This window comes from Peromyscus eremicus, chromosome 1 (assembly GCF_949786415.1).
Source record: "Peromyscus eremicus chromosome 1, PerEre_H2_v1, whole genome shotgun sequence".
Lineage (NCBI taxonomy): Eukaryota > Metazoa > Chordata > Mammalia > Rodentia > Cricetidae > Peromyscus > Peromyscus eremicus.
Window position 1 is genome coordinate 147,389,524 of NC_081416.1, and position 72,089 is coordinate 147,461,612.

Genomic DNA, 72,089 nt, shown 5'->3' on the forward strand with positions numbered 1-72,089 from the left:
GGGGCTTATGCAGGGTTGCTTGGCTCGGCCTGGGAGGAGGGGACAGGACCTGCCTTGACTGAGTCTACCAGTTTGATCTCAGTCCTCGCGGGAGGCTTTGCCGTGGAGGAGGTGGGAATGGGGGGGTGGGCTGGGGGGAAGGTGAGGGGGGCCGGAGGGGGTAGAACAAGGGAATCTGTGGCTGATATGTAGAACTGAATTGTATTGTAAAATAAAATTAAAAAAAAAGAATGAGATGTCAAGACCTCCCTTTCTAAGAAAAGTTAGCACATGTAGAGCCACTATGGTGACATATGATCAAGCAACAACAGAAGGCCAAGATTAGACATATAGACAAACTACATGTCTACTAATAACTATACATGAATAATAACTGTAGCAGCTTTGGCCTGAAGATTTTTTTCTGGGCACTCTGACCATTAAGAGTTAATACACTGCTTGGGACATGCCAAAATACTGGGGGTGGCTTTAAGATTTTGTTTTGATCTAGCATCCTTGAAGCAACCAGACCTAATAGCTTGAGAAGAGGCTGTCATATACCTCTGGATTCTTAAAAATGGGTTATAGGGCTTCAGAATAAGAATGATAACTCTGTTTATTAATGATATCAAAATTTGAGGGAAAATGATTGGAAATGATAACTCTGTTCTGTCATAGTTTATTGTTGATGACTAAAAGATGAGCAAAAGGAAGTGAAAGACATGTCCAAAAACAAAAATGATATGATCTATGTTTTGGTACATCATGAATGTATCCCTGCTTACTAAATTCTGTATAAATAAAGAAGCACTCTGGCTGCTAGTCAGTCAGGCTGCACGATTCTCCTGACCACCAAAAAAAAAAAAAAAAGAGTGATTTGTTACAAGAACAGAAAAGAATCTTGAACATGTAGGAAGGAAAGAATTCTGAGGGTAGTACAAACAGTCGATCCCAGCTTATGAGATTTCTGAGGAGAGCAAGGACTCTGTCCAGAATTGGGCTAGGAACCCTATTTGTAGTATTTCCTTTGAGATTTTGTCATCACTCTGTCTTGTTCTTTAAGATTTATTGAAGTTGAATTTAGCTAATGGACTAATTTGTGTGATGAAGACAATTGTGTTAAACCTGCTTAAATTATTGGAAAGAAGCATGTGACAATGTAGAAGCTGTTCCTGTCAGAGCAGTTAGGATCATTAAGCCGAAACCTGGTGTTCATCATTGGAAAAAATATAAAAGTGTTTCTTGGGTGTCTACACACAGAAGCTGTTGACCTGGAAGTTGAGGCTTCACCTCAAACTGGCATCAGAACTTTCTTGTACTGGTTTTGAAGTTATGAATTACAAAATATGCAGGGGGATATAAAAGGCAGCTGAGGTCAGACACTGTGAGGACTACCAGGGTGGCCACTGTGTGACATTGTGAAGGAGACATTTAAGTTGCCATGGAAGTTACAGATTAGTAGAGTTGCCAGGAGCATTGGACATCAGTCAAGAAGGACTTTGGGTACATAATGGAGCTTTTTGAGGAAACTATGTGTGTTCCAAGCAGCAGGTTAGGAGAAGTGAGGCCCCCCAAGCCTTTTGGGCCCAGGGTGATTATGAACTTCTGAACTGAAGGGCACGGTGTTTACCCTGCTGGATTTTGGTTGTGTTTTGATCTTATCAGTTTTGGAGCTCATAATTAGGAAATATTAGATGGTTAATTGTGTTGTGCCTGTTAATTCCTGGTTTGAGAAAGGAACACTGAATGCTTCTTGTATTGCCAGATAATCATATGCCTGTGGATTTGAGAGGTGGAAGGGTTTGGATTAGAAGTGATTTGTTGGATGTTAAGCTGACAAGAGGTGGAGTCATAGATTTTTAAAGGAGACCTGGGCTTCTTGGCAATGAACAACAAGGTTAGATTCCTGCAAGAATTCCTGAACAGATAATATTTAAAGCTGTTTGTTAGTAAAAAAATAAGCTGAAGAGGAGACCCCAGGCTATTGAAGAGGGCAAGAATGTGGAATGTCTGAAGAGGAAAGATGTGAGGAATTAATGGAACCAGCCACAGAGCGAAGCCATATGGCTATAAGAGCCAGGTAATAGAGGCAGCAAAGTCAAGCTTATTGGCTTTAATCATGATGGCCAGACAGATGTTTACAGAATTTAATGTTTTTATTCTTTGAATTAGTTTTGCTTTGGTCAGACATTTTCTTATTCTCCCCTTGAATAATGGTAATGCTATCTCTACCATAGTACTGCAGAATTGAATCTGTTGTATTTTATTATTCATGGAGATTCACAGACATTGATCTCAGAGGAGACTTTGAACTTGGGCTTTTGAACAGTGTTTGAACCATTAAGACTTTGGTCACTCCTGAATATGGGCTATATAGATTTTGCATCGTGAAATGTGCATGACCCTTTGAGGTTAAAGGCAGTGCTTTAGTTAGTATTCCTATTGCTTTAAAACGATACCATTGTTGTTTTAAAAATGATAAGCTGCGTTGGTTACCAGGTAGAAAGATCATGAAGCATGAGCTGTGACAAAACCCAGTTTCAGAGCTTTATTACGAGGAAGGGTGCACAAAACAACCAGGCCTGGAGAAGAAGTATGTGCAGAGAGCAGAGAAAGATAGAGATAGTGGGGGGAGTAGAGAACAGAGAAGAGAAGGAGGAGTCTATGTCAGGCTTTTTAAGGCGCAGGTGGACTTATGGAGCTATGCCATGCATGCACAGATTACATAACCACTCTGCACACACAAAACCACCATGTAATAGCCCATTCTCTTCTATAACTACTTCTTAATGATACTGGAATGTAATTGTCAGGGCCAAGGAAGGCTGAATGGCTAGTCATAGGCTGGGCAATGGGACATTTATCAGAAGTATGTGATTATGTGAGCCAGTTTTAGTGACAGGCAGCAATCACATTGGCTGGACTGATCCTCATCAGCTTTCAGGATGTCCAGAGCTTGTAGTCATTTGGAGCAGGTTGTAGTCAGCAATGGAGGCTGGTAATTGTCTGCCAGCCAAGTGTAAACCTGTTGAGATAAGTTTAAACTAGAAACAGAAGTTAAAATTTATGAATTTATTTGCAACTTTTAGGCCCATAGACCTAGTAATTAAGAGGAGGAGTCCCAAAACCAGGAGAGAGAAAAATAACATCCTGAGAAATAGACAGGGGAGAAAAACATAGGCTGAACGTTTCTGGAGTCTTTTTGACGTGTGTGAAGTGGAATCAAGTGTAGATGTAATTCTGAACAGTTTTATTAAATAAAAAACACAGAGCCAAATGCAGAGTTAAAAGCCCAAGAGGTCAGAGCAGCAGCAAAGAGCTAAGACCAAGACCACCTTCTTACCCTTCACTGTGGCTGTTGTCCTTTCCCTCAGAAAGAGACTTACTTTCTGTGTATCTGTCTTTTTATTGACTTTCTGTCCTGCCTTCTCATTGGTTATAAACCCAAGCACATGACTTCCTCATCACTGCCTGTCTATACAGACCTCCAGGTCTCTATGGTTGATATTGAGATTAAAGGCATGTGTCTTCATGCTGGCTGTATCCTTGAACACACAGAGATCTGCCTGTCATGTGATTGGGATTAAGGGCATGTGCTACCCTTGCCAGACTTCTGCTAAATGGCTTGCTATTAGCTCTGAGCCCCAGGCAACTTTATTTATTAACATACAAATAAAATCACATTTCAGCACAAATAAAATATCACCATACTCAAGTTTTATGACTTTTTGACCCTCTGAAGCTTATATAAATTCTTATTTTACAAAATGACATAAAAGTTTTAGATACATGAATATTACCAATCTGTACTGAAATCCGTATCATATAAAAAGCAGGTAACGTATCTGTAAATCAGCAGAAGTAGACTCATATCTTTGAGTCACAGCAAAATCTATAGATTTGGGTTAAAAAGTATGTACATTTGCTTTCTCTCCAGAGAGTCAGATATAGATTGGACAGAGATGTCTTTAGCCTGATGAGAAGCATTTTTAAGTTTATATTTTAGACAACTAAAGAAAAAATTAAAATCTTGAGCTTGTGATGTAAACAGTAAGTAGTTACTGCTCTATTAGCTTATAAGAACTCAATGTTAAACTCTGAACTGTTGAAATCATAATATAACAATGTCATAGAAGGGGAAAGAAATCTGAAGAATTTTCCATATCTTAAATCATCTATTTGTATCTTGGTAACTTATATTTACATCTTAAATCATTTTCTGAGTTTTTTCAATGTCCTTAGACCTTTATATATCTTAGTTACATAGACTTATAAGTTACATAAACTCTCACATCCTCAAACCTTTTTTAAATTACTTTCTCAGACCCATATTAAAACCTTCATGACTACTTAAAATTTCTTATTTTAGAACATTTTCTTAGATCCTCAAAATTTTCATAGACTTTAACTTTTTTTTCCATCTAATCATTTACCAAAACATAAGCAGTTATTTCTGAGAACAGTCACTTCAAATCATATTTAAAACCTGTTTATCTTTTAATATGAAGCCTGTGAGTAAGGCAAACCTGTTTGTCTTTTCTTATCAAGAGACCTAGTAGCTTTAAAAAAAGGCAAGGCTTGAATTTTACATATAAAATAAGCTAACAAGCTGGCTATAGCCTTGTGTAAGTATCTGGTTGTCTGATGCTGCTAAGCTGACAAAGTTATAGTTAGCCTAGCCATGAACACTATCAGAGATATGAGAAGGATAAATCATACCTGGGTAAGCAGAAGTACAGACCAAGCAGCTTCTGAATGTATTAAAAAGGACAGAGACTAGTCCACTACCCAGATAGCCATCCCTGTCTGCCACGGTCTCCATAACATTAGAGGCAGAGGTATGAAGACAGCATCAGTCTTTGGCTGCCAGGCCAATAAGATGAGAGTTCTTCCTGTAGAAGAGGAACATGAGGAAGAGCAACATTACTGGGTTTATGTAAATGGGGGCAATTACTTTTCCCTGTTCTGCTTGTCCACAGTCTGGGCCAGGTCCTGTCAGCAGGTGCTGCCTTGGGGAATCTTGACCAGTGGTCTGTGTTATCAACAATCTGGGTAGAGTTGCTGTGCTGTTCCATATCTTCTTTGGAGACTTTGGGGGTCATTTCTAGGAGCTGGGAGTCTCTGTCTGTTTTAGTAAGCTTTATATTAATGATTTAAATGCCATATCATCAGATCTCTAGTGATTTGAAGACTATTAACTATTAAATATATCTGAGCTAAACTAACCTAGGCTTAATCTTGAAAATATATCTAAGTTTGGTAATAACAACCAGGGCATTTTGCTACTGTGTAGTTAACAAAATGTATTAGTTAAGAGGACCTCTCAGGTCCTTTTTTTTAATCTTATAAACATTTCCCCCTGTACATAGTCTGACATGTGACCTCAGTCCTCCTGTCTCCTTTAAAGAACATGAGTCCATTTCTAACATAAACATTTTGCAGTGAAGAATCACCAGCTATTTTTTAAATGAAGAAAACCAACCAGAATTTGGTCTGTGTTATCAACAATCTGGGTAGAGTTGCTGTGCTGTTCCATATCTTCTTTGGAGACTTTGGGGGTCATTTCTAGGAGCTGGGAGTCTCTGTCTGTTTTAGTAAGCTTTATATTAATGATTTAAATGCCATATCATCAGATCTCTAGTGATTTGAAGACTATTAACTATTAAATATATCTGAGCTAAACTAACCTAGGCTTAATCTTGAAAATATATCTAAGTTTGGTAATAACAACCAGGGCATTTTGCTACTGTGTAGTTAACAAAATGTATTAGTTAAGAGGACCTCTCAGGTCCTTTTTTTTATCTTATAAACATTTCCCCCTGTACATAGTCTGACATGTGACCTCAGTCCTCCTCTCTCCTTTAAAGAACATGAGTCCATTTCTAACATAAACATTTTGCAGTGAAGAATCACCAGCTATTTTTTAAATGAAGAAAACCAACCAGAATTTATCTAATATGGTAAATTTTCCAACATATTTAACAATTTATTTTCAAATTCAGTATTTGCAGGTATGAGAAACCAAAGCAAATATATGCCACATCCCTCTGGCTTTCTACAACTTTCTATATACCTTTAGGTTCATCTTTTCTATCTCTGTTCCTCTGATTCAGCCAGACATTTTATACTTCAGACAAATTCCTATTTCCCTTCCCTTTTTCATTATTCCAGTCTTCTGCCTTCTCTCTTGCATTTCAAATAACATGAAAAGTTTTATCAAAGTCCTTATGGTTCCCTTCTGCAGTCTAGAAAATGCTATGATACTTTAAACAAGAACAGAATCATACATATACCATAACAAAAATAACTCTAAATTTGCATCAACACATTAAAAACCTGTATCAGCATGAAGGATCTGATAATATCAGTAGTTTTCTTACCCTAAAAAATATTAATTTGCAACTGACCCATCTAACTAATGACAAATATTTATAACCTATTAGACTGGAATGACCAAAAACCATGTATTTTCTTTGGTGGAAACAAAGGCTGGTTCAATGCAGCAGTTCAATTCTTTGGGCAGTGTCAGGACAGGAAGGAGTTAATGCAGCTGGTGGTGGCAAGGACCCTGGTCGGCAGAGGTGTCATCACCCATACAGGTGTACCACCCCATTGCCCTACCTCACCCCCGCTTTTGCCATTCCTGCATTGAATGCACATCTAGCCCTGAAAGAGCTGTTGACAGGAAGTGACTCCCTACCCTCTACCCCCATCTGACATGAGCATGAGCATGATACCCTGAAGTCGGTCTTTGCCCATGACTGAATTGAGAACACTCCCACCCCTTGGAATGCCTCTGCTACTGTGGACTTCTCTAGTAAATCAGGGAAAGGCCAGCCCCATGCACTGTGTTGCCCATGCTGTGGACCATAAAGCAAGGGAGCACAAGCCACCTCCCTGTCCATCCAGGTAGTGCAGTGACTCCTTTCTGGAGAGTTTTGTCTCCAGGGCAATGAGCCCCAAGTCATGGGCTTGAGCCTGGAAGTCCTTGAAATGGTCCAATAAAATATTCAAGGGAATGGAAACAAGTGTAATGAGCAGATAAAAGCACAAGAGGGTGACAGAGACCATAATGTACCAATATGGAGTTAAAGAGATATCAGACAACCAGTGTTCCCATCAACCAAAGGGACCCCCTGTCTCAGTTCAACCAAAAAGACCCATTCTCTTCCAGGTGAGTTCAAAACATCTCCTGGCCCATGCATCAGGGGCACCTCTAGTGCATCCGTTAAGCAAACCCCGTCCTCCAGATTCAGTCAGCTCAAGCTTCCCAGGAAAAGAAACACAGAACATGAAACAGAACAGTAACAGACAGAACAAAATGACAAACCAAGACAAACAGCATTCACTCACTAGCCTAGTTTTTTGATTTTCAATGTGATCACATATTGGGCGTTTTAGTGAGACTTCCTGACCAATGCGCCATATGTTAGGTTCTGTGAGAATTCCCAAAAAAAGGCCACCATCCATGTATGCAATCAGCAAAAGCAATTATTATCTCTAGAGTAAAGGTTCCAGTATCTTGGGGATGTGCTTCTGATAAAAAGGAGAAATGGGGACCCTGAAAGAAGCTCCCAGGCTCCTTTCATACAAAGCTGAAGGAATTCTTAAGGCAGTGAGATCATTCTATATAAGATTGGCTTATACAAGTGGCAATCATATTAGTACATTTCTAATTGGTTTGGGCTAGCAGCAATGGGCTAAAGCTATAGCTTTTCATTCTTGGGCCAATCTGGACAATCCCAAGGCTTTGTCCTTAATAGGTTATTTGTGGAGAGGAGGACTGTATCCCGGGCCTAATACATTCAGGAGCAGAGGCCTAATTCTTAACTGACTTACTAGGAGCCTGTCATGGCATTTGCCTGGCCATCTCAAAAATAATATCTGCGTGTGTGTGTGTGTGTGTGTGTGTGTGTGTGTGTGTGTGTGCATATGCCAGTTAATTCAACTACACAATGGTGGCTTAACATAAAACTTTTTGCTTCTTTCTTTGTTTCGTTTTGTTTTATTGAAACATGGTCTCATTGTGTGGCCCTTGTTGGCTTCAAATGCAGTATGTAGTCCATGCTAGCCTTCAGCTCATGAAGATCTACTCATCTTTGCTTTTAGACTGCTGGCATTACAGTAAAGTACCATTACACCTGATTCCTAGTCTTATTAATGCATCATTCAGAACATAAATTGATAAGAAAGCTTCAGGGATAAACCACTTAAGCTAAAAGAGACTTAATATACAAGTGCCTACAACTTCATCCAACAATTCTGGAGCACATATCCTTCTCAGCAACAAACAAAGCTTCCTCTAAAATATTTAAGCTCATAAAACAGTCTTCATAAAGGCCAAAAAATTAAAATCCTTCTTGTCTTATAAAATAAAATACAATTGGAAATGAAAAACAAAAGAGGGAGCCGGGCGGTGGTGGCGCACGCCTTTAATCCCAGCACTCGGGAGGCAGAGGCAGGCGGATCTCCGTGAGTTCGAGGCCAGCCTGGGCTACCAAGTGAGTTCCAGGAAAGGCGCAAAGCTACACAGAGAAACCCTGTCTCGAAAAAACCAAAAAAAAAAAAAAAAGAAAAACAAAAGAAACAACAGAAAACATGCAAAGACGTAAAGATTGTATGATCAATGAATTATAAAAATAAGATACCATAGTAGGAAAGATATACTGGTAGAACAAAGAGATCAGCAGGAACAGGGGAATGACAGAGAGTAAAGAGAGTGAATATGATCACAGTGAGTTGTTTACACATATGAAACTGAAAATAAAGTGACAACAGCAATGATAAGGATTTAAAAACAGATAAAAGTATACAATGAATAAATTGATTTTCAAGAATGTAGTGATACTTCAACAAACAAAAAAGTTAATAGGTCTAACATAACATGTAAATAAAATGAAGAAAGAAACCCATTTGATAATTTAAAAAGATGCAAAAAAATGACATTGGCAAAATTGAATGTCTCCTCAGGATGGAAACTCTGAAGAAATTTGGAACAAGAACATGATACTGGAAGATGGTAAAGGTGATATATTTCATCCAGTTATTTACTTAATGACAAAACCTTTTAAATCTGTGAATAAGACAAGCATATCTTCCATACCTCTTTTCTTCATCATTGTGCTTGAAACCTTAGTAAAAGTAATAAATCAACAGAAAGAAAAAGAACCATCCACAGTTTCTCTTTTAATATAATGGAATTACATACTTCAAAAAAAACCACAAAGACATCTCACAGAGTACCAGAAATTCAAGATGGGAACAATTTTACAACTTCATGTTTAGTTTGTGTTATGCTTTGGTATTCTCTTTTTAGGAATGAATGTATACGTGCAGATTTGTAGTGTGGGATGATTTGGGTGATGTAGAAAATAAAAATGCAAATGCAACAGAAGGCATTAAAACAGGCACAGACCAAATGATGAAGAAATTCTTGATATTCCTACATCTCTTTGGTGGATATCCCTGAGCATATTCAGAATTATTTTTGCATGTTCAATAATTGATGTTTGTTGGCAGGACATCGAAATAAAGACCAAAGACAGCATTGTTGAGCATCAGAAAGCACTTAGGTGCACAGCATTACAGTAGGAGGTTCATCTGAGATGATTGCTCAGCAGAGGAAGGACGTTATCATCCCTCGAAGTAAGTGCTTTTCTCTGGTTGTACTCCCAACATAGGTAGGAACACCAAGCATTATGAACTGGCATTCTAAGGTTTTATTATTAAACAATAAATTGATCATTGGTTTAGTCAAAACCCTTTATAGCCACACTGAAATTAAACTTTTGTTTTCTTGGTTTCATAGGGTTTTGTTGTTGTTTTTTGTTTTTGTTTGTTTTTGGAGAAAGAACTTGAGAGTAGATAGGGAGCAGGAGAGTATCTGGAAGGACTTGAGGGAAGATATAAAATATATTTAATTTAATAAATAATCAAATATATTTAAATTAAAAATTGTTTTAAATAAAAATATTAAGGAAGTAACATGTTTATATTGCATTATCTGTAATGTCCTATAATATTCTTTCATGTTCAACAATATATTTATATTTTTATTCCTAATGATATATGTAAGTATAGCTCATTATTTTATTTTATTTTTTATTTTTTTATTTTTTTGGTTTTTCGAGACAGGATTTCTCTGTGTAGCTTTGCGCCTTTCCTGGAACTCACTTGGTAGTCCAGGCTGGCCTCGAACTCACAGAGATCCGCCTGGCTCTGCCTCCCGAGTGCTGGGATTAAAGGCGTGCGCCACCACCGCCCGGCTAGCTCATTATTTTAATTGCTCTATGTGTTTTATTGAATGAATATTAAATTTATGTATCCATTTTCTTATTACTGGATAATTAGGCTCATTCAACTGTTATAATTATTTACAATATAGTAACAAACACTAAACTTTTTGTGGGTTTAGTGAACTTTATTGATGGTATTCAAGAGAGTAGGGATCGCTAAGCCTCTCCCCTTTCTCTCTGGGATTCTGGGATAGAAACTGTGAGGGAGATGCTCAGTGTTGGAGGCTGAGTTGGTACAGGGACTGCTTCATAGTCCAAGACATCTCTTGCTCTTGTGTTCTTGCTGGGGTAGGTGGTCCAGGCCTTCTTACTCTTTGGAGGCCATGTAGGCCATGAGATCCACTGTCCTATTACATTAGCTGTATTCATTATCATACCAAGAAATGACCTTTACAAAGTTGACCTTAAGAGCACTGCCAGCCACAGCATCATAGATGGCAGAGTGGTTATCACTCTTAAAGCTGCAGGAAACATCCTGGTTCTAAGTGTCGCCCTCGATGTCCTTAATGGGCCCTTAGATGCTTGCATCATCATCTTCTGGATGTCATCATATTCTTGGAAGCTTTCTTCACGTGACATGTCAGAGCCATGTCATACACATTGTGGATAGGAACACATAATGGCATGCAAGTGAGCTTCTGATTGAGCTCTGGGATCACCTTTCCCATACCCTTGTAGCACTAGTAAATGCAGAAATGTTGTTCTGGGATATCACACCACGGCTTCCCAGAAGGACCATCCACAGTTTTCTGAGTGGCATTGATGTCATGGACTGTCATCATAAGTCCTTCTCTAATGTCAAAATTGTCATGGATGACATTCGTCAGAGGGACTAAGCAGTTGGTGCTGCAGGAATCATTGCTGACAATCTTGAGTGAATTGTCATAATTCTTATAATCCACATCCATCACAAACATGAAGGCATCAGCAGAAGGGGCAGAGATGATGACCCTTTGGGCCCACCTTTCAAGTGGGCTCCACGCCACTCTACTGGTGAAGAAACCAGTACACATCACAACATACTGTCCATCAGCATCATCACATTCAATGTAGGTAGGCTCTTGCTCCTGGAAGATGGTGACAAGCTTCCCATTGATGACAAGCTTCCAGTTCTCAGCCTTGACTGTGTATATATGATAGTTTCTAAAGCAATATATGAATATTTTCAGTTCTCCTAAGCATCATCAAACTGAAAAGCTACAAAAGTAATTACTACAACTATCAGAGTAACACTAGGTCCTTATAGTAACACCTGTATATCTGGTGATATTTTATTTGTGCTCTAACAAATAAAGCTTGCCCTAGGGATCAGAGGAAAAAGTCAGCCACTATATTTAACATAAAGGTTAGGCAGTGGAAGCACATGCCTTTAATCCTGGCATTCAGGAGGCAGAGATTCATCAGGATCTTCACGAATTCAAGGCCACACTGGGAACAGAGCTAAACATGGTGGCACACAACTTTAATTCCAGCACTAATTAACCACAGAGATCTGCAGGGTCTGTATAGACAGGAAGTGACAGAGCTGATCAGAAAGAGCAAGTGATGTAACTGGGTGAAGAGAGAAAGTAAGATGGCAGGGCACAGAAAGGTATATAGGCATGAGTATACAGGAAGTAGCTCTCTCTTGGGCTGAAGAATTCCTGGCAGTAAGAACTTGTGGCTGTGGCTTATTCAATTCTTTCGAACTCTGAGCTTTCATCCCAATATCTGGCTCCAGGTTTTTTTATTATAAGACCTTTTACAATTCATGTCACATGTATATTTTGAAATTGCATTATTTTCTTATGTCTGTATTGATAAATACTTTCCACTGAATTTTTGTTAAGCTGATGAGAGTGAAATAGTATTTCACATACATACTTTTCATTTAAACGTTAACAATAACAGAAATAGGATCTCTGAATTACATTCTCCAGATACCACCACCATCGTAAGCCTCACCATCTAATTACTTTTATCATTAATATCTCTGAATACAAACTTATTTTTTTTGTTAACCTTTCAACATGAAATGGATCTTAAGATTTTCCTGAGGAAAGGCAGAATTCCACACATGGAACACATACTTGTTCCTCACTCTCTTTCATGAACTCTGCTCTTTATGTTTTTATATTATAAATTCTCACATCATGTATTCAGTCTCATTTTCTATGATTTCCCTCTTTGTTCTTAAAGCTACAATTATTTTGTTCTTCTTATAATTTTTAAAATGTGATTTCAGTTAAAAAAAGAACAAGGGCATCATATTTAGGGGGTTGTAGGTAGAATACCATGATTTAGATGTCAATGACCTCTCTCCTTCTTCAGGCCTCATGTGATTGATGTTTTCTCTTTAGGGTGGTGGGCTCTGCAAAATTTTGTTTGAGTTTTAACAGGTAAAGCTTAGAGGATGGCCCTCAGTATACTGAGTTTATGGTCTCAAATATTAGACTGGAGAGATGGCTCAGTGTTGAAAGTGTGTACTGCTCTTGCAACAGACATTGGTTCATTTCCAAGTGTGTAAAGCAATGCACAACAACCTGTAACTCCTTCTTGAGGGTAACCTAATTCCCTCTTCTCTGCTTTGCAGGTACATTCACTCACTTACACAATTTTAATTAATTTTTCTTAAAAAGAAAATATATAGATGTAAAATATGTATGGGAAAGTATTTTTGGTATCCATTAAATGTTAAAATTAAAAAGGAACACAATGAGATGATAGAATGTGTGATGTATATTAGACTATAATATAGAATACAAAAACACCCACCCACTAGAACATAAAAACACCAATGACACCAACTTCTGCTAAGAAAGAGAAGTAATAATGCTCATATACTGTGGATGATATAAAAAATAAACTGCTCAGCAACTTATAAAGCCAGGTAAAATTTCCTAAAAGTATAAAAAAGAGGCTTATCATAAAACACAATAGCTAAGTTATTTAGAATTCATAAAATTAACAAAAAATTCACAACCCATATATATTTTTACAAAAGCATCTGAGCTGAAGCTCATACAGAGCACTTATATAACATGTATGGCCACAGAATCAATTTCTAGCACCTCAGAAGCAATAAAAATGAAAGCTTGCAATACTGACTCTCTCTGCAATATCTAGAAGTGTACAAAGTGTACAAAATGTTCTGTGGAGGTAAGTGAATGAGGAAAGAGTAGAATATCCATACAAGTGAATCATTAATCATCATTAACAATCAACAGTCCATTATGAGAAGACATGGAAGAAGCCCAAATGAAATCGTAATGAAGTTAGTCTAATAGAGCCACATGCTAGATCAAATCAATAAAACAAGGCATTGGAAGACATAAATCTACAGTGAAAGAAAATAGTAATTACCAGGAGCAATTGCAGGAAATGAGATAATAATAATTTAAAATGATTTTAGAGCAACAAAACTACCCTGCAGGAGATTTTAAAGATAAGTGAATATTGTTCTTCTTTATGTATATGATTACACAATGGGTGGTTTAAAAACTCAACGATCAAAGGAAGGGCTTATCAACTGACCTGGGATTGGTATAATATCAACTATCATTTTAATAATTACTGTTTTAGCCCTAAAATGTCGGTTGACATAAGTGCCAAGATACAGCCCATAGAAAAAGTTACTAGAGAAAAATTGGCATTTTGACTGATAAATTACAAGTCTTAGGAAAAGTTACTAACACAGATAATAGAGATATTCAGATGAAGACAGAGGAATTTAAAGGCGAACAAACCTCACCATTACATTATATGTTTAAAGAGAAACAGTCTAAGGATATGAAACAATCCCATCGCCTTACAGGAATAAGTACCAAAGGACAGGTATTCCAAAAGCTATGTACCAGATGACTGGATTCCTGTGAAAATGTTAGATTTGAGGAGATTTAAAGAAGCAATAGTCTCATATGGTATGCATTCACCTTTTGTAAAGCAGCTGTTAAATTCATGGTCAACTAATAATGGAATTGTTCCACAACACAGGAGACACTTGATTACAACTTTATTGGAATATTGGAATATGGTCCTTTATTACAGTGGAGGACCTGGTAGAAAGACGAGGCTAGGGCCATTGAACAATGAATTAGGGCTAGAGGTATGGAAATCTTCCAAGGTCAACTTCTTGCAGAAGAAGATTATGCTAATGTACAAACACAGTCTCTACATGATGACCACACCCTGACTCTTGGCACTGCAGCAGCTTTGAATGCTTGGAACAGAATGAAGAAGTCAGAAACAGAACTGTGTCATTTACTAAAGTTACACAAGGCCCAAAATAAAGTTTGACTGATACTTTAAAAAGATTAATGTCAGTTGTAAATAGAATGGTACAAAATTTAGAAGCTAGACAAATAATAATTGTATGTTTGGCTTTTGACAATGCTATTTCACAGTGCACAAGGGTAAATAGGCTTTGAAAGGCAAGATCAGCACCCATAGAGGAATGGATCCAAATTATAGTCAATATTGAATCTTTTAACCATGATGATGCTTGAACAGGACAGGTGATTTCCAAAGGCTTGAAGAAAAATAAAGATGACTGATATTTTAATTGTGCTAAGCAAGGTCATATAAAGGGAGTATAGACAGGGCTTTCCTAGAAAAATAATTCTTCTAATCTGAAAAAAAGGCTCTTGTCTTCTGGACTATGCAGAAGATGCTGCAAAGGCTGACATTGCAATGAAGATCAACAAGGGACAGATAAGGTAACCCTTTACCATCAGGAAATACCTTGGGAGAGCCTCTTGCAAGCCCCCATGTCAAGTTTGGTTCATTATTCCCTGTCACCATGGTGGAAACTCTTCCCCACAGCAATTAAAGGACCTAATCCCCATTGTAAAAATCATACTGCTCTGGATGATAGAAGAGCCCTAGTAGATAAAACAAAAAATTCAAGAGAAACCATAACACAAATATTTTGGCAAACTTCTATAAATGATCAATAACCAAAGTCAAAAATATGACATTGTACAGGAGAAGTAAATCTATAGATACCATCAAAATTGATAAAGACTATATTTGAACAAGAGAGACCTCTTGATTAGAAAGGATGATAGTTCCTCAAATAGAGTGAACATTCAATCTAAACTAACTTTAAGACACAACAAATGCCTTTCATTTGATTAGATATAACTTGCCAAAAGGGAAACTCCCCATTTGTTAGAGTTGGGGCAGTGTGGTGATATTTTATTTGTGCTGAAATGTGATTTTATTTGTATGTTAATAAATAAAGTTTGCCTGGAGATCAGAGGTCAAGTAGTCAGCAATAACCAGAAGTCAGGCAGTGGTAGCACATGCCCTTAGTCCAAATACACAGCAGGCAGAGTCTCTGGGTGGTCAAGGACACAGTCAATGGTGGTGACACACACCTTATTTCCAGTACCAACCTTAGAGACCTCGTGTATATAGACAGGCATTTATGACGAAGTGATGTGACTGGGCTTAGAGCCAATGAGAAGGCAGAACAGGAAGGCAATAAAAGTATAGGTTAGATGGGAAGAGTCTCTCTCTGTGGAAGCTACTGCATGGTGGTAAGCTAAGACTAGTCATGGCTATTCACTATTTCTCTGATCTCTTCAGCTATTCACCCTGTATTTGGCTCTGTGTTTCTCGTTTAATAAGACTATTTAGAAATTCATTTACATTTGGTGCCTACATGGCAAGCATTCATTAAAAAACTGTTGGTGACCTTTCAAGCCAGGGGTTACAGGTCTCAGCTTGGCCAAAGTTTACAGGCCTCTGGAGTTATAAGTGATCTGGCTACACACAGCCAGAGCTGCACTCTTGACTGTAGGGGAGTTTTCTCAAGTCCTGCCCAGGCCCACAGCCACTCAGACACAAATAAACACACAGATGCTTATGTTAATTAAAACTGTTTGGCCTAATGCCTCAGGCTTCTTGCTAGCTAGATCTTACATTTAAATTAACCCATAATTCTTATTTATGTTTAGCCACGTGGCTTGGTAGCTGTTCTCAGTTCTGCTTTCACATCTTGCTTCCTTTGTGTCTGGTTGGTGACTCCTGACTCAGCCTTCCTGTTCCCAGAATTCTTCTCTCTCTTTGTCCTGCCTCTACTTCTTGCCTGGCTACTGGCCAAATCAGTACCTTATTTATTAACCAATCAGTGCAACACATTCATAGCACACAGTGTGATATCCACAGATGCACACAGCTGGAGCTACTTGCAGCCAGATCTCCAACTTCCATGGTTCGAGCTTAAAGGGGCTGGAACTTAAAGGGCCTGAAAAAGCTCAAGGTGGAGCATGTGAATGGACTCTGGCTTTTAGCTTTTTTCTGTTTTCCTGGTAGGTAGTAGGTGCCTCTCTCTCTCTCTCTCTCTCTCTCTCTCTCTCTCTCTCTCTCTCTCTCTTACTGGATTCCCATCTCAGACTGCAACTATGCTATGTAGCTGTTTTTAATATCCCTCAAAATTCTACTGTTCTACACAGACTTGGTAAGTCTATTAAGATATTAGATATCTTAAAGGGAGAAACTACTAAAAAGAAAATTTTTCCACATTAAAAAAATGGGAAATATCTTTACAATGAAGGAATATGATCTTGGTATGAAAAAACATTAGGCAATCTGAAAATGGACCAATCACATGAGAGGATTAGTGTTGATGGGATGTATGTAACATCAATTATGTATATTATTTGTTTAATTATTCTTATTTTACTATTAAAAAAGATGGTCAATTTAAGTGCCAAGATAAAAGCTTTAGAAAAATGAATTATATAGAAATTCAGACTCAGACAGAAGAATTTAGGGGTGAAATTATTTGAGGATTGGCTTATGAGGTCACAGAGAGAGAACCTGTTTTGAAACAATCAAACAATGTATCTGATAACTTCCTGATCAAGGGCATGTACAAACTAATTGGACTTCAGTTAAAATGTTAGATTTGAGGAGACTTAAGGAAGCTATAGTATCCTATGGCACACATTTTCCAATTGTAAAGCAAATGTTAAACTTGTGTTCAACTTGTGATTGGATTATTCTTCAAGACTAGAAAGAATTAGTAATGGCTGTCCTGGAACCTGGAGCAAAATTGCAGTGGTGCACTGGGTATAGAGACAAGGCTAAGACAATACAAAATCAATGTAGAGCTACAAGTGTGGAAATTTCCCAGGATCAGCTTCTTGGAGAAGGTCAATATGCTGGAATACAAAGACAATGTTTATATGATAACCAAACCTTAATTCTATGTCGCATGGCAGTCATGAATGCATGGGACAGAATTGAAAAAGCAGGGAAGAAAACTGAATCATTCACAAAAGTTATATAGGGCCTGAAAGAATTCTTCACGGATTTCTTACAAAGGCTGTCTTCAGCAGTATATAGAATGGTACTGGATTCAGAAGCTAGACGGATAGGAATTGAATTTTGGTTTTTAAGAACGTGAATGCAACATGCCAAAGAATAATCAGGCCATTAAAGGCATGATTGGCACCCTTGGAGGACTAGATCAGGGACACAATTAATGTTGAGTCTCTTGGCCATGATAATATGTAGATAGGAGAAGCAATTTCCAAAGGTTTGAGGAATTTCAGATGTTTTAGTTATGGAAAGCAAGGTCATTTGAAAAGGGAATGTATACAGGGCATTCCTAGAAGGAATGTTTATTCCAGGAACAACAGTAACTGAATGCCCCTCCCTTTTGGAGTATGCAACAGGTGGAGTAAAGGTAAATATTGAACCAACAAATATAGATCAACAAGGGACAGACAAGGTAATCCTTTGCCTCTGTCATTGGGAAACTCCCACAGGGGGCTCATGCAGGCTCCCACAACAAATGTGGTTCAGACCTTTCCTGCCATCATAGAGAAACCCCTACTCAGAGCAATTAAATAACCAAATGCCTGTTGGAATAAACCAGGCTTCTCAGGGTGACAGAGCAGCTGAAGTAGAGAGAATAGAAAATTTCAGAGAAATCATAAAGAAAATTTTTTTTGGCAAACTGCTATAAATAATCAAGGACCAAAATTAAAAATATGAATAAATGACATTTTCTTGGATGGTTTAGTAGATACAGGTTCAAACTTGACAATAATTGCACCAGAATTTTGGCATCCAAATTGGCCTCTTCAGGAGGTAAATGTTCAGCTGTTAGGGATTGGAACATTATCTCAAGTGAAACAGAGTGCAAGATGGTTCGAATGTATAGTTCCAGAAGGACAGAGAGGAAAATTAAAGTCATATGTGTATAACATAGCTATGAACTTAAGGAGTCATGATCTATTACAACAATGGAATACTCATTTTAATATTCCTCCAATATCAGAAACAAATAATAACCTAGCACATTTTTCTGAGAGAAATATTAAAAGATATTATTCTAACAAGTGGTCACCAGCCATACAGGTTGTACAAGAACAATGTACAACAGCTGATGATCTTTCAAAGACACCAACAGCTCTACCTTTAAAATGATTAATAGACAAACCTGTATGGGTTCAGCAATGGCCTTTAATAAGAAAGAAACTGCAGGCTTTAGAAGACCTGATCTAAGAGCAGTTAAATGCTCAGCATATTGAAGACTCAACCAGCCCTTGGAATTCTCCTGTATTTGTTATTAAAAAGAAATCTGGTAAATAGAGAATGGTAACAGACCTAAGAGCAATTAACAAAATAATTCCACCAATGGGCTCTCTACTACCTGGAATTCTTTTGCCTACTCTGTTACCTAAAGGATGGCCTCTTACAGTTATCAATTTAAAAGACTGTTTGTTTTCAATACCTTTATAAGAAAAAGACAGAGAAAGATTTGCCTTCACTATGCCTACTTATAATAATTCTCAACCTGTTAAAAGTTATCAATGGAGGGTTCTCCCAAAGGAAATGTTGAGTATCCCAACAGCCATTGGAAGTGATATGTAAAAAATATCCTAAATCTATAATTTATCAGTATATGGATGATGTTTTACTAGCTGACTGAAATGCAGATACTTTAAAAAGAATGTTTAAAGAAGTAAAGAAAATTTTGCCTTGCTGGGGATTACAAATTGCTCCTGAAAAGATACAAAGAGGAGATTCTAATAATTATTTAGGATATAAAATAGGTCTACAAAAAAATTAAAACCCTAAAGGTACAAATTAGAAGACATTGATTATGGACTCTTAATGACTTTCAAAGATTATTTGGAGACATTTCCCATCTATATACTACTGCTAGGATAAAAATGATGAATTGAGTAATTTGTTAAAAACCTTAGAAGATGACAAGGGCTTGCCAGTGTGGTGCATGCCTTTAATCCCAGCACTCAGGAGGCAGAGCCAGGCAGATCTCTGTGAGTTCAACGCCAGCCTGGGCTACCAAGTGAGTTCCAGGAAAGGCACAAGGCTACACAGAGAAACCCTGTCTTGAAAAACCAAAAAGAAGAAGAAGAAGAAGAAGAAGAAGAAGAAGAAGAAGAAGAAGAAGAAGAAGAAGAAGAAGAAGAAGGTGACAGGGACTTAAATAGTCCAAGAGATTTATCACCTGAAGCTGAGAAAGAATTGGCCTTAGTAGAAAAGAAAGTTCAGGAAGGACATGTGGACTGTGTGTATCCAAACCTCAATTGCATTTTGGTTATTTGACCCTCTATGCATTCACCTACAGAAATTTTAATGCAGAGGGAAGATATTATATTGGAATGCATATTTCTACCAAATAAACAGAATAAAAATTAAAACTTATGTGGAAAAAATCTCTCATTTAATTTTAAAAGGAAAATTGAGACTTTGTCAATTAGCAGTAATAGACCCAGCAGAAAATATAGAATCTTTAAATTTGGATGACATTGACAAATTATGGGCAGCAAGTGAACCTTGGCAAAGAGCTTGCAGTAACTTTTTGGGAGAGATTAACAACAAATATTCCAAAAGCAATAGAATTCAACTTATAAAGAGAGCTGATTGGACTTTGCCTCTCATTGTATGGGAAACACCCATATACAGAGCCCATACATTTTATATAGATATGAACAAACAAGGAAAGGCAGGTTACAAATCAGAAAATTTATGTAAAGTGGTTCAAAGTCCTTATAATTCAGTTCAAAAATCAGAATTGTATGCTATTCTGTTGGTATTAACAGGTTTTTCAGAACTTCTCAACATAGTTACTGACTCTCAGTATGCTGAAAGAGTGGTATTACATATTGAGACTGCAGAGTTTATTCCTGATGAGTCAGAATTAACTTTATTATTTATTCAGTTACAAGATAAAGATCAGAAATATGAAGCATCCCTTATATATAACTCACATCCAATCCCATATTGGTCTGCCAGGCCCTCTAGCCCAAGATAATGATGAAATTGATAAGTTATTGATAGGAAATGTGCTGGAGGTCTCAGAATTTCATAAAAAAACATCATATCAATAGTAAAGATTTAAAAATGATTTTTCCATAACCTGGCAACAAGCCAAGGAAATTGTAAAAAAAAGTCCTACTTTTTTTTTTTTATAATCAGACTCCATTTCCAGCAGGATGCAACCCAAAGGGTACGCAGAGGAATGAAATCTGACAGATGGATGTGTTTCACTTTGCAGAATTTTGAAAATTGAAATATGTACACCATACCATTGATATTTATTCATGATTTCAATGGGCAACTGCTTTGAGTTCTGAAAAAGCTGATTCTGTAATCACACAACTGCTAGAAGTTATGGCCATCATGGGTATACCTGTACAAATTAAAACTGACAATGCTCCTGCATATGTCTCTGCTAAAATGAAACAGCTTTTTGCTTATTACAATATAAGACATATTACAGGTATACTACATAATCCTACAGGCCAAGAAGTTATAGAAAGATCAAAGAGAATTCTAAAGGATATGCTTAATGAACAGAAAGGGGAAACAAAACCCCAAGAAATAGATTGCATAATGCACTATTAACTTTGAATTTTCTCAGTGCTAATGAGAAATGAACAACAGCTGCAGAGAGACATTGGATAATAGAAAAAACTACAGAGTTAAACCAGCCTATATACATTAAAGATGTGCTGACCTCAGAATGGAAACCAGGATATGTGTTACCTTGGGGATGAGGTTTTTCTTTTGTTTCTACAGGAGAAGATAAGCTGTGGATACCATCAAATTTTTTTTAATTTTATAATTTAATATAACATGTCAGCCATAGATTCCCCTCTCCTCTCTCCTCCTATCCTCCACCACACTCCCCCAATCCACCCCCCATTCCCATCGCCTCCAGGGCAAAGACTCCTCTGGGAATTCAGTTCAGCCTGGTAGATTCAGTCGAGGCAGGTCCAGTCCCCTCCTCCCTTCACCCAGGCTGAGCAATGTGTCCCAGCATAGGCCCCAAGCTCCAAAAAGCCAGCTCATGCACTAACGACAGTTTCCTGTCCCACTGCCTGGGGGCCTCCCAAACAGTTCAAGCTAATCCACAGTCTCACTTATCCAGAGGGCCTGATCCAGTTGGGGGCTCCTCAGCTATTGATTCATAGTTCATGTGTTTCTACTAGTTTAACTATTTGTTCCTGTGCTTTTTCCAATCATGGTCTCAACATCAATCACTCATACAATCCTTCCACTTTTGCACTGATTGGAACTCCATGTGGGGCCTGGCCATGGATCTCTGCATCTACTTCCATCAGTCATTGGATAAGAGTTCTACCACCACAGTTAGGGTGTTTGGCCATCTGATCACCAGAGTAGGTCAGTTCAGGCTTTCTCTGGACCATTGCCAGTAGTCAATTTGGAGGTATCTTTGTGGATTTCTGTGGACCTCTCTAGCACTTTGCTTCTTCCTATGCCCATGTGGTCTTCATTTATCATGGAAAGTCTTTCCTTGTTCTCCCTCTCTGTTCTTGATCCAGCTGGGATCTCCCGCTCCCCTAAGCACTCTTTCCACTGACACTTGCCCGTCATTAACCCCCCCACACACACACATCTAGTTTGATCATGTAGATCTCATCCATTTCTCTGTCATTGGGTAATCCCTATGTCTTTCTTAGGGTCGTCTTTAATAGGTATCCTCCCTGGAGTTGTGAGTAGGAGTCTAGTCATCCTTTGTTTTAAATCTAGTATCCACCTATGAGTGAGTACATACCATGTTTGTCTTTCTGAGTCTGGGTTACCTCACTCAGGATGATTTTTTCTAGTTCCATCCATTTGCCTGCGAACCTCATGATGACATAGTTTTTCTCTGCTGAGTAGTACTCCATTGTATATTTGTACCACATTTTATTTATCCATTCTTCAGTTGAAGGGCATCTTGTAGCTAGAGTTTTCCTGCCTGGCCCACAGTCAGGGCAAATCTCTCTCACCTGCCAATCCCACAGCCATTCAAACCCGACCAAGTAAACACAGAGACTTATATTGGTTACAAACTGTATGGCCGTGGCAGGCTTCTTGCTAACTGTTCTTATAGTTTAAATTAATTCATTTCCATAAATCTATCCCTTGCCACATGGCTCGTGGCTTACCAGGATCTTCACATGCAGCTTGTCATGGTGGCGGCTGGTAGTGTCTCTCTGACTCAGCCTTCCACTTCCCAGCTTTATTCTCCTCCTTGCCCCGCCTATACTTCCTGCCTAGCCAACGGCCAATCAGTGTTTTATTGATTAATCAGCAACACATTTGCCATACATCCCACAGCAGCATCTAGGTTGTTTCCAGGTTCTGGCTTTTACAAACAATGCTGCTATGAACATAGCTGAACATGTGCCCTTGTGGTATGATTGAGCCTTCCTTGGGTATATGCCAAAGAGTGGTACATCTGGGTCTTAAGGGAGATCGATTCCCAATTTTCTTTTTCTTTCTTTCTTTCTTTCTTTCTTTCTTTCTTTCTTTCTTTCTTTCTTTCTTTCTTTCTTTCTTTCTTTCTTCCTTCCTTCCTTCCTTCCTTCCTTCCTTCCTTCCTTCCTTCCTTCCTTCCTTCCTTCCTTCCCTTCCTTCCTTCCTTCCTTCCTTCCTTCCTTCCTTCTTTCTTTCTTTCTTTCTTTTTGATTCCCAGTTTTCGAAGCAAGCACCATATTTATTCCCAAAGTGGCTGTACAATCTTGCATTCCCACCAGCAGTGGAGGAGAGTTCCTCTTGCTCCACATCCTCTCTAGCATAAGCTGTCTTCAGTGTTTTTGATCTTAGCCATTCTGACAGGTATAAGGTGGTATCTCAGAGTCATTTTGATTTGCATTTCTCTGATGATTAGGGATGTTGAGCAATTCCTTAAATGTCTTTCAGATATTTGAGCTTCCTCTGTTGAGAATTCTCGGATTAGCTCTATAGCCCATTTCTTAATTGGACTCTTGGGCATTTTGATGTCTAATTTCTTGAGTTCTTTATATAATCTGGATATCAGCCCTTTGTCAGATATGGGGTTGATGAAGATCTTTTCCCATTCTGTAGTCTGTCACTTTGTCTTGTTGACTGTGTCCTTTACTCTACAAAAGCTTCTCAGTTTCAAGAGGTCCCTTTGATTAATTATTTCTCTCAATGTCTGTGACAATGGTGTTATATTTCGGAAGTGATCTCCTATGCCAATGCATTCAAGACTACTTCCTACTTTCTCTTCTAGCAGGTTCAGAGTAACTGGATTTATGTTGAGGTCTTTGATCCACGTGGAGTTAAGTTTTGTGTACAGTGACAGATATGGATGTATTTGCTATCTTCTACATGTTGATATCCAATTATGCCAGCACCATTTGTTGAAGATGCTTTCTTTTTTCCATTGTACAGTTTTGGCTTCTTTGTCAAAAATTATATGTTCATAGGTGTGCGGGTTAATGTCAGGGTCTTCAATTTGATTCCATTGGTCCACATGTCGGTTTTTATGCCAGTACCATGTTGTTTTTATTACTGTAGCTCTATGGTAGAGCTTGAACTCAGGGATCGTGATGCCTCTAGAGGTTGTTTTATTTTACCAGATTTTTTGACTATCCTGGGTTTTTTGTTTTTCCATATGAAGTTGAGCATTAGTGTTCCCATGTCTGTGAAAAACTGTGTTGGTATTTTGATGGAGATTGCATTGAATCTGTAGATTGCTTTTGGTAAGTTTGCCTTTTTTACTATGTTAATTCTGCCTATCCATGAGCATGGGAGATCTTTCCATTTACTTTTTTTCTTTATTAAAAAATTTTCTACTCACTCCATATACTATCCAGAGATCTCCCCTTCTCTCTCTGCCTACCTCCAAGCCCTCTTTCCCAAGTCACCCCACATCCCCACATCCCCCAAGTCGAGGTCTCCCATAGGAAGTCTGCAGAGCCTGGCACACTGAGCCTAGGCAGGTCCAAGCCACTTCCCACTGCACCATGGCTGTGTAAGGTGTCAGATCACAGGCACTGGATTCAAGAATCCTGCCCATGACCAGGGACAGATCTCAATCCCCATGCCTGGGTGCCCCCAAACAGTTTGAGCCAAACAACTATCTTCCGTATCCTGAGGGCCAATCCAGTCCCATGGGGGCTTCACAGCCACCAGTCCACTGTTCATGGGCTTCCACTAGTATGGCCAGTCATCTCTTTACATCCTCCTATCATGATCTTGATGTCCCTTGCTGGCAGTATCTTTCCTCTGTCTCATCAATTGGATTCCTGGAACTCAGCCTGGTGCCTGGCCATGGATCTCTGTATCTGCCTCCATCAGTCACTGGAAAAAAGCTCTATGATGACAGCTGGTTATTTGCTAGACTGGTCACTAGAGTAGATGAGTCCAGGCACCCTCTAGACCACTGCCAGCAGACCAAGGTAGGGTCAACCTTGTGGATTCCTGAAGGCCTCCTCAGCACCCTGCCTCTTCCTTTTCCCATGATGTCCTCATCTATCATGGTATCTCCCTCCCTGCACTCCCACTCTGTCCCTGTTGCAGCTTGACCCTCCTATTTTGCTATGTTCCCCTTCCCCACTCCTCTCCCTCTGCCACCCCTCGACACCCAGTCAACTCATGTAGATCTCATTCACTTCTCTTTCACAGGGTCATCCATGTGTCCCTCCTAGGGTCTTTCCCTGTTATCTAGCCTGGCTGCAGGCTGACCATCCCTTCCCTCACATTTAGTATCCACTTATGAGTCAGTACATACTATATTTGTCCTGAGACTGGGTTACCTCACTCAAGATGATATTTTCAAGTTCCATCAATTTGCCTGCAAATTTCATGATATGTTTGGTCTTTTTTTTTACTGCTGAGTAGTGCTCCATTGTGTATATTTGCCATATTTTCTTTATCCATTCTTCAGTTGAGGGGCATTTGGTTGTTTCCAGGTTCTTGCTATTATGAATAATACTGATATGAACAAAGTTGATCACGTGTCCTTGTGGTAAGATTTAGCATTCCTTGGGTATATGCCCAAGATTTTTTAACTATGCTAGGTTTTTTGTTTTTCCATATAAAGTTAAGTATTGTTTTCTCCAAGTCCGTGAAGAAAAACACCACTTTATCATCTCATTGGATGCTGAGAAAGCCTTTGAAAAAATCATTTTTTCTGACATCTTTTTTAATTTCTTTTTTCAGGGACTAAAAGTTCTGGTTATACTGGTCCTTCACTTGCTTAGTTAGAGTTACCCCAAGATATTTTATAACATTTGTGGCTATTATAAAAGGTGATGCATGTCTGATTTCCTTCCTGTTTGTCAATTGTATATAGGAGGGCTACTGATTTTTTTAAGTTGATCTTGTATCCTGCTATGTTGCTGGAGGTTTTTATAAGCTGTATCAGTTCCTTGGTGGAATCTTTGGGGTCACTCAAGTATACTATCATGTCATCTGCAAATAGGGAAAGCTTAACTTCTTCTTTTCCAATTTGTATCCCCTTAATCTCCTTATATTGTCTTATTGCTCAGGTTAGAATTTCAAATACTATATTAAATAAGTATGGGGAAAACAGACAGCCTTGCCTCGTTCCTGATTTTAGTGGAATTGCTTTGAGTTTCTCTCCATTTAATTTGATGTTGGCTGTTGGCTTGCTGTAAATTGCCTTTATTATGTTTAGATATGTTCCCTGTATTCCTGATGGCTCCAAGACCTTTATCATGAAGGGGTGTTGGATTTTGTTAAATGCCTTTTCAGCATCTAGTGAGATGATCATGTGGGTTTTTTCTTTGAGTTTATTTATATAGTGTATTACATTGACAGACTTTTGTATGTTGAACTACCCTTGTGTCCCTGGAATAAAGCCTACTAGATCATGGTGGATAATTGTTTTGATGTGTTCTTGGAGTCTGTTTGCCAATATTTTATTGAGTATTTTTGCATCAATGTTCATGAGGGAGATTGGTCTGTAGTTCTCTTTCTTTGTTGCATCTTTGTTTGGCTTACAATCAGGGTAATTGTAGCCTCATAGAAGGAGTTTGGTAATGTTCCTTCTGTTTCTATTGTGTAGAACAATTTAGAGAGTACTGCTATTAACTCTTCTTTGATAATCTGGTAGATTTCTGTGCTGAAACCATCTGCTCCTGGGCTTTTTTTGGTTGGGAGACTCTTAATGACTGTTTCTATTTCCTTAGGTTTTTTGGGTCTATTTAAATAATTTGTCTGGTCTTGATTTAACTTAGGTATGTAGTACCTATCCAGAAAATTATCCATTTCTTTTAGATTTTCCAGTTTTGTGGAGTAGAGGTTTTTAAAGCATGACCTGATGATTTTCTGGATTTCCTCAGTGTTAGTTATTATGTCTCCCTTTTCATTTCTGATTTTGTTAATTTGGATGCTCTCTATCTGCTTTTTGGTTAGATTGGATAAGGACTGGTCTATCTTGGTGATTTTCTCAAAGGACCAACTCTTTGTTTCATTAATTGTTTGTATTGTTCTCTTTGTTTCTATTTTATCGATTTCAGCTCTCAATTTGATTATTTCCTGGTGTCTATTCTTCCTTGGAGACTTTGCTTCTTCTTATTCTAGAGCTTTCAGGTGTGCTGTTAAGTCACTAGTGTGAGATTTTCCAACTTCTTTATGTGGGCATTTAGTGCTATGAATTTCCCTCTTAGCACTGCTTTCATAGTGTCCCATAAGTTTGGGTATGTGGTGTCTTCATTTTCAATGATCTCTAGGAAGTCTTTAATTTCTTTATTTTTTCCTTAACCCCTTGGTGATTCAGTTGAGCACTGCTCAGTTTCCATGAGAGTGTACGTTATCTGTAGTTTTTGTTGTTTTTGAAATCTAACTTTAAACCATGGTGGTCTGATAGAACACAGGAGGTTAATGCAATTGTTTTGTATCTGTTGAGATTTTCTTTGTGGCCAAGTATGTGGTTGATTTTAGAGAAGGTTCCATGGTGTGCTGAGAAGAAGGTATATTCTTTTTTGTTAGGATGGAATGTTCTGTAGATATCGATTAATTCCATTTGAGTCATAACTTCAGTTAAGTCCTTTATTTGTCTGCTAAGTTTCCATTTGGCAGATCTGTCCAGTGGTGAGAGTGGGGTGTTGAAGTCTCCCACTATTAATGTGTGGGGGTTTATATGTGATTTAAACTTTAGTAATGTTTCTTTTACATATGTGGGTGTCCTTGTGTTTGCGGCATGAATGTTCAAAATTGAAACTTCATCTTGGTGGATCTTTCCTGTGATGAGTATGTAATGCCCTTCTTGATCTCTTTTAATTGATTTTAGTTGAAGTCTATTTTGCTGGATTTCAGGATGGCTACACCCACTTGCTTCTGAAGACCATTTGATTAGAAAGACTTTTCCTGATTTTTTATTCTTAGGTAGTGTCTATCTTTGATTTTGAAGTGTGTTTCTTGTATGCAGCAGAAGGATGGGTCCTGCTTTTGTATCCATCCTGTTAACCTGTGTCTTCTTATACGTGAATTAAGTCCATTGATATTAAGAGATATTAATGACTAGTGATAGTTTATTCCTGCTATTTTTTGGTAGTAGTGTGTGTGTGCTTCTCTTCTTTGGGTTTTACTGTTCTGGTGTTATCTATTGCCTGTGTTTTCAAGGGTGTATCTGACTTCCTGAGGTTGGAATTTTACTTCTAGTGCTTTCTGTAGGGCTGGGTTTGTGTATAAGTATTGTTTAAATCTTGCTTTGTCTTAGAATGTCTTGTTCACTCCGTCCATGATGATTGAAAATTTTGCTGGGTATATTAGTCTAGGCTGGCATCCATGGTCTCTTAGTGTCTGCATTACATCTGTCCAGGTCCTTCTGGCTTTCAAAGTCTCCATTGAGAATTCGGGTGTTATTCTGATAGGTTTGCCTTTGTAAGTCACTTGGCCTTTTTCCTTTGCTGCTCTTAATATTCTTTCTTTATTCTGTAAGTTTAGTTATTTAATTATTAGGTAGTGAGGGGACTTTTTTTGGGGGTCTAGTCTGTTTGGTGTTCTATAGGCTTCTTGTATCTTCATAGGCATTTTCTTCTTTAATTTTGGAAAGTTTTCTTCTATGATCTTGTTGAATATATTTTCTGTGCCTTTAAGTTGGTGTTCTTCTCCTTCCTCTATCCCTATTATTCTTAGATTTGGTCTTTTCATGGTGTCCCAGATTTCTTGGACATTTTGTGTTATAATTTTTTTGGCATTGGTATTTTCTTTGACTGACGAATCCATTTCCTCTATTTTGTCCTGTACACCAGAGATCCTCTCTTCCATCTCTTGTATTCTGTTGGCTATGTTTGCATCTGTGCTTCTTGTTCGTTTACTCAGATTTTCTATTTTCCAGCATTCCCTCTGTTTGTGTCTTCTTCATTGTTTCTATTTCCCTTTTCAGGTCTTGGACTGTTTCCCTCACCTGTTTCATTGATTTTTCATCATTTTCTTTAAGGGATTCGTTGTTTTCTTCTGCTTTATTTGTCTTGTCCTCTTTTTGTTTATAGAGTTCTTCCCATTTTTTTTGACTTTTTATTTTCTTTATTGATTTCCTACACTTTTTTGTTTATCTTTTCCTCAATTTTATTTTTGATTTTTTCTTGAAAGGCCTCTAGCATCCTCATGATGCTCTTCTTAAGGTTGCTTTCTTCTGCTTCTTCCACTTTGTGATGTTCTGTAGTGGGTAGCCATTCCATCTTTGATCTGGAAGTTCCAACCCCCATTGAGACTTTGGCAACTGTCACGCCTACAAGGCGGGGCCAAGGGAGGCTCCTGGAGACCTGAGATCTGGATGGGCGGCACACTCACTAGGTTCTGGGACCTTGGACGGTGAAGGTGGGCCAAGCAGAGCTCAAGAGAACACCGCTGGACTGCGATACACCTTCCCCAGACCCCGCAACCTACCTATCCCTTAACTTGTAAGTTACGCCATTAAATAAATCTCCTTTTAACTACATGGAGTGGCCATAATAATTTAACCAATATCTGGCACTGATGTGGGGCAAATTCCAAAGGCCTGGGTGGCTCCCACCCTCAGCCTCCTCCCCGGCTAGCGGGTATCTAAACCCGCCTGCAAAGTTCCATATAACCAGGGAACGCCTACATGGTTCCATTCCTGAAAAAGGGAGCAGCTAGTCTGGTCTCAGTTCCCTAGCTTAGCCCCAAGACCAGCGAAAGAGGCACTCCCCCGCTTCCTGAGTGCCGGCGCAGGCTCCGGCTCCCACCATCTTGACTCCAGCGAGCTGCAGTCAGCCAAGATCATCAGCAGGCCCTGCTTTGGAGCTGTACCAATGCCACCTGCTGGCTGAAAAGTGCTACTACACCCTCAAAAACCACGGAAGGTAAGCGTATTGTTTCAAGTAAAAGTACTTGATAATTTTACACCTTAAAGTTGACTAACAAATTTTGAGTAATTCTTGTAATATGGTTGACAACATTACCTCACAAGAATTTGAAAACCTTTTTGCCTGTATGATGAATGACATCTTCCTGGAAATATACGACCTTCCTAAGTCATATCTGGCCTGTACCATTTTGGCATTCATCGTAATAATTCACACAGTGTTCAAACACTGGTTTAATAACAAGAACAAAGATGAGTCATTATTGGGACTGATACAGGATTTAAAAAATAGCAATGAAGGCTTACAGAAAAAGATTTTCTCTCTGGAATCTGCTAACCAGGATTTACAGGCTTTAAAAAATAGCAATGAAAGCTTTCGGAAAAAGATTCTCTCTCTGGAATCTGCTAACCAGGATTTACAGGCTTTAAAAAATAGCAATGAAAGCTTTCAGAAAAAGATTCTTTCTCTGGAATCTCCTTTAAGAGATAGCAATGAAACCATACAGAAAAAGATTCTCTCTCTGGAATCTGCTTTAAGAGATAGCAATGAAAGCGTACAGAAAAAGATTCTTTCTCTGGAATCTCCTGATCAGGATTTACAAAACAGGCTTGTACCAAAAATTGATCTTATTGATAATAAATGTGAATATTTAATGGACAGAACACTAACTCTCCAGACACTATATAAGGAAGAAAGATTAATTGATAAGATAAAGTCCATGGAATCATGTGTTTCTGAGGAACATAAAAACTTCTATGATTCCATAAGAAATCTGGAGTCCCTTGCCAGAGAGGAGGTTCACTCCCTAGAACAGACCCTAGGTGCTCGTTTGCAAGCCTTAGAAGAAACTCTCAGTAAACATGACAAGGGACCTAATAAGCAGAAGGGCAAGACCATAGAGGTTGTAACATCTCCAAATGGCTCTCACACAATGGCTTATCCTGTTATCATCCATGAGAAGCCAGCAGATGACACACACACCCCGAGCCATATAATACATATACATTACAACCAATTTCAACAAGGGACTTTATAAATATAAAGGAAGCAGTAGTTACCTATGGGATACACTCCACATACATAAGACAGATGTTAAACTCATGGTCTACCTCACATAGAATCATCCCAGATGACTGGCATCAGTTAATTTCAGCTGTTCTAGAATATAGTCAGCAGCTACAGTGGAAAAGCTGGTTGAGAGAAGAGGCAAAAAATTTAGAACAACAAGGTAAACTCAGAGGTTTTGTGATCTCCCAAGATCAAATACTTGGTGAGGGATGTTTCACTGACAGGAATGTACAAGCCACTTATGATGAGCATACAATATCCCTATGCCGTACAGCAGCTCTAAATGCTTGGGAAAAAATTCCAGAACCTGGAAAACCAACTGAGGTATACACAAAGATATTTCAGGGACCTCACGAACCCTTCACCGATTTTTTACAAAGGCTGAACACAGCTATAACAAAAGCTGTATCAGATAAAGAATTAAGAAAAGTATTAACTGAGTCCTTGGCATTCGACAATGCTAATGCAGAATGCAGAAGAATACTTACACCATTAAAGATCAGATCAGCTCCTTTGGAAGAATAGATTCAGTATACTAATTGTATTGAGTCTCGTAACTACAGTAATGAGGCTTGGATAGGAGAAACAAATCCCAGAGGTGAAAGAAGGCCCCGTGTTACCAAATGTTTTAAATGTTGTACACCAGGTCATATAAGTAAAAATTGTACATGGGGTACTCCTAGAAGTAATACTCCTTTTAGGAATAGCCTAAACAGGAGACCCCAACCACCTCCCGGATTATGTAGAAGGTGTGGCAAAGGCCGACATTGGACCAGTGAGTGCAGATCAAAAATAGATATACAAGGCAACCCTTTACTGGCGGGAAATGCCTCAGGGGGCCTCTTGCAGGCCCCCAAATCAAATTTAGTATGAACATTCCCAGCCACTGTGGAAGAAATTCCTCTCCAGGACAACTGAATAAACCAATGCCTAATGTAAAAACCAATACTGCAATGGATGATAAAACAGCTCCGATAGGTGGATCATAGTTTACAAAGAACACTATAAAACAAATATTTTGGCAGACTTCCGTAAATGAACAAACACCAAAGCTTAGAATTCTAATTAATGCCTGGTTCTGAAGGGCCTGGTAGACACAGGTGCAGATGTGACTATAATTACACCAAAATCATGGCATCTGAATTGGCCTCTTCAAGAGGTAGATGTCCAACTTTTAGGGATTGGCAACTGAATAGGCAATGGATCAATGGCTTCTGGTGTGCAGTGGAACAGTAGCTGAAACAGTTATTCTTGAAAGAGTAGCTAGGCTGATGGAGTCTAACCTCTTAATGGTAGACTGGCATTTAATAAAAGAGATGAATCCACCCACAAGCTGAGAAGATGGGATGCTGATATGAAGCCACCTACAAGCCAAGAAGAATGAACAGCTGAATTCCCAAAACACCAACAATTTCAAGAATTTAATATCCCGAAAACTGACAGTACATTGCTGGAATTCAGATTTATCTAGTACATGGACTACTGGCACCTAAAGTGAGGTCAAACTGTAGGCCTTGTGTACATCTTACTTCACAAATGAGTCTGTCAAATACGCTAAGCTCATAGGCTGAAGATGATGCCCCAATGTTGTGGAGAAACCTCAGGTGACTGTCCAGGCAGCTGGCTGTTTTAATCAACTCACATATTTTTGGAAGTCACTTGTTTGCACTTCATGTTTTATTAGGTAATATTATTTCCTTCTTGGGTCTCTGAGGGAGTTGAAGATTAGATAGTAATAGTTATAGTTTTTCTTGTTAAGATTTTCAGATAAGAAACTCACTAAAGAGGTGTAAGTGTATAAATTTGAAAGACATTATAAGATAGTTCTCTGTTAGTAATATAAGTTAGGATAGAAAATTATTCAGGTACATTACTTACCAAAATAGGATAGATCAAAGAATATTTTTTATGAGTTTGTCAAATGCAAATGGACTAGACACTGTTGAGTTATTTATTGCTAGTATATATTGCATATAGTTATTGTACTTATTGTACATAGTTTTTCTTACATTAGTTAATTTTTTTTCTTTTTACTAGAATAAAAAGGGGAAATGTGGTGATATTTTATTTGTGCTGAAATGTGATTTTATTTGTATGTTAATAAATAAAGTTTGCCTGGAGATCAGAGATCAGATAGTCAGCCATAAATAGAAGTCAGATGATGGTAGCACATGCCCTTAATCTGATCGCATGGCATACAGAGTCTCTGGGTGGTCAAGGATACAGCCAAGCCTGGTCAAACACACCTTTATTTCCAGTACCAACCATAGAGACCTGGAGGTCTGTATAGACACACAGTGATGAGGAAGTGAGGTGGCTGGTCTTAGAACCAATGAGAAGGCAGAACAGGAAGACAATACAAGGTCAGGTTAGACAGGAAGAGTCTCTCTCTGTGGAAGCTACTGCATGGTGTTAAGCTAAGGCTAGTCATGGCTATTTCTGATTTCTCTGATCTCTTCAGCTATTACCCCTATGTTTGACTCTGTGTTTCTTATTTAATAACACTATTTAGAAATTCATCTACAGGGCATGGTTTTGTTTTTGCATTTCCAGGATAATAAAGACATCCATCTAAGGAATCTGAAGACAATTGGACAAATGAGACATCTGAAGCAATATGTTGCATCATTCAGAGAAAATGTCCCAAGAAAAACAGAAAATTGGTCTATTGGTATATCCCATTTCCAATAGGATAAAATTTCATAAATCTTCCCAAATATTTGTTTCTGCTATTCTCTACAGACACATGAATCAAATGGTCTTTTTGTAGTCCTAGTTCAATTAATAATTAAAACTGGCTTCGGAGATGGAGCATGGCTCTCTCCTTCTCTAAATGCAAGCAAACTTGTTAAAAGAAAAATCCAAAATCTCTGTCTCATGTCAGAAGAGCTACCTGATATGTGACAGAAAGAAAACCAAAATTAAGGCACTATCCTATTGCTACTAATCTCACGATCCTCTGCTTTTGACTCTTTAAAATTTTTCTTAATGTTTAAATATTATCTCAATACTTATAAAATTAATATGTATATATTTTAAATTTTTTGTTATAATGTTAATAGTCATATAGTGTACTAATTCTAGAAAAAGTCTTCATATAGCTTCCTGTACAAGATTTTAGGTTTAAGTCTCTATCAGGTAACTAGGAACTATGTTTTTGTACTCTAGATGTACATAACAAATTATGGTCCTTTACCCTCTTTGAGATCTGCTGCATATGACATTTGTAATGTTTTAAGTGTTCTACAGTGACCCATAACCATGCCTAACAGTGACCTTTGAAGTGTCCAAGAAGAGGATGGGGTCCCAGAATGATGATTCCACCTGGATTGTGGTAATACCACTAAGCTGACAAACACCATCTAAAGATATGCTTTGGACTACAAATTGCTCAGGACAGTTTCAAGGTGCCTAGCTTAGATGGTCCAGCCCCACAGACTACTCTATCCAGGAACTTATATAATCTCTGTACTTTCAAATTACAGAGACTGGACAACAAATGATACAGCGACCTCTCCCAGGACTTGACAAATATCCCATTTTTTTCAGTATCATCTAAAGATGTTATCATCCCCAGACAGCATGAAATAGTTTAGAGAACATGATGTCCACATTCCCAAGAGGTGGGGGGACAGTTTTTGGTCATTCAGTGGGTTATGGATATTTGCCATTGTTTAGGGGGGTTGGCTACAAATTGTTATTGTTAGTGGTCAGGAAAAAAGCTGAACAAAGGAGATTAGATTCAGGGATCTCATTCTAAAAAGAAAAAGGGAGGATTTAGACATAGGATAAATGGATAGATTTGTATTTTAAACTAAAAAGCAATTATTAGTCTTAAATACTTAAATACATTGGTAAGGATTTTTGTATATTGATACAAGTTTAAGATTACTTTTTTATACTGTATATATGTTTCTATTCTTGTTTAAGATATTTTTGTATATTGATACAAATTTTAAGTTATTGTAGTTATCACACACTATATATTTATTTCTACTCTTGATCTAGGTATTATACCTATACAGCTCATTCAGCAATGTAATGTAAATTTCTAGTCCTTGAAAGTTATTATTAAAAAGTATTTAGGATAATAAAAAAATGCAGGTTACTAGTGAGTCACCCATTACAATCAAAATTGTAGTCATGTTAGGTATGTTTTTAAGGTCAAACAGAGATACAGTTTATATAGAAAGGTGGTCTTCAAATAATCCAGAGATCTAAAAATTATAGCATTTAAATTTTTTGAATACATAAGATTCTTTTTTTATGATAATGATGATGTCTGCTCCTGGCAGAACCAAGCTATTTCAGAGAAGATGATAGGCACTGAAGAAACTCCATATGAAGTTAACCATTTTGTGGCAAAAGTTAACTACTGGGCAAGAAAGTATCCTTTCCTTAACTGCTGACAGTATGCTGTCCAAATTTGACAAACAGGACACAAAAGAAACTGAGTGCCTAACCTTGCCTAGACAAGGTGGGACAGGTCTCCAAAAATTCTGCTTTACAGAAAAGTCTGTCAGATATTCAAGGCCTGCAGCCTGAAGAGGGATGCCTCAACATTAAGAGGAACCTTGGGTGACTGTCCAGGCAGCCAGATTATTCTGTCATTTGTTAGCTTTGGAAGATGTGTGCTCTGTACTTTCTGTTTACTTAGGTAATATTATATCCTTCTCAGATTTCTGATGGAGTTGAAGACTAGATAGTTATAGTTTTCCTTGTTAACAAATTTAGAAAAGAAACTCACAAAAGAGCTGTAAAGTGTATAAGGTTGATAAACATGAAAAGATAGTTTGGGTTAATTATGCAAGTTAGCATAGAAGGTAAATTAGGTACAACATTTTGGACTCACCAAGATAGAATAGATAATGAAATATTTTCTCTGCCTTTGTCAAATGCTATGGAATAGGCATTGTTAATATAATTATTGCCCATATACATTGAATATAGTTATTGTATTTATTATATATAGTTTTTCTATGTTAGTTAAAATTTTAACTTTCAATTTAGACAAAAAGGGGGAAATATTATGTGATATTTTGTTTGTATTCTCAAAAATAAAGCTTTCTTAGAGTCACAGAGCTAGCCACTAGTTAACCATAGAGGTCTGGAGATCTGTTCAGAGAGGAGACAAGAAATGATAAGGTGGAATTGAGGCAGGATCTTGGCCCTTTTGGTTTGAGGAATGAAAGAAGTAGGAACTCACTGATGGCTGCATCCCTACTTCTCTGATTATTCAAGTTTTTACCCAGATATCTGACTCCTGGTTTTAGTTGATAAGATTATTTAGATTTAGGCATCAGTTAGGCATTGAGATTTCAAAATACCAAGCTAAACCTGGTGTTACTCTGTTCCTATTGCCTGCAGATCCAGATGTAGAACTCTCAGCTATTTCTCCAGTACCACATCTGCCTACATACCATCATGCTTCCTGCCATTATGACAATGGACTAAACCTCTGAACTGTAAGCAAGCCCCAATTAACTGCTTTTGTTTATAAGAGAAGCTGTGGTCGCTGGGTGGTGGTGGCACACGCCTTTAATCCCAGCACTCGGGAGGCAGAGCCAGGCCGATCTCTGTGAGTTCAAGGCCAGCCTGGGCTACCAAGTGAGTTCCAGGAAAGGCGCAAAGCTACACAGAGAAACCCTGTCTCGAAAAACCAAAAAAAAAAAAAAAAAAAAAGAAAAAGAAAAAGAGAAGCTGTGGTCAATGTTTCTGTTTGTAACAATAGAAACCCTAAGACAGATTTTGGCATGAGGGGCAGGGATATTGATGTGATAGGCTTGATCATATTTTTGTTCAGAGGAATGTGTTGTTTAGGACTTTGTATTAGAAAAGCAGTGGAATGCTTTAAGAAGAACTGAATGGACAATAATAGTAGAAGCATGTAAGACAGTGGTTCTGAGAGTGATTTGAACTGTGAGGGCCTGGTTCAAGAGGTTTCAGAGAAGAACATTAGTATGTATCCTAGAGACTGTTCTTGTGATCTTTTGGTGAAGAGCATGGCTGCTTTCTGTCCTTGTCCAAAAATTCTGCTGAGGCTAAATTGAAGAATTTTGGAGTAACAGATTTAGCAGAGGACATTCCAAATCAAGCTAGCATTGACTATGTTATGTGGCTATTAATGGCCAGTCTTATATAGATCTATAATGAAAAGACGTAAGCTGAACAAGGAAAAGTACAAAACGTACAATTAGAGGAGGAAAGGAGCACCAGCAAGTGTAAACTCATTAAAGAAAAGTGTGATGATAAGTGGAATAAAGGGAGTGGTGACCCTAGAGCAAGACCCTAACCGACTGAGCTTCCAACTTGTGAAAAGGAATTAAAGTAGTGTGAAAAGAAATTAAAGGTATGTTTAAGGCCAGGTGTGGTGGTGCACACTTTTATTCCAGAATTCAGAAGGCAGAGGCCAGTGGATCTCTGATTTCATGGTCAGCCTCATCAATAGAGTGAATTTTAGGGCAGGCAAGTTTAGGCAGCTAAAGAACCCATTGAAAATAGAAAGTTGGTGAAGATATAATTTGAACAAGGGGACCATACTCCAGCCCCAGGAAGCAGCAGAACTTGGCAACTTTGACCATTTGCTTTTGGCTTTAGAGTCAAGGATACAACCAAGGGGTTATGGAATCTCCTTCCACGGCTGAGAGAAGAAGCATGTGTCAGGGATATCCCTCAATGGAGGTTTAGGGAGGCCACTGTGTGAATTAATGAAGACAAAGACTGGATTGCCTTGGAGACACCAAGATGTTAAAGAGGCCAGAGCTATGAGATACCTGCCAAAGAAAGCTGCTAACAGGGAGTGGACCAGCCCAAGGAAAAATGTGTTGTAGTAAAAAAAAAAAGGTGAAAGGAGGTGGAGATCTGAAGAGCTCTTTGACATCAGACATGGAGATATGGTGTTTGTAATTTGTCCAGCTGTGTTTTGGTCTTGTTTTGGTAAAGTATTTTCTTACTATTATCTCTTTCCTCCATTTTGGAGCAGCAATGTATATTATATGCCATTATATGTTGGAAGTATGTGATCTTCTTTTTGATTTTGATTTTACAAGAGATTACATTTAAGAGACTGAATGAGTTCCAGAAGAGATTTGAACTTTGGACACTTAAACATGGTTCAGACTGATAGACTATGGGACTTTTGAAGTTAGACTGAATGCATTTTTGCATTATGATATGGCTACAAGTCTATAGGGTCTAGGGAGTATAATGTGGTTGTTTAAATGAAATAGGTACCTATAGAGTCATAGTGAGTGGCACTATTAGGTGGTGTGGCCTTGTTGTGAATAGATGTGGTCTTGTTGAAAGAAGTGTGTAACTGGGGCCAGAATTTGAGGTTTTAGAAGCTCAAGCCAGGCCCAGTGTTATTCTGCCTTCCTGATGCCTGACAATCCAGATGTAGAACTCTCAGCTCCTGCTCTAGCACCATGTCTACCTGCATGTGGCCAGGCTTCCTGCCATGATGACAATGGACTATACCTTCAAACTGTAAGTCATCCCCAGTTAAATGTTTTTCTTTATACGAATTGCTGTGGTCATGCTGTATCTTCAGAGCAACAGAAGCCATAACTAAACAAGGGCTGACCACTCTTTCCTTAACCTGGGAAAGGCTAACTATCCCTCCTAGAAGTCAATAGTTGCCTATAGTTCTTTGTCTGGCGGTTGAATTCTGATATTTCTCCCTCTGCATTAGCATGTCCACTGATGTTGTCATTGTTTTGGTCTTGTTTGTGCAACTATTTCTAGGAAAGACAGTTTCAGAGCAGACTTCCTTATATTATTGTTCTTTCTGTTCACTTTTTAGTTGTTTCAATAGGTATGGCCCTCATAGACTCCTGTGTTTGAATGCTTGGCCTATAGAGAGTGTCAATATTAGGAGATATGGCCTTGTTAGAGTAGGTGTGACCTTGGTGGAGGATGTGTATCATTGTGGAGGTACAGTTTCATGTCTTACATGTTCAAGCTATGCCAGGAGTTGGATACACAGTTCACTTCCTGATGCCTGCAGGTCAAGATGTAGAGCTCTCAGCTCCTTGCCCAGCACCATGCCTCCCTGCAAGTCCTCTTACATGATGATAATAGACTAAACCTCTAAACTGTAAGCCAGCCCCAATTAAATGTTTTCTTTATAAGAGTTGTTGTAGTTATGGCATACATTTACAACAATAAAAATCGTACCTAAGACACCCCTCTTCTAGTATGTTTCCTTGGTTATCAGAAATGACAGTGCCATGGGGTGGTTTTCAAGGACAAAGGCAGGTGTGGAGTGGAGAGAACCTCAGCCTATGTGACAAACTGTTTGCTGTAAATGGCAGAGCCTATGAGAAAAAGTGTGTTTGCTTTATACAGCAGTGCTGTCAAATGGGACTGCACAAACTTTTTGGAGCTTGACAACTACACAGTGAGTCCCAGATGCTGAACATGAGCTGCATGATTTGCATTTACACTGCTAGATTTTTCATTTATTTTGATATTCTTCACTTCTTTCATTTTGGAATAAGATATATATTGTTTTTTTTGTTATGTTCAAGACTTAGAATTTGAAATTTTGACTGTATTTTATCTGGTGATATTAAAATCAGACCTCAGGGACAAGGAATAGAAAAATTATGGCTTTAAGTCAAATGTTTGTGTGGCAAGTTGTCAAATGGTGGAGTGTCCTAGTTATCAAATTGGCTTATTGACACAGAATAGGATCCTCTGAGAAGCCCCAATTGAGTACTTTATTGTTTATCTTATGTAGATATCTCTGAGGGATTGTCTAATTGTTAATTAATGTAGGAGGACTCAGCCTACTTAGGGTATTGCCATTCCCCCAACTAGTGGTCTGGAGCTCTATAAAAAAGTTATCTAGCACTCAGGAGGGAGAGCCAGGTGGATCTCTGTGAGTTTGAGTCCAGCCTGGTCTACAAAGTGAGATCCAAGACAGCCACCAAAACTACACAGAGAAACCTTGTCTTGACAAAAAAAAAGAAAAGAAAAAAGAAAGAAAGTTATCTGAACAGTGGTCTCTGAGATGCCAAGTGGGGAAGCCAGCAAGAAGTGTCCCTCCCTAGTTTTTCAGTTCCTGCTTGAGTTCCTGCATGAATTCTCTTAGTGACAGACTTAAAAGTTTCCTTTAATATATATTTTTGGCCTTTTCCTGTCACATTTGTTTTCTGTCTTCCATCATGTGAGCTTTCCTCCCTTTCACATAGCCCCACCTCCATTACATTCTACATAGATTCACAGAGACATTAAATCATGTATCACACGCTCAAACCATGAGCCGCAATAATCTGTCTTCTCTTCATGTCACATACTAACTGAAACAGAGTGACTTTAGTACTGAATTTCAGAAAAAGAGAACAAAACACCCTAAATTCAGATTGTTTCCAGATGCTGACTATGAAATACAGATGTATCAGATTAAAATAAAATAATTGACAAAGGCCTCTCTACCACCAATAAAAAGAAAGTGTTGTGTGTTTATTGGAACATTAGTTACAGGATTCAGTATGCGGGAGAGTTAGGCATCGAACAACAGATAAATGGATTGTGAAATTGTGACAGTTACACACAGCATGTCATTCCTCAACTGTCAAAAGTGAGGAGTTCTTATCCTTGGCTACAATATGGGTCAAGTTATGCCCAATAGTTAGGAACTAATCTTTGTACAATCTCTCAAAATAGAACCACTAGCTGGACAATAAACATTTAAAGCATACGCCTATGAAGATTTTTGATATTCAGGCCTTAACATTCTGCCCTCTATCCCAAAGTGTCATGCACATTTCATAATGTAAAACTCATGTAGTTCATCTTCAAGAGTCATAAAATACATTTCCAACACTGTTTCAAAGCTCAAGTTCAATAGGAGGCCAGGATAGAGATGGAATTTTGAGAAGGTTAAGTATAACACTATAGGCCTATGAAAAGCTATATGGAAACCCACTACTTCCTCAAATAGATATTAATGGAGTTTTAATTCAAATGGAGTCACCATTTAAGTCAACTGGAAGTAAGATCAACAGAAGGAGAAAGCTATTGTATAACCTCATTTACATACGGAATGTATTTTAAAGTGTCAATATGTACAAGCAGACGACGTGATATAATGTTGGTTACTAAATCTTTGTGGTCATAGCAAATGGATAAATGTGTAAAAATATGAAGTAACAAATATATAAGATGAAATAAAAATAATTTACAACACAAGATCACTATGTGGTAAATTTGCGTTGCATTCAGGAGATTTTCCTAGGGCAGTTTTTGCTATATGGAGGAAGAGGAAACTTAAATTTTAAATGTACATACATATGTATGTGTGTGTGTGTTTGTGTTTAAATGTATCTATATGTTAGTGCATTCAAATTTAACAACCATTTTTTTTATCACATATCACACAACATGATGATATACTCTTAGTTTGCACTCTCAATTTTACCTTAAATTGTAATGATATTATGGTGGTTACTAAACCTTTATGGTAATAGAAAATGGATCAACATGTAAAAAATGTGAAGCAACAAATACACAAGATGAAATAAAAATAATTTACAACATAAGATCTCTATGTGGTAATAGTGCATTGCATTCATGAGTTTTTCCTAAAGCCACTTTTGCTATATGAAGAAAAAGGAAACTTTAATTTTAAATACATACATATATATATATATATATATATATATATATACACATACACTTAAATGTGTGTGTAAATATTTCTGTATGTTAGTGCATTAAATTTTAACAACCATTTTATCACACATCACACAACATGACAATATAGTCTTTTAGTTTGCACTCTCAGTTTTACGTTAAATTGCAAATATGGACAGTACTGACCTCCAAGGCAGAGTTATGACTGGAGGAACAGAAGGAACTCACAGAAGCAAGGAAGTATTTTGTGTCTTGATTGGGTTTTGAGTCAAGTAGTTATATTTATCCAAGCAAATTTATTGAACTATGCATTTGTTTAATCTGCGCCTATCACCTTTTCTTAATTATACTTTAAATTATCAAATTCAGTAGCATTTAAGAATGAAATATTATTTCATAGAATATGTTACCTCACTGGAGTAACATTTTCTAGGTTTAACATTTTATCTACATAAAAGGCTGCATAGCATTCCATTGTGTATATGTAGCACATTTTTATTGTCCATTCCTCCAGTGGAAGACTGGGCTGTTTCTATTTCCAGGCTTCTGTGAAGAAGGCATCAATGAACAATGGTGAACAAGTATCTGTGGACTAGGATGTTAAGTTCTTTGGTCATATGCCATTGAGTAGTATAGCTGGGCATATGGTAGATACATTTTTAGTCTTTGAAGATTCTCCATCCTGTTTTCCAGAGTGGCTACACCAGTTCACATTTCTACAAGAATGAATGAGGGAGAGGTCTGCTTTCTCCACAACCTAGATAACGTTTTTTGTTCATTTTTGTTTTGTTGTTGTTGATGTTGATGGGGCAACATGAAATATCAAAGTTGTTTTAGTTTGCATTCTTCTCATTTTTAGGTTGATGAAGACATTCAAGATTTACCAGCAATTTTTATTTATTCTCTTAAGAACTCTCTGTTTAGGTCTCAGTCCATTTTTCAGATGATAATTTGGTTCTTGGAACTTCATTTTTGAAATTCTTTATATATTATCAATGTTAATCCTCCATCTGGTGTGTAACTGGCAAAGATTCTCTCCTGTGAGTTTCTTCTTTACCTAGCTAATTGCTTTCTTAGTTGTGCAGAAGATTTTTAGTTTTATGAAGATTCACTTATCAATTGTTTGGCTTAATTGTTTTGCAAATGGACTCCTGTCCACAAAGACAAATGCCACACAGTCTTTCTTATCTGTAGCTCCTAGGCCAAATTCTTAGAAGTGCATACACAACATGGAATAACCACAAACCAGAAAATTATAAAAAGATCACATGTTGGGGGCTTGGGAGGCAATAGCAGGATAGAGATGATGTGAGGTGGGATATGGAATAATGGAGAGGGGATCTTATTGGGGTGGAGGGTGGAAGTTCAATAAAGAAAGAAGAGGAGGCACAAGGGACAAATAATATGAAGGTTGTTTGTTAAGGCCTTAAGAAATTGTATTATTTTATCTTTCCTTGAAATTATACACACATATACATATATTCATGTACATATATATGTACACATATATAAACACATATATACATGTATACATGTATATGCGTTTATACATATATTCATGTACACATATACATGTATACACACATATGCATGTATACAAACATTTTATATATATATATACACACACACATATATGTATATTCATACACATACATCTTAAAGGAAGTTAAGCCACTTGGGCTGACAATAAACCCACAAAAGCACTTCCAGGCATGAGACACCTCCTTTTGAGTAGTTGGTCAGGATAGTCCCCGTGACTCCCAAAGCAATATGGATTATAGATGTAAACATTGGTCATTTCTTAGTGGTTTAGGGTAGGCTGGTATTCCTGAAGACACTTCACATTTAGGACAAAGGACTCAGATGATTTGAGCTTGAGCTGATCTCTTTCCTGTGGTATGACTTCCATGGTTCCAGAAAATTCTATACCAACTACCAAGTGAAGGAAGCAATAAACATTCCTACCAAGCTTCAATACTCAGACTCAATTTATAAGGAAAATGTAAACACTCATAATTAAAATTATGGATGCTATGCACTTTTGGGAATAATGTAAATATGACAGAGGTTAAATTTAAGAGGAAATCAGTTCAATGACACTCATGTAATATTTTTTCATGAGGGGTCAGTCAGTTACAGAGAGAGAATCAGGGCAAAGAAAAGGGAAGAGGAGGGAAGCCATGACCATGGAATGCTAACCAAGGCATTGGGAAATAGAGAAACTGGAGACAGTCTCTCTCCATCATCAAGTATGCTTGGATGTTGATGTATAAAACCTGATCTTGCCGGGCGGTGGTGGCGCACGCCTTTAATCCCAGCACTCGGGAGGCAGAGCCAGGCGGATCTCTGTGAGTTCAAGGCCAGCCTGGACTACCAAGTGAGTTCCAGGAAAGGCACAAAGCTACACAGAGAAACCCTGTCTTGAAAAACCAAAACAAAACAAAACAAAACAAAACAAAACAAAAAAACAAAAACCAAAAAAAACAACCTGATCTTATTCTTTCAGTGCGAAAGATGGCAGATATTTGAAGTTCTAGACTCAAATGAGTGAATGGAGATTTAGAATGGGCAGTCTTAATGATGCATATTTGTTTACTAGGCAATTTATATAAGGAACAGTTTAAAATTATACATATATTCTAAAATGCAAGGATATTGAAGGAAACTGGAATTATGGAAAGTTCAATTATTTCTCTTAACATTTAGAAAACAACTGGTAAAAGTAGGGACTTTTCTATTAAGTACAGTATTCATTTAATCTTTATCATGTTCAATGACCAAAGAAACCCTGACCTTCCCTGCATTGCCTTGGGCCTTCTTTGTAGGGAGGGGTTTGTCTATAATGGAGCTGCCCTGACCTCAAGGGATTTGATTAGAAGGGTTATATCACAAGGGGCTGTAGTGAGGCCCACATAAGGCAGTTTTAGGGAGCTGCAGTCAGGTTTTATTTAACAAGCCCCATTTCACCCAATTTCTAGAAAATGACTATTTTCTCAACCAATTAACCAAGGTTATGAAAATGGCCCACACAGATAAAGGCCAAGGTGATTCTCAAAGCAACTGTGTCTGATCAAGGACTCACTCAACTACTACACAAGGATGTTTCCTGCTGTCTAGCATTTCCTGAAGAACCCCTCTCTCCATGTTCTTCCTCAGGAGTGTCCTGCATGGCTCTCTGCAGAAGAATCTTCAGAGTCTGCCTCTGGAACCTGCAATGCCTAATGGAGCCAACAAGGAAGTAAATGATGGGGTTGGCACAGCTGTTAACACAGGATAGGAAAACTGTCATTGCATAACTATTGCAAGAGAAAACTCTAGGTAACATCTCATTCAAAATGAGAAGTATCCAATAGATACCAAAGGGCAGACCAAAGAGTAAGAAGACCAGCACTGTGAGTGCAATGGTCATACACAACCTGGTCAGAGGAATCCTCTGTGAGCCACAGAAGACCCTGACCAACAGGGCCAGGCTGGATCCACAAGGAACCACAGATATTACTATTATAAGTACAATAGCGGTAAAAATAGCAGTGTCACAGAAAGAATATCCATAATGTCTCAGTAGTGAACTGCAACCCAACCATAACAGGAGGCTTAACAGTACAGAGAAGGTCCAGAGCAGGGCACACAGGACAGATGACATGTGTCTTGGTCTCCGGCAGTGATACCATATGGGACACAAAACAGACAGACATCGCTCTACACTGATGGCTGCAATCACACATAAACCTGCAAGGTAAGCAACGATGGATAGAGTGGTGAGATAGAATGGAATATGAAAGTAGCTGCTATGAAACAGAAAAAGGATTTGTCTCAGGAAAAACACAATCTGAGTGCAAAGGTAGAGGAAGTCAGCCCCAGCAAGGTTGAGGACATAGACAGAGAAGGCATTCCTGTGCACATGGAAGCCTAGAAGCCACAGTACTATGGCATTTCCTGCCAGCCCAACCACAGCCATGATGACAGTAAGAATACTGAAGATTTTGTACATGTTGACACAGTGTAAGTTTCCAGTGTAGTAACTTCCATTCATTCTTGTGTTGTCAATGCTCCAGGCTGGGGTGGATGGACCCATGCTTGAGAATGTTCCACTGGTGTTCCTGCAAAGTAAATTGAAATATGAACACATGAAACTTTTTGTCAAGTGCTGTGGGATGGTCTGTATGTCAAATGTGTTGCTCTGATTGGTCAATAAATAAAACACTGATTGGCCATTGGCTAGGTAGGAAGTATAGGTGGGACAAGGAGGAGAATAAAGCTGGGAAGTGGAAGGCTGAGAGAGACACTGCCAGCTGCCGCCACGATGAGAAACAGCATGTGAAGATGCCGGTAAGCCACGAGCCATGTGGCAAGGTATAGATTAATGGAAATGGATTAATTTAAGCTATAAGAACAGTTAGCAAGAAGCCTGCCACGGCCATAGAGTTTGAAACCAATATAAGTCTCTGTGTTTACTTGGTTGGGTCTGAGTGGCTGTGGGACTTGGCAGGTGAAAGAGATTTGTCCTGACAGTGGGCCAGACAGGAAAACTCTAGCTACAAATGGCGCCCAACATGGTGGCAAGAGTTTCCACCTAAAACCTGAGAAAAGATTCTAAAATGGAGCTAAAAACAGTTCCTAATTGTCTCTCTCAAATGAGCGGCAGCTGCTGGTTTGAGCTACTGGCAGGTTCCTAGCATGTGCACTCGACCTGCAGTATGGCAGGAATGAGGCCTCTGTAAGTGGCACATTAAGCTGCATGGTGGATTTAGCCTTTCCTAGTACAAAATAAAAAAAGAGGTTTCTGGGCTACATGCTGCTTGGATAAAAGCATAGACCCAAGATAACTCCCAGAGCTGCCGGTAAGGTACCACCACCGTGTTGGGAAGCTGAGGTGGGCAGAGCCAGCAGCCACAGCTGCTGCAGTTTAAAGCAATAGATTCACAATAAGACAGATTTATATATAATAGTTTACAATGTGTGTAAAATATATGTAGGCTTGAAAGAGACAAAAAAGGTGATATATACAGTTATAGAAACAAATACATAGTTTTAAAAAATAAAGTCTTTAAAGAGACAGTAAAATTAATATAAAAATTAAGCCACATAAAGATGAATATTACACAGAGAATCTGGATTGTGTTGTCTTTGGGATTTTTAACTGCAGAAAAACATTTGATCGTAAAAGATGTTGAGTTAAACCAATATGTATATTTTAAAGATACCTTCACTTCAAAATTTGGATATAAGGATATGTTGCTTTGGAAAAGAGTCTCTGCTTTTGTTCCCACAGAAAGCCAGAGGCTATGGATTTGTGCCAGATTAAGATATATCAGGTTTGACCAGCCAAGACCCCCTGAAAGGTCTCTGATGACACCATGGCCCAGATGATCCAACATCCAGAATGGTTTGAAGGCAACTTGTTCAGATGCTACAACCTCAAGGACTATTCCATAATTCTAAAATTTTCTTTGTGTCCCCATAAGATACAGCGCCCCCCTCCAGCAGGAAGTAGTAAGAGAAGCTACGCCCAAATTCCCAAATTATATGTAATTTTACTTTGTTAAGGTTAAAACCTTCCTTTTGAAAAAAAAAGAAAGAAAAGGGGAAGTGCTGTGGGATGGTCTGTATGTCAAATGTGTTGCTCTGATTGGCCATTGGCTAGGCAGGAAGTATAGGCAGGACAAGGAGGAGAATAAAGCTGGGAAGTGGAAGGCTGAGAGAGACACTGCCAGCCGCCACGATGACAAACAGCATGTGAAGATGCCGGTAAGCCACCAGCCATGTGGCAAGGTATAGATTAATGGAAATGGATTAATTTAAGCTATAAGAACAGTTAGCAAGAAGCCTGCCATGGCCATACAGTTTGCAACCAATATAAGTCTCTGTGTTTACTTGGTCGGGTCTGAGTGGCTGTGGGACTTGACAGGTGAAGGAGATTTGTCCTGACTGTGGGCCAGACAGGAAAACTCTAGCTACAGTCAAGACCACCTGGCTATGTGGGAATGTCTGGCACAGGTTTATAAGGAGGGGGAAACAGGCTTGCAGAGATTAAGTAATTCATCAAACTCCCACAGTGCTAGAACCTTCTTAAAATCCCATTTGTACTACTCAGTCTTTCTGTAAACTAATGCCTCTAGTGACACTGGGGCAGTTGGTGGTCCCAGTTCAGTTGCTAAGCATCTAATGCTGTGTCAGGAAGAGACAGAATTCTGAAACTAACTGTCTTTCTGTTCTATGGCTGAGGTTCCTTCTCTGGTGTAGGAATATGGGAGATGCTGGCACAAGCCATAGCTGCCCTCAGTCAGTGTAAGGGGTCTACCAAATGGGGAAAATGGAATAATGAATGAGAGTCATGAAGGGAATGGAACTTCTTATGAAGACCTGTGTGCAAGTAGTCACACTTTTTATGCTAGAAGGCCTGAGTCTTTATTTTAAAATTTGAAAAGTAGAAGGCAGAGAAGCCTTGGAGGACATCAAGCATGTTTATGTTTGTTATTATATCACCAGTGTCCTGTTCTCTACAGGGTTACAGGGCAGAGTTAAGAACTATAACAAATGAGCAAGTGAACCATAAGTTCAAGGGTAGTTGAAAATTTGGAGTAAATGTTATTCTGGTTGTGAGTTGTACCTACATGCAAAGGCACAGGTTTCTGGCATGAAGAGCATGGGCTGTGCTGCAGAGGAAGCTAGAGAGCACCTCCAATTGGAAATAGTGTCCCAACCCCTGAGAAGAGCTTTGAGATCTGTACATGGATCAAACAGTCTGGAAAAGAGAGCAGTGTCGTTGGGCAGGTAGCTTCATTTAGAGCTTTCTTTCCACTACACTTCCCCATACAGCCATTCTTATTGGGCTTCTGTTTCTCATCCCTAAAGCCACAGAGCTATTTGTGAAAAAGAAAGCTTTTCTTTCCCACACTGATGAAGGGTGCAGAACGAGGGCTAGTGCTACCAGTAGCTTAGCCGGAACAGTATCCATATAGAAAGCTTTACGTCACAGGATCCTTCTGGATAACTTCTTATTCTAGACAGGGTCCTTTATGTAGGGGAAATCATTTGAGGATGCCAAGACAGAGCTCTAGACCCAGGGAAAGCATCCAGAAGACCTTACAAACTAACCTCACACAAGGGATTTGAAGAAAATGACCCAACAAACTCAGTTGTGTTCACCAAGATCATTTCATTTTTGGAACCTTGATCACCCCATAAGAGCACAAGGTTTTAATCCAGGGAACCCTCTTAGGGCATCAACAACTGAAAATAGTCAGACTGGTTGGTACTAGGTAAACAGCCGACCCAAACACACTGAGCTTGATGATGATAGTAGCATGGCATGATGGGTACAAGTGTTCACCAATGTGTATTTCAGCTTCAGAAACAGGAAGCCAAAATAGGATCCACACATCCTTAGCTCCCATTGTTACTGGTTTTGGTACTCAGTGTTTTTCTAGTCAGTGGAAGGCAGTGGCGCTGAAGGTGACTTGAACTGTGGAGGCCTGGCTCGAGAGCGTTCAGAGGAGAAGAATATTAGTATGATGCCTAGACACTATTCTTGGGATATTTTAGTGAAGTATACGGCTGCTTTCTGATGTTGTCCAAAAAATATGCCTGAGCCTAAATTGAAGAGTTTTGCATTAATTGCATTGGCACAGGAAATCTCAAAACAGACTAGTATCAACTCTGTCCTGTGGTAATTAGATTTCACTTTTTTTTTTGTTTGTTTTTTGGAGACAGGGTTTCTCTGTGTAGCTTTGTGCCTTTCCCTTTCATGAAGATTGAAAATGAAACGAACGAAGCTGATCAAAAAAGTTATAAAATGTAGAATTTGAGGAGAAAAACAGCACCAGGAAGTGGAATGGAACTAAGTCTTGTGTTCAAGAATATAAACAGATTAAAGAAAAGCCTGATATTAAAAGGAATAAAGAGTGTGCTAACCTCAGGAAAAGACCCTGCTCAGCTTAGCTTCCAACTTGTGAAAAGGAATAAAAGAATAGCTTAGATCCAGGCATGGATCTTTTAATCTCAGCACTCAGGTGACAGAGGCAGGGGGATCTCTAAGTTCACGGCCAGCGTTTTCTACATATTGAAATTCAGGACAGCCAAGCTTAGGCAGTAAAGGAAACTATTAAAAACAGATAGCTGATGAAGGTATAATTGAATTAGGGACCAGGTTACAGCCCCAGCAAGCAGTGGAACTTGGCAGCTTTGGCCATGTGGTTCCACCTTGTTGGTGTCCAGGAGCCATGCCACTACCAGAGCCATCCTGATCTGAGTGGCCTGTGCTTCCACCAGAGTCAAGATGTTACCCAGGCTCAAGCTGCTGCTGAAGGCCATCTCTAGGTCCATGGTCCTGCTGCAGCTGGGGTCTGTGTTGATTTCTGTGGCCTGTGTCATCTCAGGGGGCCATAGGATACATTCCTGATGAAATCCAAGAGGTATGTTGAGCCAGTCCCACCATTCACTGACCATTGTATAGCTGGCTCTGGCCCTCACTGGACACTGTAGTAAGAGAGCTGGCTCTGACACTCATGACAGAGCTGGCCCCCACACTTGGGAGAGATTACCCCACAACTCATCATGGGAGAAGGAGAACTGACCCTGATGGCATGGGTACAGTGTAGCTAGCTCTGCTCCTCACCTGAGGGCGTGGCCCCAGTGGTTTGGACTTACCAGCTCAACTGACTACCCAGGCCCACAGCCAGGCCTGAGGTTGTCCCACCCTAACATCTACCACATTTAGGACCTTCCTGAACTGGTGAAATGACTGGTCCTGTGAAATAATACCCACAAGATCTCAGTGACTCCAAGTGGCCTCAGGATATCAAAGACGATTTTTAGTGAGGATCCATTGATGATGGTATAACAGAAACCAGAGGCCTTGAATCAGACCAAAGACTCTTTGCAATGAACATTTGCAAGTAAAGCTTATTGGATGAAAGGGTATATATACTGTGTGGCAGCATCCATTGCCACTAAGATGAATGAAGAGGTATTGGAGAAGCAGGAGTAGATGGAGAGCAAAGAGCCTTTTATTTGTTTTTGTTTTTTTTTTGTTTGCTTGGTTTGGCTTGATTAATTTTCTTTTTGGAGGGCCCTGACAAGTAAGGGTAGGATATGGAGGGCCTGGGATGTGAATTAGGGTGCATGATGTGAAATTCCCAAAGATACAATAAAGAAATTATGTTAATAAAAAAAGATGTGGTCACCTTAAGAAACAATAAAATAAAATACATTGACATAAAGATTGAACAATCAGTGGATCATTAAAAAATGACTGGAGGGCTGGAGTGACGACTCAGCAGTTTAGAGCACGGAGTTCAATTCCCAGCAACCACATGGTGGCTAACAACCATCTGTAACGAGATCAGGTGTCCTCTTCTGGCCTGCAGACATACATGCAGGCAGAATACTGCCTACATAGTAAGTAAATAAAATTTAAAAAATGAGATAAAAATAGAAAACTGACTGGTTGGGAGGAAGAAGATCAACAGATTTGTTCAGGGCTGAGAGAGGGTAACAGTGGGTGAATATGATCATAATGAAGTGTTACATGTATGAAACTGAAAAAAAATGGCAACAACACAGATAAATAGTATTCATAGTGACTTAGTCAATGTTATTCCAAGATGCAAGGGTGGTAAAACATGGCTAAATTAATTAACTAATTAATTAATGTAGTAAAGAACATAAATATGAACCAAAATTGATCATTTCAAAATATGTAGCAAATGAAATTGAATGCCACATAGGGTGATAATCTGTGAAGAATCTTGGAAAAGAGACGTGGGAGCCTAACATGGTAATTGGAATATAGCACAAAGAGATAGCCAACAGCTCTCTGAATTGGGCAAACACAATATTGTTTAACAAATATGAAACAAGTATGACCTCTTGATAGTTATATACAGCATTGTGCTTGAAATCTTCATAAAAGCAATAAGTCAAGAATAAGAAAACCATCCAATTTAAATTTAAACTGGTAAAAATTCACTTTATCCTTTAAAGACCATATATCCTAGAAATGTCTCAGTGTATCAGACAGTGAAGATGGGATGTATTTATCTCCTCATCCTCAGATTGTGTGAGACCTCGATATTGTTTATTCATGAATGAATGCACACATGTAAATCTTTACAGCATTAGATGACAAATCTTGTATAAATTAAAAAGGCAAATGCAACAAAAGTCATTGTCCAGCATTGGCAAAGTGATAAAGAAATTCTCAATGTTCCTAACTCTTTTTGTCAATAGCCCTCAGTATATTCATTGACACTGATCATGTGCAGGATAATAAGGTAAAGACCCAACACAGCTTAGTTAAGCAGCAGGACACTCTTAGGTGCACAGTCTGGGCATGGATGTGGTTCTGACATGACACTCAGCAGAGGAAGAAGGAAGAAGGCAGGAGAGGTTAGGTCTGAGTGGTGCTGCAGACAGGGATCTGAAACATGGGCATGTCTAATGGAGGACTGCTAAGTGGAGTGCAGTAAATGAGAAAGAGAAACCTAACACAACATGTACCCTCTCCATAGTCTTTTCTAGAAGATGGTAGATGGAGAGTTTTCTCTGATGACAAAAGCTTTCTGTGCAGACTGAGGAGAAGCTGAGAAGGTGCAGCAATTGAAATACAAATAGTGATGGATAGGCAGTTGCAACTAGACTCTAGTTACTAGAGCAACAGGACAAGTTCATATGTGGACTAAATGAATTCATTTTTTAAAAGCTTACCTATATTGTCACCTTGAATCCCCCCTAGAGCATGTGATGTAAGAATGACTGCTTTTACCAGCTTTCTGAGGATGGAGTTGTAGCATAGAAGGATGAGTGATTATACCTGTCTCTGTCAATGTGAATTCCAACACAGAAAAATCGTCTCAGTAACAATACAGTGTGTGTGTGTGTGTGTGTGTGTGTGTGTGTGTGTGTGTGTGTGTGTGTGTGTAGCTGGTGTTTGTAGCAGTTACAAGCAGATGTCAAGTTTTTCTTCAATAGATCACTACTTTACTTTTGAGAAAGAGTTTCTCAGTGAACATGGAGCTCACAGATCAACAGCAGACCAGTAAACTGCATGGATCTTTGGTCTCTGTATTCCCAGCACTGGAGTTATCAGCATGCCCTGCCAGGCCTGGATTTCTCTGGAGGTGGGAATTCATGTTATCATGCTCATACCACAGTTACTTCATAAACTAATCTGTCTACCCAGGAAAGGATTACCCCCTTGACAAACTTATGTACACTAGGATACTCTGTGCCTATTAGGAGTGAATAATGTAAAAGAACAAAAGAATTACCCATACTATAAGCAGGATAGTAGTCACAATTGTGGATGAATAAAATCCCTATCTAAAAAACTTGTGAAACAGCAGGAGAGAGGTCAAATTGGGCTGAGAATGGAGGTGGTGGACATCAGCTACAGTCAGCATGAAAGTGTCAATGGTAGTTTTCACCTGTAACCCCTGGACATGCTTTCCTTAAACAACATTTGTTGTGATGTTGTCCCTTGAGGGAAGCATGATTAAATGTAGAAAAGCAGTTTCTTGAAATCACATTAATATAATATCCTTGAGTTTGTCTCTCTTCATCTCTTCTGTTGTTTTTCTCTCTGTTCTCTGCTCCACTTTCCCCTATTTTTGAGAAGATACCAAAAACATCCCTATGATCTCATGCTTAAGAGACCTTCAAGACCCTTACATACTGCCAGAGAGGCCAAGTCCATTTATTTTTCTCTTAATGATTTAGCTGAGTTTTTATTTAAAAGGCATTCTCATTTTCATTCTGTCTGGATCAGATGACACAAACATTACCAGAAACTGGAAATTCAGACATGAGTGGAGAAATCCACCAAGGCTGTGTCAGGATTTTATAGGAGCAAATCCCCTGCTCCTCTGTGTGTCTTCCCTGCACTGACATGTTGATGTGGCTGAGAGTCCTTACCACAGCATGCCACTGCCCCTTTAGGTCTGAAGAATAGCAATGCTGTAGTTCTTGTGTCTGGCTAGGTGCAGCTGCAAACCCGTGAATAACAACTTTCTTGGAAAGCTTTTTTTCTACAATTCTGTATTTGAGTTGCCACTCTCATGCTGTAGCAATTCAGAAGTATATTTCCCTGCATAAATTTCAGTTTAAAATTTCAGTTTAAAAAAAATCTTGTTATTTTTGATCAAAATGTGTGATTCCCCCACAGAAGCAGCACAGAAGAGTGAAATGCAAATAAGACAAAAGTAATTCTGATGGAGATGAGGTAAGAAATGATCTGATGACAGTTAAATCTAGAAACCTCATAGTGGAAGAGGACTTTCAAGCAAGGAAGTTTTTCCTTCCATTTTTCTCTCTGGTCCCTGACATCTCACAGAAATGCCTTATCTCACTGTCCTTTTCTCTGTTTCTTTCTATTTGAAGCAGTTGGTGACATTTCAAGGACTCAAGAGAACAAAAGGCAGGATGTTAGCACTGTATTTTCTACTTGTCTCCTGGTATTGATAGTAGCAGTGCTTCTCCGTGCATTTAGTTATCCCCTCTTACTACTGACCTATGACTATGACCTCTCTTCCCCTCCCTCATCCACTTTCTCATTCTCCAGTACCAATTCCTTCTGCTGATTATTGGAGCCAAGCAACAACTTCCTTCACCCTCTTTCTTTATCATTATTCTCCATTCATCTCCTGTGTCCCTACAATCTGTGGTCTTTGTAAACGAACATTTCCTGTGATATTCTTCAGTTATTCAAATTCTAACCATCTGTTTTTTTCTTGAATGCAACATACAAACTTTACAGATCAGCTTTGAGAAGCAACAAACAGTGAGCTTGTTGTACAGGGTTTTTTGCTGGGAAACAAACTATTCACATTCCGTTTCTCCTTAAAGGAATTACAGACATGAATACGAATGATTTTGGAGAAAATAAGAAAAGTCTACTTAAGCCAGTCTATCTCTCTGCTTCAAAAGGAAGCTTCTGTCTCATTCCTTCCAAGGAAGAAGTCCTGAACCCTACATTTTGCATTTTGTGGTAGCCACACAGTGATATGGATATAGAGAAAACTCCAAGACAGTGGCTTTCTAAAAATTCTTGGAATATATCCTTACCTTTCTTCCATTTTTCAGGTCTGGAGGTGGAGAGCTGTCCAAGGCTGAAGAAGGCCCTTTCACAGATTGGTTCTAGACTCTGCTTCTTTTTTCTGGAATTGGGATTTGCATTCGGGAGCTGAGTAAATATTTCTGACACAGATGAGGCTTATAAAAACATTGAGCAGACCTTGTGACTTCCAGTATATATATATGGGAAGCAAGTTACACACTGGAAGCCTTTGAGTCCATATTCCCACTACGATGTTTCTTGGCATCTGCCCCATTTCCACTCTCTTATCAGCCTCTGCCATCCAATCCTTTTAGGTCTACCTGTCTCCATATAATTAATTACTCTTCTCTCTTTTATGGACCAACTCCCATAATAGGTTGCAACATCAAGTAGTATCAGCTTGTGTTGTGTGAGTGCATAACTGAATAATAATCATATCATGCCTCACATATCAGCCTTTACCATCCTGTCCTACCTGGTCTACCTCGTGTAAATAATTGTTCTCTCCCTTAAGTGTCAATCCCTACCACAGCTAGCAACATCAAAAGTGCATGCTTTGGGTTTGTGACTGTATAACAGAAGCTTAAGCGGATCCATGCAGAATTGCATGGCTCAGCATGGTAATGGTGTATCACTCTTGGTACTTCTTCAATAGCAGTGAGGCACTCAGTGTGGTTGTCTCCAGGGACATGCAAGCTGACAGTCCTTCTGAATCCCCTGCAAGTATCCTAAGTTCCAATTCTCACCCATCTTTACACTTTTATTACTAGTGAACCAGCTTGCCTCTGTCTAATCTTCTAGGCTAACTAATAGTAAAGTCAAACTAGGTTCAGTCCTGTTTATGATTAAACCTCTGCTTTACAAAGATTGGGTTATGTCTCATCTGTAACCGTAAGTAGAAATGGTTCTTTACTGCCTGTTCCAGGAATGATAATCATGTCTTTGTTTCAAAAAGTTGTTTATAACCATCTCTCAACTCTACCTTTGTTTCAAAAGATTATATGACCACCAATGATTACCTTGTTGTGACTACCTGTTGCAGTTACCTTGTGTCGACCACTGCTATGTTCTGATCCTGTAGTCCTGCCTGTTTTCCCCATTTGGAACCCCCCTACACATATGGTGCATAAAGGCCTGTCTACCTCACATCCAATGCTGAATTCTCAAGCCCAATTTTAGGGGGCAGCAGCTCATGTATCTGAATAAAAAACTTGATTTAATTAATTGCTTTCTTTAATTATTTTGGCCATAATGATTTGGGTCAGTGGTCTTTCTCCTCCCATCTTTGGGTTTAACACTAGCACATCTGAACAGAAATGTTATTTTTATTTTATTTCATCAGTATAAAGAAATGTGTTGGACCATCCATCTCTTGAAATGCAGATTTCACCATGTGTGCCAGTTCATATAATCTACTTCATAATTTGTTAATCTTATATGTTCTCAGAGTGTAAATGCTCTGAATTTTAAGTATTTCATTATATGATTAAACTTTACATTCTTCTAATCACAGGTACCTTTGGTTCGTTTCCAGTTTTTAAAAATGTTATTTTATTTGGAAGACAAGAGGGACAAGTACATAGGAGGCCATGGGAAGAATGTCGAGCTTTGGATGTGGCTTAACTGTGTCCACCATGTAGTGGACACTTGTTCAGCAAGGATGATAGCTTTGGGAGGGTCTGTGCAGCCTTTACGGGGTGAATCCTAATGGCTGGTCTTTAGGGGACTTGGTCCTGGGTTGTCACATGACCTCTAGTGGTGTTTGAGAGTTGTCATAGAAGGAGCATGCCTGGTCTTACTTGGGTCTCATTGCTTCCTGTATGGAGACAGGATCTTTCCTATTCACGTGCTCCAACAGCCAGTCTTGGTCATGCCCAGAACTCTGCAACACATGAGATGTTCAAAATGATGCAGTCTCAGTGGAGTCTACAGTATAGGTAATTTTGTTTCACCAACATCAAGTACCCTTTATGTTAATGTATTATATCAGTGTGGGGGTTCATATGACTACAGAGTAGGTAGAGGGTATACAAATAGATTACCTATTACTTTACAACTTTGTTTTACTCTATAATTAATTTAGATTAAAATGTTACAGAATAACTGAACAGTCAGTGAGAAGGATTGAATACCTACATGTATGTCACCATCTCTATGAATAAATTATTGGAATGGTAGAGGAGGTGGTTTACTAGACCTCTAAAAGAAAATATAAGCATTCGTTTATTCCATTACAATATAGCAATGTTTAAAAACTTGTCATGTTTTCTTCTACTAGTTCTTTGAAAAAGATAAATAAAATTTAGAAAGAATTATTGTGTCTAACTTGCATTTCTTCTTCATTGGCTCATTCTATAATTTCTAAACTTGATAGGAATTATTCTCTTACACCTGCAACAGGATGCTAAAAGAAAATTTCCTATACTAGAGCTTGAAGTCAGGGATTATGATGCCTCCAGAGGTTGTGTTATTATACAGGATTCTTTTGGCTATCCTGGGTTTTTTGTTTTTCCATATGAAGTTGAGTATTATTCTTTCCAGGTCTGTGAAGAATTATGTTGGTATTTTGATGGGGATTGCATTGAATCTGTAGATTGCTTTTGGTAAGATTGCCATTTCTACTATGTTAGTCCTGCCTATTCATGAGCATGGGAGATCTTTCCATTTTCTGACATCTTCTTCAATTTCTTTTTTTCAGGGACTTAAAGTTCTTGTCATATAGGTCCTTCACTTGCTTGGTTAGTGTTACCCCAAGGTATTTTATGTCATTTGTGGCTATTGTAAAGGGTGATGTATCTCTGATTTCCTTCTCAGCTTCTTTGTCCATTGTATATAGGAGGGCTACTAATTTTTTTGAGTTGATCTTGTATTCTGCTATGTTGCTGAAGGTGTTTAAAAGCTGTATCAGTTCTTTGATGGAATTTTGGGGGTCGCTCAAGTATACTATCATGTCATCTGCAAATAGGGAAAGCTTGACTTCTTCCTTTCCAATTTGTATCCCCTTAATCTCCTTATGTTGTCTTATTGCTCTGGCTAGAACTTCAAGTACTATATTGAATAAGTATGGGGAGAGAGGACAGCCTTGCCTCATTCCTGATTTTAGTGGAATTGCTTTGAGTTTCTCTCCATTTAATTTGATGTTGGCTGTTGGTTTGCTGTAAATTGCCTTTATTATGTTTAGGTATGTTTCCTGTATTCCTGATCGCTCCAAGACCTTTACCATGAAGGGGTGTTGGATTTTGTCAAATGCCTTTTCTGCATCTAGTGAGATGATCATGTGTTTTTTTTTCTTTGAGTTTGTTTATATGGTGTATTACAGTAATAAAAACAGCTTGGTACTGGCATAAAAACCGACATGTGGACCAATGGAATCGAATTGAAGACCCTGACATTAATCCACACACCTATGAACATATAATTTTTGACAAAGAAGCCAAAAGTGCACAATGGAAAAAAGAAAGCATCTTCAACAAATGGTGCTGGCGTAACTGGATATCAACATGTAGAAGGCTGCAAATAGATCCATATCTATCACCGTGCACAAAACTTAAGTCCAAGTGGATCAAGGACCTCAACATAAATCCAACTACTCTGAACCTGCTAGAAGAGAAAGAAAGAAGTAGCCTTGAACGTATTGGCATAGGAGATTACTTCCTAAATAGAACACCAGTAGCACACACACTGAGAGAAACAATCAATCAATGAGACCTCTTGAAACTGAAAAGCTTTTGTAGAGCAAAGGATATGGTCAACAAGGCAAAGCGACAGCTTACAGAATGGGAAAAGATCTTCACCAATCCCACATCTGACAGAGGACTGATATCCAGAATATATAAGGAACTCAAGAAATTAAACATCAAAATGCCCAACAGTTCAATTAAGAAATGGTCTATAGAACTAAACAGAGAATTCTCAACAGAGGAAACTCAAATGGCTGAAAGACATTTAAGGAATTGCTCAACATCCCTAATCATCAGGGAAATGCAAATCAAAACGACTCTGAGATACCACCTTACGCCTGTCAGAATGGCTAAGATCAAAAACACTGAAGACACCTTATGCTGGAGAGGATGTGGAGCTAGGGGAACTCTCCTCCACTGCTGGTGGGAATGCAAGCTTGTACAACCACTTTGGAAATCAATATGGCACTTTCTTAGAAAATTGGGAATCCATCTCCCCCAAGATCCAGCTATACCACTCTTGGGCATATACCCAAGGAATGCTCAACCACACCACAAGAGCACTTGTTCAGCTATGTTCATATCAGCATTGTTTGTAATAGCCAGAACCTGGAAACAACCTAGATGCCCTTCAACTGAAGAATGGATAAACAAAATGTGGTACATATACACAATGGAATACTACTCAGCAGAGAAAACCAATGACATCATGAGTTTTTCAGACAAATGGATGGATCTAGAGAAAATCACCCTGAGTGGGGTAACCCAGACTAAGAAAGACAAACATGGTATGTACTTACTCATAGGAGAATACTAGATGTGGAACAAGGATGACTGGACTGCTACTCACATCACCAGGGAGGCTACCTGGAAAACAGGACCCCAAGAAAGACACGGGGATCGCCCAATGATGGAGAAATGGAAGAGATCTACATGAACAGCCTGGACATGAGTGGGGGTAATGAAGGGCGAGGGTCGAGGGAAAGAGAGCTTGGGGGAGCGGGAGATCCCAGCTGGATCAACAACAGAGAGGGAGAACAAGGAATAGGAGACCATGGTAAATGAAGACCACATGAGAATAGGAAGAAGCAAAGTGCTAAAGAGTCCCACAGAAATCCACAAAATACCCCCACAACAGACTGCTGGCAATGGTCGAGATACAGCCCGAACTGACCTACTCTGGTGATGGGATGGCCAAACACCCTAATTGTCGTGCTAGAAACCCTATCCAACTACTGAGGGATCTGGATGCAGAGATCCATGACTAGGCCCCAGGTGGATCTCTGGGAGTCCAATTATGGAGAATGAGGAGGGTTTATGTGAGCGAGAATTGTTGAGACCAAGGTTGGATAAAGCACAGGGACAAATAGCCAAACGAATGGAAACACATGAACTATGAACCAATGGCTGAGGGGTCCCCAACTGGATCAGGCCCTCTGAACGGGTAAGACAGTTGATTGGCTTGATCTGTTTGGGAGACATCCAGGCAGTGGGACCTGGTCCTGTGCTCATTGCATGAGTTGGCTGTTTGAAACCTGGGGCCTATGCAGGATCACTTGGCTCGGCCTGGGAGGAGGGGACTGGACCTATCTGGACTGAGTCTACCAGGTTGATCTCAGTCCTCGGGTGAGGCTTTGCCCTGGAGGAGGTCGGAATGGGGTGTGGGCTGGTGGAAAGGTGAGGGGGGCGGGAGGGGGGAGAACAAGGGAATCCGTGGCTGATATGTAGAACTGTATTGTATTGCAAAATAAAAATAAAAAATAAAAAAAGAAAATTTCCTGTGAATATTGAGATAATGTACAACTGAATTCTTCCACTGGTAAGAAACTTGGCTAGAATTTGAAAATATTCACCATAAATGAACACAATGATGTATTAATGCTAAATAATAACCAGATGCAAGTGACACACAGAATTAAAATCTGAGATATCTTATAACATGTTACCTTAATCCACCTTCTATATCACTTATATAAAAATTTGTAGTTGATTTTTGTCTAAAGAATATTTTTAACTCATGTGTAGTGGCGGCTCATCCATGTTTATACATCATACATAAACACAAACACAGAAATTGAGATATACCAGTCTTAGTCATACCCAAAACTCTGTATCCTACTTGAGAGAAAGTTGCTCATTGATGTTTATTGTTAGTCTGTTCACAATAGCCGGGAAATAGTAAAAGCCTAGATCAATCACGTGATGATTGAATGATGAAAATGTTGTTTATATACACATGGTATATTATTCATCCATAAATATATGAAAAATTCAGGTAAATGAATGGAATTGGAAATGACCCTTCTGAAGGAGATAATTCCATGAAATATGTCAATGTCACATTTCCTGTTGTATGTGTAGATAACACATTGATCCTTCAGATATATGTGTTTAAGTTGGAGTATCTATATAATTCAGAAAACTGGCAAGGGGCTGTGCAGGGAGTAGGGCAGGAGAATTCAAGAGCAGGTGTTATGAAGTGAGAAGGAGAATAATGGGACAGAAAGATTAACCTGGATAGAAGCTAGGAGAGTAGGGTAGAGATGGGGAACTGGGAAGGGTATCTACAATAACACCTTTCAAAAAGGCACATGGAAACCCACTACCATAGTCACATTCTTAAATAAATATATATAAATAATATATATTTATAAAAATAGATATATTTATAAAAATACACATATTTATAATAAATAAATAAATACACACATATTTGTAAATGTAGTTGCTCTACAGTGTCTCCCTAGACAATATAGGCTATCAAATATGATGCCCAGTGCTTCTTTTATAAGTTGTTGATCAGTGGGGTTCTATAGGCTTCCAACCCCCAAACACTACTCTCCAGAACTTGATTCTAAGACCCTATTGATGAAGACAACATATACATGAGTCACAGACCACATTGTAGCTGGAATTTTTTCTGTGTCCTGCCTGGCCCTGAGGTCCCACAGCTTCTTATATTAATTACTAACTGTATGGCCTATGGCAGGCTTCTTGCTAGCTAGCTTTTTCATTTTAAATTAACCCATTTCTATTAATCTATGCATTGCCATGTGTTCTATGCCTTTACATGTGTTCTTTTGCTCCTTGAATGGTGGTTTGGCATCTCTCTTTACTCTCCTTTCTCCTTTCACTATTTCTCTTGAATTTTCCTGCCTGGCTCCATCCTGCACTGCCATACACAATGCAGTTTTTATTTATCAACCAATCAGAGCAACACATATTCACAAAGCACAGAAAGACATCCCTTTTCTTTCTAATCAAAAAAGAAGGTTTTAACTTTAACAGAAAAATTACATATAACAAAACAGTTATCAGTTACAACATCTAATCTATTTATATTTGGCAAAATTAGAAAATATTGTAGTATCCATCCTATTTTTGTAAGTCTAAAGTTTTATATCTAATTTATCTTTTATCATGACTAAGGAAAGCTATAATTATAAATATCTAGGTTTCAGCTCCATCAAAGACTCCAGAAGGATGTAATGTTACCTAATGACAGGGACATCAGGTTGCCTGGACAGTCACCCAGAGTTCTTCTGCAATGTTGGGGCATCCATTTTTAGCCTACAGACATAGCATACAAGACAGACTTATCTGTGAAGCAAGATTTTTAAAGGACTGTCCCATGTTGTCTTGGCAAAGTTCTGCAGTCACTTTCTTTTGTGTGATGCTTGTCCAATTCGTACAGCGTAGTATCAGTTGAGGCAAGGGGGGCACTTTCTATGTCTACATGGCTAGCTTTTGCCTTAAAGAAAACAAACTCCATATGGAGTTTCTTTGATGCCTATCATCCTCTTTGAAGTAATTGGTGATGCTAGGAGCAGATGTGTCTCATTGCCAAGAAAAGTCTATGTTCTTAAAGCATTTTAAATATCATATTCTGTAGGTCTTTGAAGTGTTTGAAGAATGCCTATCTGAAATATCTGTGTGACCTTGAAAACATACCATATGTTTGTGATTATAGATTACTATAACCAGTATTTCTTAATTACATATTTTATTACTAAATTGGCTGCATAAACATAATACCCTAAACAAGAGTAGAAATATACATACAGTATAACAAAATTAACTTTAAACTTGTTTCAATAAACTAAAATCCACCCTGATGTAAAATATGTAAGATTAACAGTAGTTTTTTGGATTAAAGTAGATTTAATAATCTACTCTTTTTTTCCCATCATTTCTATATCATAACCCCGTTCCTTTTTTTAGAAAGAGATTGACTATGAATAATAACAATTTGTAGCCAAAACCCCTGAACAAAGATAAACATTCATAATCCATTTTTGGGAATGTGGGTGTAGTTTTCTAGGCTACTTCCTGATGATTATGGATGCTGTTAGTCTTATGGGGACACAAAGAAAATTTTAGGATTATGGTCAAGTTCTGACTGTAGAAGTCTGTGAAGCTGTATTCTTTGAGCCAGTTGCCTTGAGGCTATTCTGGATGTTGGACCATCTGGAGACCTCTCAGGGCAGGGGGTTCTCTTGATGGAACCATATTAACCTAGAAGGAATCTACAGCTTATAATCTTCTGCGGAAAGAGAAGCAAAACCTTTTTTTCCAAAGCAATGAATCCTTAGAAGTAAATTTTGAAGTAAAGGGACCTTTAAAATATATATATATATATATATATATATATGATTAACTTGGCAGCCTTTACAATCAAATGTCTCTCTCCAGTTAATCTCAAAGAAAACATAATACAGAATCCCTGTGTAATTTCCATCTTTACATGGCTTACTGTATTTTTATATATTATTTTATTTTTTAAGATTTTATTTTATGTTTGTGACTATATCCTTTCTCTTCTCTCTCTCAATCCTAAAATACACTTTTATATACACTGTAAATGTTTAGAGCTTTATTCCATCTGGATGTGAATCTGTAATCATTTTTTGACCATTGATTTAAACTGCAGTTTGGCTAGAACGGAAGCTGTAGCAACATTGGCTGTCAGCCCCACCCCACTAGGTTTTTTAACATGGCCCAGTTACCAAAGAGTCATGCTCATCTTCCCAATTCTGAGAAGCAGTATTAAGTAGTATACCTGTGTTTTTTTTTTTAAGCTTACAGCTGTGCTCCCAAGCCAGCAGGCAGTGGCTGGGAGAAGCCTCTTTGTATCATAGCTCAGCCCATCAGAGATACCAGGAATCTCAATATTGCTGCTGAAACCCAATATGGCCAGTGGACATGTCTCTGTACTGCAGCCCACCCTGAGCGACATGAATTAGGAAGCTGCTCTTGGTTGCACTTTAGAATCCCTTTTAAAAGCTTTCTCATGTTTTCAGGTGGAAATTATTGCTATCATATTTGACACCAAAATGTACCTGGAAGTTTTCCCGTGTCCTGCCTGATCTCCTGGAGCCACTTATAAACTAATCACTCAGAGGCTTAATATTAATTGCAAATTTTATGGCCTATGGGTCAGGCTTCTTGCTAGCTGGCTCTTATAACTTAACTCAACCCATAATGATTAATCTATGTATCGCCATGTGTTCCATGGCTTTCCCTGCCTCCCATTACATGCTGCTCCTTGGACAGCAGTTTGACATCTACCCTTACTCTCCTTCCTCCTTGGCCTATCTCCCTTGGATTTTCCCACCTGGCTCCATCCTGCCCTGCTATAGGCTAATGTAGCATTATTTGTCACCAATGTACAGAAAAACATCCCATGGCAGAGGAGGGAGAAATCAAGGTGGTTTATTCTGGCTTAGAGTATGAAGGGCTCTTTCCCACCACGGTGGGTGAGACATGGCAGAAAGATTTTGAGGCTAGCTGGTTATGTTGAACTGACAGTTTGGAAGCAGAGAACGAGCAAGAATAGAGGCCTCCACAGCAATGATACACTTCTTCTGCCAGCAAGATTTCACCTGCTGAAGGTGATACAGGATGCTCATCTGCCACTCCAGCTGGGACCAAGTGTTCAAATGCAGAACCTCTGTAGCACTTCACATTGAAACTGCCACAGTCCATCACAACAACTCTAAAAGTATCCCCTCTCACTCCAGCCTAGAGTATAGAGGTACAGTTGACATCAGTCCTCTTCCAAGCTTTAGTTCCCCAGGTCCCAGGAAATTGTATGACTGAATTAGTTTTCAGTTTTCTTCCAGAGACCTCAGTCTTCTGTTTTGTTTGAGAAGCATGATATTTGTCTTGTAGTTCCTGCTTAAATTTCTGTCCTGACTGTAGATGAATCTTAAAGGTCTTATTAAATAAAAACCTGGGGCAAGATATAGGGGTGAAAACCTGAGAGATCAGAGGAATAGGAAAAGCCACAAGCTAACCTAACCTCACTGACACCCCAGTCTCCAAAGAGACCTACTTCCTTGTATAACCACACCTATATACCTTTTTGTTCTGCTATATCATTTTCTTTCTCACTGTCCAGCCTGTATCACTTCCTATCTGTCTGTACAGACCTCCAGGACTCTATGGTTCATGCTGGGATTAAAGGTGCATGTCACCACTCTTGGCTATGTACCCAGTGTGACTTTGAACTCACAGAGATCCAGACACATCCCTGCCTCTCAAATGATAGGATGAAAGGCATGTACTACCATTGCCTGACTTCTATGTTTACTATAGTGGCTGGCTTTTTCCTCTGATCCTCAGGTAAATTTTATTGGGGGACATATTATTTTTGGAGACATAATACATCACCAAATTTCTCCTTTTTGTCTAAAATAAAAATGTTATAACTAATATATGAAAAACTACATACAGTAGTACAATAACTATATACAATATATACAAACAATAAATACAAACAATAAATACATCAACAATGTCTAGTCCATTTACATTTGACAAATTCAGTGAAAATATTCCATTCTATCCTATTTTGGTGAATCCAAAATGTACCTAAAATATTCACTTTCTATCCTATCTTGTATTATCAACAGAAAACTATCTTATGATGTCTTTCAAATTTATATACTACACCTCTTAGTGAATTTCTTTTCTGGAATTTCTTAACAAGGAAAAATATAACTATCTAATCTTCAACTCCCTCAGAGTCCTAAAAAAGAAATAATATTACCTAGTAAAACAGGAAGTTTAAACATGTGACTTCCAAATAATGTGAGTTATGACAGAAACAGCCAGCTCCTTGGACAGTCCCCTGAGGTCTCTCTGCAACATTGGGGCATCATCTTCAGTCTACAGGCTTAGCATATCTAACAGACTCATTTGTGAAGCAGGATGTAGGCAAGGCCTACAGCTCGACCCCACATTTAGTGCAAGTATTCCATGTACTAGAAAACTTGAATTCCACCACTGTCCTGTCGTGATTCAGGATTTTAAATTCTGGAAATTGTTGGTGTTTTTGGAATTCAGCTTCCCATTCTTCTCTGTTTGTGAATGGCTTCATCTATTTTATTGATTGCCAGTCTACCATTGAGAGGCCAGCCTCCATCAGTTTATTTACTCCTCCAAGAATAACTATTCCAGTTACTGCTCCATTGCACAAAAGGAGCCATTGGCCCACTGTCTGTTCAGCTGCCTTCAAAGGAAGGGGCACTGTACCTTTTCTGGATTGCAAAGGCCACTTCAGCAATGGTGCCATATTTCCCTGGCCTCAGAGGATGCCTGTTGCTAAAGCTGCAAACACTTTTGTGTTGGCAAAGATCTGCAGTCCTTTGCTTTGTGTTCTGCTTGTCCATTTTGGACAGCACACTGTCAGCAGTTGATGCGAGGGCACTTTCTTTCCCAGTGGTTAACTTTTTTTTTTGTTTTTGTTTTTGTTTTTCGAGACAGGGTTTCTCTGTGTAGCTTTGCGCCTTTTCCTGGAACTCACTTGGTAGCCCAGGCTGGCCTCAAACTCACAGAGATCTGCCTGGCTCTGCCTCCCGAGTGCTGGGATTAAAGGCGTGCGCCACCACCGCCCGGCTCCAGTGGTTAACTTTTGCCACAATGAAAGGTAATTCCATGTGGAGGTTCTTCAATGCCCATATCTTCTCTGAAGTTGTTTGGTGCTGCCAGGGGCTGACATGTCTCATAGTCATCAAAAAAGAAAAAAAAATCTATGTTATTAAAACTTCTTAAATGCCATTTTATATAGCTCTCTGAAGGGTTTGAGATGACCAGTCTATCTAAAATATATCTCTGCTTGACCTTGAAAACATACCTAAGATGACTCCAAATTTGATTGTAATGATTACTAATTTACATTTCTTTATATCCTAATCATTGGTAATAACAACTTTCAAGGATTAGCAAATTGAATTACATTGTTAAATGAACTGTGTAGGTACAATTCCTTGAGCAACATTAAAAATATATGTATAATATATTCTAACAAAATCAATCTCAAATTTGTAGCAATATATATAATTTGTATGCAATATACCAAAATCCAACCCAATGTAAAATATTTAAAACTAGTAGTTGCTGTATAAAATTAGATCCAACAATAAACCTTTTTATCTTATCATGTCTATATAAATCAATCTCAAATTTGTAACAATATATATTTTTATATAATATACAAAAATGTAATCAAATGTAAAATATTTAAAAGTATTAATTGTCTTTCAAAAGTAGATTCAATAATCTACCTTTTTATCTATATCTCCTCTTTTTACTTTTCAGAGTAGATTCAATAATCTACTTTTTATTCTATCATTTCTATATCTTTTTTGAGAGTAGATTCAATAATCTACCTCTTATCTATATTCTCCTTTTTTTCAAACAAGAACCCTAAATCTAATCTCCTTTGTTTAGACATTTTCCTGACCATTAACAATAACAACTTGTAACCAACCATCCTAAACAATGACAATTATCCAAACCCATTGAAAGACTAAAACCCACCCACCCCACCTCTTGGGAATGTAGGTGTTGTGTTCTTAAAATTACTTCCTGATGTTTGTGGGCAAAGGCATCTTTATGGGACCTGAAAAGAAAAATTTTGGGTTAATTGTCAGATCCTGGAGAGGTAGCTGTATCATTTGTTGCCCAGTCTCTGCATAATGCAAATATGCAGTGCTTATCTCAAGTTCTTGTTTGAGTAGTCTGTGAGGCTGGATCATCTCAGTGAGCCAACTTGAAATGATCCTGAGCAGTTTGTAGTCCAAAGCTGATTTTTGGGTGATGTTTGTCAGCTTAGTGGTATTATTATTGTCCATGTGAAATTGTCGTTGTGGGGTCCCATCATCATTTTGGAGACTTCAAAGTCACTGTTAGGTGTGGTCATGCCCTGCAGAAAACTGATGGAGACTCAAACATAAAAACATGTATAGGCATTTAGATGAAGCCTTTTTTTGAGAATTTGTTGCTACTCTATATGACTATTAATGTCATAACAAAAATTAAAAATATGTCATAAATTTTGATATAAAATTCATATTTTAAGAAAAGTTTTAAATAATCAAAATATAACCAGAGAACTGAGATTATTGGCAATAAAATAGTACCTTAATTTTGGTTTTCTTCTGTCCCATATCAGATGGCTCTTCTACATGATACAAAGTTTTTTGTTTTTTGTTTTTTAATTTTTATTTTGCAATACAATTAAGTTCTACATACAGGCACAGATTCCCTTGTTCTCCCCCCTCCCGCCCCCCTCACCTTCCCCCCAGCCCGCCCCCCATTCCAATCTCCTCCAGGGCAAAGCCTTCCCCACGGACTGAGATCAACCTGGTGGACTCAGTCCAGATAGGTCCAGTCCCCTCCTCCCAGGCCGAGCCAAGGGACCCTGCATAGGCCCCAGGTTTCAAACAGCCAACTGATGCAATGAGCACAGGACCCGGTGCCACTGCCTGGATGCCTCCCAAACAGATCAGGCCAATCAACTGTCTCACCCACTCAGAGGGCCAGATCCAGTTGGTAACCCCTCAGCCATTGGTTCATATTTCATGTGTTTCCGTTTGTTTGGCTATTTGTCTCTGTGCTTTATCTGACCTTGGTCTCAACAATTCTCTCTCATATAAACCCTCCTCATTCTCGCTAATTGGACTCCCAGAGATCCACCTGGGGCCTAGTCATGGATCTCTGCATCCAGATCCCTCAGTAGTTGGATGAGGTTTCTAGCACGACAATTAGGGTGTTTGGCCATCCCATCACCAGAGTAGGTCAATTCGGACTGTCTCTCGACCATTGCCAGCAGTCTGTTGTGGAGGTATCTTTGTGGATTTCTGTGGGCCTCTCTAGCACTTTGCTTCTTCCTATTCTCATGTGGTCTTCATTTACCATGGTCTCCTATTCCTTGTTCTCCCTCTCTGTTGTTGATCCAGCTGGGATTTCCCACTCACCCAAGCTCTCTTTCCCTCGACCCTCGCCCTTCACTACCCCCACTCATGTCCAGGCTGTTCATGTAGATCTCATTCCATTTCTCTGTCATTGGGCGATCCCTGTGTCTTTCTTGGGGTCCTGTTTTCCAGGTAGCCTGCCTGGTGATGTGAGTAGCAGTCCAGTCATTCTTGTTCCACATCTAGTATCCTGTTATGAGTGAGTACATACCATGTTTGTCTTTCTGAGTCTGGGATACCTCACTCAGGATGATTTTTTCTAGGTCCATCCATTTGTCTGCAAACCTCATGATGTCATTGTTTTTCTCTGCTGAGTAGTATTCCATTGTGTATATGTACCACATTTTGTTTATCCATTCTTCAGTTGAAGGGCATCTAGGTTGTTTCCATGTTCTGGCTATTACAAACAATGCTGATATGAACATAGCTGAACAAGTGCTCTTGTGGTGTGGTTGAGCATTCCTTGGGTATATGCCCAAGAGTGGTATAGCTGGATCTTGGGGGAGATGGATTCCCAATTTTCTAAGAAAGCGCCATATTGATTTCCAAAGTGGTTGTACAAGCTTGCATTCCCACCAGCAGTGGAGGAGAGTTCCCCTAGCTCCACATCCTCTCCAGCATAAGGTGTCTTCAGTGTTTTTGATCTTAGCCATTCTGACAGGTGTAAGGTGGTATCTCAGAGTCGTTTTGATTTGCATTTCCCTGATGATTAGAGATGTTGAGCAATTCCTTAAATGTCTTTCAGCCATTTGAGTTTCCTCTGTTGAGAATTCTCTGTTTAGTTCTATAGCCCATTTCTTAATTGGACTGTTGGGCATTTTGATGTCTAATTTCTTGAGTTCCTTATATATTCTGGATATCAGTCCTCTGTCAGATGTGGGATTGGTGAAGATCTTTTCCCATTCTGTAGGCTGTCGCTTTGCTTTGTTGACCGTATCCTTTGCCCTACAAAACAGTTTCAAGAGGTCCCATTGATTGATTGTTTCTCTCAGTGTCTGTGCTACTGGTGTTCTATTTAGAAAGTGGTCTCCTATGCCAATGCGTTCAAGACTACTTCCTACTTTCTCTTCTAGCAGGTTCAGAGTAGCTGGATTTATGTTGAGGTCCTTGATCCACTTGGACTTAAGTTTTGTGCACGGTGATAGATATGGATCTATTTGCAGCCTTCTCCATGTTGATATCCAGTTTTGCCAGCACCATTTGTTGAAGATGCTTTCTTTTTTCCATTGTGCACTTTTGGCTTCTTTGTCAAAAATTATTTGTTCATAGGTGTGCGGATTAATGTCAGGGTCTTCAATTCGATTCCATTGGTCCACATGTCGGTTTTTATGCCAGTACCAAGCTGTTTTTATTACTGTAGCTCTATAGTACAGCTTGAAGTCAGGGATCGTGATGCCTCTAGAGGTTGTTTTATTGTACAGGATTCTTTTGGCTATCCTGGGTTTTTTGTTTTCCATATGAAGTTGAGTATTATTCTTTCCAGGTCTGTGAAGAATTGTTGTTGGTATTTTGATGGGGATTGCATTGAATCTCTAGATTGCTTTGGTAGATTGCCATTTTTACTATGTTAGTTCTGCTATCCATGAGCATGGGAGATCTTTCCATTTTCTGACATCTTCTTCAATTTCTTTTTCAGGGACTTAAAGTTCTTGTCATATAGGTCCTTCATTTGCTTGGTTAGTGTTACCCCAAGGTATTTTATGTCATTTGTGGCTATAGTAAAGGGTGATGTATCTCTGATTTCCTTCTCCGCTTTTTTGTCCATTGTATATAGGAGGGCTACTGATTTTTTTTGAGTTGATCTTGTATTCTGCTATGTTGCTGAAGGTGTTTATAAGTTGTATCAGTTCCTTGGTGGAATCTTTGGGGTTGCTCAAGTATACTATCATGTCATCTGCAAATAGGGAAAGCTTGACTTCTTCCTTTCCAATTTGTATCCCCTTAATCTCCTTATGTTGTCTTATTGCTCTGGCTAGAACTTAAAGTACTATATTGAATAAGTATGGGGAGAGCGGACAGCCTTGCCTCGTTCCTGATTTTAGTGGAATTGTTTTGAGTTTCTCTCCATTTAATTTGATGTTGGCTGTTGGCTTGCTGTAAATTGCCTTTTATGTTTAGGTATGTTCCCTGTATTCCTGATCACTCCAAGACCTTTATCATGAAGGGGTGTTGGATTTTGTCAAATGCCTTTTCAGCATCTAGTGAGATGATCATGTGGTTTTTTTCTTTGAGTTTGTTTATATGGTGTATCACATTGACAGACTTTCATATGTTGAACCATCCTTGCATCCCTGGAATGAATCCTACTTGATCATGGTGGATAATTGTTTTGATGTGTTCTTGGAGTCTGTTTGCCAGTATTTTGTTGAGTATTTTTGCATCAATGTTCATGAGGGAGATCGGTCTGTAGTTCTCTTTCTTTGTTGTATCCTTGTTTGGTTTGGGAATCAGGGTAATTGTAGCCTCATAGAAGGAGTTTGGTAATGTTCCTTCTGTTTCTATTGTATGGAACAATTTAGAGAGTATTGGTATTAACTCTTCTTTGAAGATCTGGTAGAATTCTGCACTGAAACCATCTGGTCCTGGGCTTTTTTTGGTTGGGAGACTTTTAATGACTGTTTCTATTTCGTTAGGGGTTATTGGACTATTTAAATAGTTTATCTGGTCTTGATTTAATTTAGGTATGTGGTACCTATCCAGAAAATTATCCATTTCTTTTAGGTTTTCCAGTTTTGTGGAATAGAGGTTTTTGAACTATGACCTGATGATTCTCTGGATTTCCTCAATGTCTGTTGTTATGTCCCCCTTTTCATTTCTGATTTTGTTGATTTGGATGCTCTCTCTCTGTCTTTTGGTTAGATTGGATAAGGGTTTGTCTATCTTGTTGATTTTCTCAAAGAACCAACTCTTTTTTTCATTAATTTTTTGTATTGTTCTCTTTGTTTCTATTTTATTGATTTCAGCTCTCACTTTGATAATTTCCTGGCATCTGTTTTTCCTGGGAGACTTTGCTTCTTCCTGTTCTAGACCTTTCAGGTGTGCTGTTAAGTCACTAGTGTGAGACTTCTCCAGCTTATTTATGTGGGCGTTTAGTGCTATGAATTTCCCTCTTAGTACTGCTTTCATAGTGTCCCATAGGTTTAGATATGTGGTGTCTTCATTTTTGTTGATCTCTAGGAAGTCTTTAATTTCTTTCTTTATTTCCTCCTTAACCCATTGGTGATTCAGGTGGGTATTGTTCAGTTTCCATGAGATTGTAGGTTTTCTGTAATTTTTGTTGTTGTTGAAATCCAACTTTAGACCATGGTGGTCTGATAGAACACAGGAGGTTATTCCAATTGTTTTGTATCTGTTTAGATTTGTTTTGTGACCAAGTATGTGGTCGATTTTAGAGAAGGTTCCATGGGGTGCTGAGAAGAAGGTATATTCTTTTTTGTTAGGATGGAATGTTCTGTAGATGTCGATTAAGTCCATTTGAGTCATGACATCAATTAAGTCCTTTATTTCTCTGTTAAGTTTCGATTTGGGGGATCTGT

At 38.6% G+C, this 72,089-nt stretch overlaps 1 protein-coding gene and 1 pseudogene across 1 annotated transcript; both read right to left on the reverse strand.

Moving 5' to 3' along the window:
- Positions 1-10,629: 10,629 nt before the first annotated feature.
- On the reverse strand, positions 10,630-12,206 carry LOC131920214 (glyceraldehyde-3-phosphate dehydrogenase-like; annotated as a pseudogene).
- A 32,436-nt stretch (positions 12,207-44,642) lies between these two features.
- LOC131920322 (mas-related G-protein coupled receptor member B4-like) lies at positions 44,643-45,696 on the reverse strand. Its single transcript, XM_059274684.1, has one exon. The coding sequence runs from the start codon at positions 45,687-45,689 to the stop codon at positions 44,643-44,645; it is 1,047 nt and encodes a 348-aa protein (XP_059130667.1). The 5' UTR covers positions 45,690-45,696.
- Positions 45,697-72,089: the final 26,393 nt, after the last annotated feature.

Bases quoted from the DNA above. Each gene is read 5' to 3' on its own strand.
- LOC131920322 (XM_059274684.1), bottom strand. From the start codon at position 45,689: ATGTGTTCATATTTCAATTTACTTTGCAGGAACACCAGTGGAACATTC.